We start from the raw sequence: 65,930 nt of genomic DNA, 5'->3' as shown, positions 1-65,930 counted from the left end.
AAAGCTCAACCATGTGGGTTTTGCTTTAATGGTAATCGGATGGACGGTGCCTTCTATTTTTCAAGGCGCGTACATCTGTGGAAAGAGGACCTAGCCAAATGCCTCGTCATCTAATTAGTGACGCGCATGAATGGATTAACGAGATTCCCATTGTCCCTATCTACTATCTAGCGAAACCACAGCCAAGGGAACGGGCTTGGCAGCAACAGCAGGGAAAATAGACCCTTTTGAGCTTGACTCTAGTCTGACTCTGTGAAAAAACATGAGAGGTGTAGAATAAGTGGGAGGAGCAATCCGCTGGTGAAATACCACTACTCTTATGGTTTTTTTACTTATTCGGTGAAGCGGAGCTGGACTTCAACATGCACTTTTTAGCATTAAGATCGCTCTTCTGCCGCTCGATCCGAGCCAAAGACACTGTCAGGTTGGGAGATTGGCTGGGGCGGCACGACTGTCAAATGATAACGCAGGTGTCCTAAGGTGAGCTCAATGAGAACGAAAATCTCATGTAGAGCAAAGGGCAAAAGCTCACTTGATTTTGATTTTCAGTATGAATATAAACTGTGAAAGCATGGCCTATCGATCCCTTAGTTTTTATGAGTTTTAAGCTAGGGGGGTCAGAAAAGTTACCACAGGGATAACTCACCCTTGTTTTAATCATGCAAATGATTTCACACCCAACCCTCCCACCCCGCCTTTTTTCACACAATAATTCAAGTCCAGGCTGAAAAGATAACAATTTTTTTTATTGGACAATTGAAAACAAAATTACAAGTTCCTACCCGAAAAATTTCCAACTCTTCCGTTAGATTTTATCCTAACGTGTTGAGAACAAAACATAAATGTTTCATAGCTCGTCTTGACCACCAGAGCTCTGAGAGGTTAATGGTAAAATGTTGAAACAACTTGTTCAAAAAGCACAAAGTGCACATTCAGATTACATTTAGTAAATATTGCCTTATTTTTTGTTTCTCTTCTTTGACGTTTTCTTTTTACTTCCCGTTCCATCATCAGTTTTATACGAGTCGATGAGATGCTGTAGTGCATCCTCGTTGCTATCTGCCGGAGGGGAGGGTTTCTCCCTCTCAGTTTGCTTTTCTCTCTGCTGCTACTGGAGCTTTTTTTTGAGATTTTTTCTGATTTTCTCTTTCTGCTCTTTGTTATATCTGACGTGACATCGACGTCATCATCGTCGTAAATATCTTCCAGTTGTTGCAGAAGATTTCTCTTTGTTGCCTTTTTTGAGCTTTCTGAGATTTTCTTTTGTCCAACACAAGTTGTGTTGAGGTATTTGATTAGTCCTCGCATTGTTTTGTTTTTCTTAAAAGATGCGGTTGCTTCATCAGCAGCAACACTTGCGTTTGCAAAATCTCGAGGATTCTCAAAGAGGTCTTTTGCTATAAAATAATGTATCGCCATTGTGTACATGGCACCACCGAGCTTGAACAACTCCTCCATCATCTCTGGCAGACCATTGCTGTCATCAAGGAGGCACATCAACATATTTTTTATATCCACTTGACTTGCTGGATCGCCATTTTTCGTATTTAGCTTCTTAATTAGACTCGGTAGCATAAGGGCCATTTTCTCTTGCAGTTTTAGTGCCTTTTTCAATTTTGATGAATGGCCCACTGTCTTGTTCGAGAACCTCCGCATTGTCATGAAGGGTTCCGCAAATTCGCCCATTGCCACTTTCGGTCGCTTGAGCCATTTACACATGCTTGGGAACAGACGCTTCATGATCGTTTCATGATTTGGTTGGGTTGCAGGTTTGCCATATGGTTTCAGGTAATTTGTTGGAAAATGGCGATAGTACAAAACTCCGGTTGGAGGGGTGCTTATCTTTGATGACGTTTTGGCTTTATACATCTAGTAAATAATGAGGCAAGAGTGTCCTATATGTGGCAGGAATTCCTAAAGTTAAAATTGCATATGTCGAGAATATTTGTGAACGTCGTGGATTAGAATGGTTAAAGTGAATGGCTTTTATGCTAGTAGGAGGTATGGATGGAAGAAAGTTCATGTGAAATTAGATGTGACGTAAATTTGTTATTGTCAAAGGCACTGGTGAGTTTCGATGACATCCACAATTCATTGTTGATGATTTACCCAAATGTTTCATTGAAATTCCTCTAGTGTGTTCATTGTGGCACTGGATTGAAAAGAACAGGTGTGAGCGGTTTTAGAAAATACACATGCTCTAGTGATCTAACTCTGGGTAAAGCAACATAACCTGTGCCCGGTGGCACATTGTCAACATCAAACCACAGGAATGCCTTCTCCAACGTTTAGCACTGTGCTTTGCACATAGTATTCGCATAACCAAGTCTGATTGGATAGACTGTGTTTCTATTATCTGAATTATCGCATGTTGTTACTGGATATATAGATACAATTTGGCCAGTTGGAAGCTCAAGAAATATTGTTGTATTTTGTTCGTTTTTAACTCTAGCAATCTGACCATTGACAATATCTCTATTTTGTGTAATAACACAACACGCATGTTCTTGAATATTGGTGTAACTTCTGTCTGACTATCGAACTGAGCATAACCTAGTGGTTCATTTTGAGAGAAAAACGCAGAGACAAGCAATTCATTTAATTGGTTAGTGCCATGGTATAAGTAAGAAATGTTATTTCTGGGTGCTGTAAGAACAGATTAACAATCTTCTTTTTGTCCAATCCTTCTTCTGGGCAAATTACACGTCCGTTTTGTATTTCATTTAGGATTACTTGACTCAGCTTCCAGTGTCGGATATGATTCAGAAATCTCAAGTATCCATTGTTACCAATTCGATGCTGTTGAGAGAGTGGGTAATGGTAGGTAGACACGTTCTAGAGTAAAGTGTGATATTCTGTTTACTTAAAATTGGCTCATTTTCTGTCAAATAAATGAGTATTTCTCAAGAAACGGTTTGCAACAGCATTTAACATGCTAATTAAAAAAGCCATTTTTGCAAAAAATCTGCAAGAAAAGAAAGAGGTTTGGCTGATACCAAGTAAATATTCAAATATTAGCAACAAAAATATTGTTTATTGCTATATTCATCTTTTTTATTAAAATTATTATCTATGTACACAGAAGAAGAATATAAATAGCCAAAAACTGGTCATTTTGCAAAACTCAAGATCTCAAAATCAGGCAAGGTTTCGAGATCTCGAAACCAGGCAAAGGCTTCGAGATCTCGAAACCAGGCAAAGGCTTCGAAATCTCAAAACCAGACAAGGCTTCGAGATCTCGAAACCAGGCAAAGGCTTCAAGATCTCGAAACCAGGCAAAGGCTTCGAGATCTCGAAACCAGACAAGGACTTGAGATATTAAAGCATTGGCTGGTTTCAAGTGCCCTAAGGAATGACTATGGTTACTGGTACAGTTACCAAAATATTGGTATGTTAAGATTAAATTAATTTTGTATATATAAATATTGCAAGCCATTAATTACAGCTTAAAATTTTTAATTAGTTTTGTCTTTGTTGAAAAATTCTCAAATACTTCGCTTAGTATCCTTTTGCAGTTTATCGTTTTCATCAAGTTCAAATGATGCTAAATATATACAGTCCTTTGGCAGTTCATCAATCCAAGACAAATTATTGTACAACCAAGGAGTCCATTTCTTGTTCCAAGAACCTTTCCAGTAGTGCACCTTGACATTATCTTCATCTTTTTCAACAACTTTGCCAATGACGGGTACCTTTTCATAATTTTCAAGGTTTACTGCCACAAATACCCCAACTGTCACAAACTGCCACAGGTCATCAACTTTTGAGACTGTTTTTGGTCTCACATAAGGGCCAGTGTAAACCTTAAAAAGAATTTGAGAAATTAGTAAATATGAGACTTTACAGTACCTAGTTGATCTGCTGTAGTGTATTGGACACTACTCTCCATTGTCATCAACTCTGATTGCATGCACATTGGTCAGCTAACCTCAATGAGGTTGGTGTGTTTTAACTGTACATAGCCTTAATACTATACCTCTGGAATCTCATTAAACTGAGCATTGACAAGCTCAGCTGCCTTTTTTGTGGCATCTGACATGGGTGCTACAAGCACGGTCGAGGATGACAAAGCATGTGGTGTTGCCATTGTGTTTGAAGAACGAGCCTTTAAGATCTTTACTTCGTCTAGCAGCCACAAGGAACGCTTCTCCGGGGAGAGTTGGTATGTTTCCAAAGCATCTGCAAAGAAGGTGTCCCACCACTCCTTTTGTTCAGTAGAAATGACTCTGGAGTTGTTTAGAAATTTCGGGATATCCTTCTTCAATCTGTCTAAGTCCACATTATCTGGTGAAGATGGCACAAGATCAGGGGCACCTTCTGGGATCTCCAAATCCTATAAAATGATATATTTAAAATATTCAATTAGAGTTTGTTTGTTATACACTTGCGTGATGTTGATGTCAAAATAACAATATTTTCACTTGCTTAACCTTATCTGACAAACTATTCACAATTGTTAATACAATAATAAAATAATCCCAAGGGCCAAAAGGCCCAAGATACCCAAATGTGGCCAGAACTTGGGCCGGTTGTATAAAGCTCTTAATCACTTTTTAATCACTTTTTTGTGATTAAAATGTCGTTAACTTTAATCACGTAGTTAGGCCGGTTGTATAAAAACGTGGTTAGCGTTAATCATAGTTAAAACGTAGTTACAGTTAATCATCCTCAGAAGTATCGTTAACTTCTCAAAACGTAATTAAATATTGCCCCATGAACTTTAGGGGAGCAACAAAACATTAAAATCAACACATACCAAGGTTTGCAACCGTTAATATGCTTTTATTTTTGCCATTTGGGCTCCAACAGAATATATTTTTGCTTCAGAAGACATGTCGATGCCGAATTGCGATCCTAGCAAAGACTAGCCATCGCCATTTTCATCTGCAACTTGTAGGTTGATTCAAAGGGACCTTTTTATATCAAGGACACCTTTTCGTTGACTTATTTGGATGTATTTTGAACATTTTCTTTTATTTATTGCGTTTTTATATTCAATATTTCCGATCAAAATATTGTCAACTTTTGTAAATACGAGTCCTCAGTCTTGTTAAAAATCTATAGCAGCGGTCAATATTATACAGATGCTTCATGCTATTTCTCTGTTTAACACCCCCACGCAAGCTCCAGGCGAGTTAACTACGTGATTAGTTAATCATCCGACAAACTACGTTTTGTGCAACGCGTTAAGTCGTGTAGTTAACTAATCATAGTTAAGGATTTAACTACAGTGATTAGCGCTAATCATAGTTAAAGTTAACGACGTTTTTATACAACCGGCCCCTGGTGTATTAACTGTAAACAGTGCTTCCACAACGAAAATCAAAATGTCCTGATTCTCAACTCGGATTTCCTGACATTTCCTTGAGATATTCTGAAATTTTAGAGACGTTCTAATGTCTAAGGAAAAAATTTGAAGGTAAAATAGGTAACAAGTCAACAAAGCAATATAAGGTAGCTTACCTTCCAAATTCCCATAGTTTTTAGGCTCAAAGTTTCAGCATTGCCATTGTTCTCAGATGTAGTTTCAGCCAAAATACAAAAGGCATGTGAACATGAATAAATTATATTTACTGCTTTAACTGTACTCACATGTTTAAGTACAACAAGCTTCTTCCCAGGAGTATTGCCAGATTTCCACTGCTTATCCCTACTCCAATGCTTGTACCGTAATTCTACATATCCGGTCACTGAATTTTTCTCAATGAGGAAAATGTGTGGATTGGAGATGTTGTGCAGTTGTGGATTAATAGGTTGCAACCAAGCCCTAACATCAAACATGGCCTTTAAAAGCACTGGGGTTGGGGATGGAGTATAGGACTCCTTGAAGAGTGACATCATATCTGAAAAGAGCATATAATCTAGGATTAAATTGATTATGTGTTTAGCCTTGAATTTTGAATTGACTGGATAACACAATCCAATGTGCTTCTTCACTGATTTTACTCGGCTGAAAGCAGAGGATAATTTTTTGATTAACATAACTGTAATTTTTGTTTACCTGACATTGTTACCACATCATTCGAGTTAAGTTTTAGTCCAAATCTGCTAAACATTTGATCACAATCTTCATGTGTGTGACCTTTCATCAGAAAATTGACTTTGATCTATGTCACAGAAAATAAAGGCATTCAGTAATCAGGGCTGTAAGAAAATGTCCCAAGATAGTGTATGGGTGCCGAAAAAACAATATTTTTTGTGTTCTTGTTTATCTTGCCATGGAGGAAGGGACAATGGAAGATGTGGTGTATTAGCAAGAGAAAATCATGCTTTTACATCAAATTTTTAGGGTAGCTCAGCCCCTTACCTTTAAGCCCCCTGGTCCTTACAGTCCCTGCCTTTACACTGAGGACATTTACCTTGATACTTATTGTATCCCAATGAGTATCCTGGCCTCAAAAATATTAAATCATATTTTACTTAGTTTATTGTTTAGATGTTACCATCTCACCTTCTTAAATATGCCAATCTTTACCAACACTGCCAGGAAAGTGATGACATACTGGTTCTTGTTCTCCCTCCAGCAGTTGTCCATCTGCAGATATAATTTATCTGGGATTGTGTCCATTCTCAGGATTACATGCAGAATTACGTTAATTGTAAGGTTACTGTCATGTGGCCATTGCATTAAGTCAAAGTACCCAATGGCTTCTCGTCCATGATTGAGCACCCCGGTCATGCAGATGTGTTTTCAACCGCCATGCACTGGAATAGGCCTTCATTTGATGCAGTAATTGGGGTATCATGAGCTTTATTTGATCCACACCATCAATAATAAGACACATGACATTGGTACGCTCTTTTGCTTTCTTACGGTGGCTGTAATACACTTCTCTCTCCTCCCTAAAAATTTACATATATATTTTAAAATTTTTATTATGATAAAAACAAAAAGAAAGTTAGAAAGAATAACCGCATGCAATATAAGAACATCGGCAGATGGCACATTGTGCCTCCTTTACGCTTTAACCTCAAGCAACTTTGAATCATTGGATCATGTAGTCTCCAGACTTCAGTGCACCTATGCCATAGATCAGTTTCTCTTACCAAAAGCCTTGATGTTGAATGGTACTGAACAGCCATTCATTCATGCAAATTGCTTGCATATTGCATGCATAATAATATTACCACATACAGTAGTATAAACACCGGCCATGTCTGAAACACTGGACTGCATGCAATATTTACCTTTGCAATTCATTATGTTCATTATATAACTGGTCGTAATAGCTCCTCGTGATTTTGTCTGTTGTCTTCTGCTTCTCTTCTTTTAATGTGACACAAATATCACATTTCGTCAATTTTGTAACCTGGAAATGTAAAAAGAACTTAAATAAATTGCACCTGTAGGTTGTCATATGAAGAGCATATCGGAACAATATCATAATATTCATCATATTATCTTCACACACTTGTGATATAACAGGGACATTCATGCACAACATAAATTATTTTTCTTTACCTTTGGTATTTTCACATCAGGAAAGTCGGCATTCATCAACTTACAAAAGTGAGAAAATGATATCACGGGGTCACCAACAGCAGTAAGGTCATCATGCATGTATTGAAAAAGGATCTTATTGTCCAAGTAACATGGGAGCTGAATTGTTACACTGTCAGGCATTTTGTCACCCATGCGCTGAAATGCTGAATGCATCCAAGCCTTGGCTATGTATGACTTGGTCTTTCTACTTTTCCTGCATGGTGTCCTGACCATTCTTATGCCATCATTATACATCTTCACAGCTTTAGAAAGGCGACACCAATTTAGGCCATGAATTGCTAACCAGGCCATTCTACAGGTGGTGTCACCGTGCACCAGGAAGAGAATTCTACCATTTCTACAAGAGTGATAAAATAAAAAATATGACTTTTCAGTTTCATTATGTTATATCACACCCTAGTCCTTTTTACACCCTACCACCCTTTAGTTTACTTTTACACATTTAAATTACCTGGGATTTCTGTGATTAAGTAAGTACTCCAATAACCACTGAAGTTGTCCCTTTACTGAAAGCTGCTGGAATGTGTTCCTTGTTATCAGCAACAAGGCAAGATCGATTTTTCTTGTGCAGTTATTCTCACAACAAATAGATGACCGTACTACACAAGAGAAAGATGTTGAAATAAACAAATTGTTTATATGTTTTCTTGATATTCATTTGGTCTCACACCTAGTATAAACTTTCTTATTTAATACTGTTACCTTCACGAATTGTTATTATTCCACCAGTATTGTCTTTTTTGGTCAGAGTGTCTCTCATATCTAAATGTTGTGATTGTTTGTTACAACACCACTCATATAAAGGCATATATAATTTGCCATCTCACATATTTGCCATACTATAGCAAGACACTTTGGCACCGAACTGAACTTACTGAACCAAGTGTTTCATACTTGTTTTTTATTTGGAGAGTACTGTAAGCATAATTTTATCATGGTACTTGGGATATAATGTGTATAGATGTTGCCAAAATCAGTCATGTAGTAATTGCATGTCTCTAATATACAGTAATGCTTCATTCAACTGATACCATGGGTCCATGCCCCACCCCCACCCCTGGGACAAATTGTGGTGATAATATCAGATTTAACAATTAGCAATCAACCAATTTAATTAATAATAAATATTATCAATCCATTGTCCAAGATACAACTTTTTGTTACGTTCCTCATTTTCTCTACTGTTATCGGTTAAGAGCTTTAAGGTAGTTGAACTAAATATGTCGGACAAGTTCATAATTTTAATGCCAAGTTTGGTAGCTGTATTAACGCAGTTCATGGAGTCCGTTATTGGTTGGGCACTAGTGCATGTGTTTAACATATGCATACTCCTAGTATTTTTAGGTAAGTTAAGTGGCTTTAGTCTTTTGCTAGACAATGTTGATTCACAGTTGTCTGTAAGCAAATATGTCACTTTTTTGTTCAGAAATAAACTAATTTGTGCCCCTTGTCTCATGAGTGCCTTTTCAATGCTTTTCACAACCATCGGTGGCCGTTCTGGTAAATTTATGAAGAACCATGTACCTTCCAGTTCAACAACCATTTGCTTATGCTTCTCATTTACAACTTGTTCACTTGATTTTTTACTTTTATGGTGTGCGTCATCTGAAAATGTTGATAAACATTTGTTTTAAACGACAACTTAAGTATTTTTTGCGCGAACTGACTTTCAGCCTCTTGCCCTCGGAAATCAGCGAGGCAGAACCTGGCAAAATCTTTTGAATTTGGGGCAAAGAAAATGTCGCGCGAAAACTCTTTCTATGCGAGTGAAAGCAACCCATAGACGACAAATTATTATGATATTTATGATACACCTACCTTCATCATCATGTTGCAGTTGTTGTTCTCCTAGTCTTTTGCGCCCGACATTATCGCATATAAGTAGACTATCACGCGTACTGTTATTTGCATTGGTACTGTTGCAGGTAGTTTGATCTGTAGGGCGAAAAATCACTGCGTTATTGATGATATATTGACGATACCCGTGTTTGTCAAAATTCACCAGCAACTGGCAACTTGAACTAACCGGTGTCAAGCTACCCAAGCTACACCGGCATCATATATGCCATTACTATAAATATAATACTAGCGCATATAGTATATTATTGCTTACCTTCTTGATCACTTTCGTCGGTTGTGTCGGATATAGGATAACATCCGAAGTCTATAAAGTCATCTGTGTCACTCTCCCAAATGTTGCTACTACTACATGTTCGAGATTCCAATTGGGCCTCATCACATGTATCAATGACAATGTCATCATCATCGCTATCGGCTTTGACTAAGTCACTAGTGGCTACTGACAGCTGAGGACTTGTCCAGGCAGAAGAACTGTCTGGCTCGATCAAATCACTAGTGTTCAACTCCATATTTGCCTATACCATTCTGTTATGCCCTTACACCAAGGCGGTTAATACAGAAACAGAATATGAACGGGGTTATTGTCAATTTGTCATCGATCGCATTTGCATAAACGCGACCAAGTGATATAACATCACTTAAGACACTGTGATTGGTTAAAGATATATTATACTGTTACATGCTGATTGGTCGCTATAACCACTGTAGTATAGAATATCACGATCACCGTGTTCAATATTCATTCACCTAATCACTTCTCTGGTACGGTCGATTAACATTTGCCAACAAGGAACTCAGCCACACAACAAAAAATCAGAATGGTCAACGTTAGAAAAAGTACGCCAAAGCCTATTCGTGCCGTTAGCGGTGATTCCAATGATGCAACAAAGTGGTGGTTTGTTTAGAGAAAGACCAGATATTCGCCCAAAAAAAGAACGGACGTGTGAAAGTTGAAAAGAAAGAACTTGGCGCCGTTGAGTCGATTGCACCGAGTAAAACAAAACCCGACGTCTTAAAGGTACGTGATCATTGTTTCTCATATTGAAACATCTATAGTTTCTACGTTTCCGCCAACTTGTGAAGATCTGCGGGTAACTGTATCCGTGTAAATTTTGTTTTAGCTTTTGTGTTAATGCCATCGTTTTGCTTTTTAGATGTCCTTTAAGGGAACGGAGATGTTGGTACCGTTCACGCTAAGCCAGTTCGATTTCATGGCGAATTCATTTTGTCGTGCTTTTGAATCATTTGTGACGTCGACCGAAGAGTTTGCGAAGTATTTTAATGGTGAAAGGCGAAGAATGGAACCAGATGATAACCCAGATCTGATTCTAATGGACACCCCGTCTACCTCGAGCTCCACCAGTACCCCTGAAACCGCTCCATTCACCAAAGGCAATGTTGACAGTAAATGCAACAGTGCTAAAAAGCGTTCAGCTGCTTTAATCTTGCCAGATGTTGACTCACCACCCGATTTTGTCAAGATGGCCAAGCGTATATGCCCAAGGCAATGACAGACACTGAATTTCAACTGATGGTTGGTGAAAAGTATCTAATTAATGAAGGTATGGGCCATTCAATTATTTGCTTAGACATATTTATCAGTTATTTATATAAACTGACATGTAATAGTCATGTAACACTAATTCAGTCGGTGTGACTAGTTCATTCGTGTGCATGATCAAAACGAGATGGCAAAATGAGTATTTTAACTTCTTTCATCATTCTAAAATATGTTTAAAAGTATCTAGCGCTCCTAATGATCATTTTTGTAACTTCTTGTTTCATTGATTTCCAAACTAGATTTGCTCTGCATGTCACTCCGTCGACACACTAAATTTTATAAGCTCATCAGCCATGAGATATCAGAGGCGCGGGGGGGAAGCGGAAGCCTATTCAGTAAACCGAGGCCAACTCCTTTGAGAATTGAGGAGTTCTGATGATTCTCAACAACGTTAAGTTGTGTTTATGCGATACTTTCTTAAGGCAAGCCAACATGTTGTAACTGAAATCGCGACAACACACGCTACTTTGCATCATGTATGTGATGTGTGTCATGTGTGACTTCTCTTTAGCATCACATTTCTAATTTCCTTAGATTTCAAAACGTTGCGGATACGCGCGTCCACACCTGTCCACACATATCGGGATTTGTTGTGTTTTCAAAAGTTTCTATGCTGTAGACTGATTTCAAATCGTTGTGGTACGCTCCGCACATGTGATACATGTGGAAGCTTAGCGTAAAAAACTAACGCATGTTAATGACAAATGAATCCGGGCACATGTGAATGGACGCGCTGATCTAATAATAGCCTCGATCAACTCTGTAGAGGATACTGTGGGATACGGTGGGAATTGGTAGCCTGCGTGCAATCACGTGCAATGGTGCAATCTCATATATATATGATATATACACCTCTCGAGGTGGCTAGGGACATGTCGGTTGTTTTGAGCGTTTGCATTTGACGAAATTTAACTAAAGGCTATATATACCATAAATATCATGCGCACTGATTTAATAATTTTGATATTTATGATGTCGTTGCAGATCCTTATAAAGTCCTGAGCCGCTGTTTGGTCGAGCCAAGGCAGAAATATCTAGTTCGTCGCATCGACAACGCGTTTGTGGAGTGCCTGAAGAAGGAATTAAGCGAACGACCAAGCACATTCTGTAAGACCAATCAAAGGAGATGACCTATTCACGCAGTCTGCAGATGAGTTCTTCGCAGAAAAAGACACTGGAATCACCCACCAAAGGCAAAAGCCAGTTAAATTGTATGTAACACGTTCTACGATAGGTTGGGATATTCTATTAGCGCCAAATCAAGAGAATATTAACATTTTCGGTTATTTTTTTGCTTAAAATTTCACCATTTTTGTGATGAAATATAAAAAGAAAGGCAATTTTTGCCAGATGAAAAAATATTGTTGAAGAAATGTTATGAGAGATTGCAATTTGTCTCAATAGTTCAAAAACAGAGACTGGCAAAAAAAGAAAAAAATTATGATCGAAAGAGCAGAAAAAAATATCTAACAATATGTAGATAATTTGTAAATATTTGCCACATGTGTGCTGCACGTGAGTTGCAAATTTTATTGGAAAATGCGCCAATCTTCTTTGCGGCAAAAAAAATCATGCAAAAGAAAGCTACAAAGAAATTTTTTTTTTAAATTTTTATTGGAATCCCAATGCATGCAAAATTTATGAATTATGTAAATTTCCATCAATGATTTCCAGGAGGAAATAAAAATGTGGATGAAAATGACTTTAAGATACACATGCAGCATGCATTTTACAGGTGTTGTGGAACCAAGCTAGTGGTCTTCAACATGTCAAGAATCAAGCTAGTGGTCTTCGACATGTCGAGAACCAAGCTAGTGGGCTAGTGGTCTTCGACATGTCGAGAACCAAGCTAGTGGGCTAGTGGTCTTCGACATGTCGAGAACCAAGCTAGTGGTCTTTGACATGTAGAGAACTAATGTTACTGGTCCTTGACATGTCGAGAACCCAGTGGTCTTAACAAAGCTAAACCAAATAACCAAATATATTAACACTTAACTTTATAAATCCCAACTTTATAAATCCCCAATTAATTAACTATTTCTAAATAGACCCCAGTCTTTGTCTAATAAGTCTTAGTTTCAGTGCTGAATTATCTAAGACAATGCACTTCAACCCTAGTTTAGAACAGGCCATGGCACATGAACCTGCACCACTACATGCATCAACAATGTACAATGATTTATCGTGGCAAAAAATCTTGATCAGCTCACAATACAGCTGGATGGGCTTTTGTCTTGTGTATTTTATACCACTATCCACTTCTTTTGCCAAAGGCTCTCCATCAACTCTAAATATATTTGTTGTGGCCTCCACTTCAATTGAACTACTTCCACTTACAATGAATGGGAAGATCACTTTTTTGAGTTTATCCTTCCCTATTATTAAAAAGAAGAAATATTAATGTATTACTAGTTCACAATCAAATTTTCAGCCAAGCAGGGCCTGAAAAAAAAATATATATAGATACCTTTTAAGTTTGGTAAGGAATTTTCAAAGTATGTTATATGCCACTCGAGGTTCATGCTTTTTAGAACAGTAGATGTTGCTTGTATCTGCTGCACCATGAGATCCTCGTTTTGTATAGTTGGAAATAGAATAAATCTGAAGTTGTCAACACCATTTCTTAGATTTACACGAGACGGGTAAAAACTCCAATATTATCAGCAGTCCATTTCTGTAAGTAAAAACAAATCATAAATTACATATATATCCATAGCTTTGTTTAACAGGAGAAATGAATGCAGTTACAGTAGAATCATACAATGATGTGTTGAAAAATTTACTTATAACTCAACCCCCATTACCAGCCAACCTTGCATAGACACAAGCAAAGAATGAGCAACCTACTAACCTTTGGTAAGTCTGTAAACACAAGACTTGCTCCATTAAAGGTTGGAACACTCTCAGCCAATGATGAATGGGTTAACTCAGTGAGGCAATCCATCAGAATAATCTTTATTTTTTCATCTTCACAACCTGGGCTTTGTGCTGACTGTTCTGCCAAAGCTCTTCGAACAAATTGTCGGAAGGTTTCCTGTACACCACGAACAATGCTTCCCCGAAAACCCTGAAGAACCTCTTCAGATGTGTAAGTAGGATATCTATAGAGGAATATAAACATAAAATGTTTTGTTAACTTAAATACAAAAAAATTACCAATCATACCATAATGATTCTAGATTTTAAATTTAATTTTTATAAATCATGGTTAGAATAGGCTTGTATAAGTACCTCCTAAATTTTGCACTCAGAAAAATTTGGTGAGCTAGCAAAATCACCAGAATGACAAGAAATATTTTCAAAGTAATATAATTTAAAATTACCTTTCTTTTGCCTCGGTCCAGGAAATGCAATTTGCTTGCTTTACAAAGTAGTTTTGTAAAGCTCACATTTCTTTCATTCTGGTGATCTCTGACTCCATTTCTGGCAAAGAGAACTCTTTTTCCATAAGTTTTTGGAGCAGGTTAAGAATTTCATCTTGAGTTAGATCACCTTTCAAACATTTTAACTTGATATAAGAAAAATCCAGCTTGCATGAAAATGCAGTGCCTTCTTTCAAAGCTTTTTTTGATGCCCTCTGCCCTTTCAATTCCATTTTCCCATACATCTCCATGATATTCAGCAGAGAATCATAAACAGCATCATTTAAATCACTTGCTGCAAAAAAAAACATTGGAAAGAGCCGTTTCCTAAAAAAAATATAAATCATAATCAGGAAATGTTTATTCTTGTATTGTTCATAAAATTATTTAACTTAAATTTGTGTATTAATATACAACTGTGTTCAGTGAGCTATAGCAGTCAGTCATACATGGAACAAACATATACATGCACCTGTGTAAGAGTACACAACTTTAAAATATACAACAAACCTTCTTCGTTAATTCACCTACTTTTAAGAATTGTTATACTGTAAGATAAATTCAATTGTAACTTACACTTTCACCAATAATGGTTGACATAAGGTTTCTCCAATCTGGACACTTCTTTCCACCAAATTGTTGCAGAAGTAGGTTCTTGCACAATGTGACCTGTTAACATACGTATCCCTTATATCAGTTTCAAATAAATTTTTCACCCATCAATTTGTGCCCCCAAGTTGATGTGGCATGGCTAAAGGTTTAATTCTACCTTTTCGACAAATAACAAATACTGTGTAATTAAACATGGAGGTAGATTTAGACCCCTTTGAATGTGGTTTCTACATTCTTTACAATTACTAAATATTTCAGTTCCTTGCTTATATTTACTCTGCATTGAGTGAGGGCATAGGTACATTTTACTCATACTCACTTTGTCACCTGTTGTGAGTTTATGGTGAACTGAGTCATCAATCTTAAGGCATGTTCGGGTAACATTTCTAAGTATTAAAAAAAAAAATAATTGTCATAAGCGATATGTAATGACGATTGCTTGTGTTTTCAAGGTAGAATTCATAATAATTTTCTAATTAAGTCCATAAACAAATATTACCGACAGAACATCAAAGGTTTTTGACATACCAGTGTAAAGCTGGACCTGCAACAAGAGCGGAGACATTTCTCCCAGTTTTTCCTCTTTCTCTAACTGGGAAAACGCCTCTCTTCTGTGGTTTCCACCAATAACTTCTAAGGTATACCCATCAAGTTTAGACTCGTCAAATTCAGATTTCGATTTTGCATTCTTCACGATCGCAATCATTGGCTTTACAAAATTGGTTGGCCTTTCCAGTATCTCGAACTTCAGTTTGTTCACAAAACTTGGATCCAGTGGTCTCACCAGAAACTCTTTTCTTGGCTGAACAAGCGTATGACTGAGAACTTTGTAGACATCTATCAAAATTGGAGTGTTTATAGTTAATAATATATCCTTGCGCCAGCCTCGTACCCAGGCGCTTTATTGGAAAACGTAAACGCTGCATTCAGCGTAATATAGAGATCTGTGGCTAATATGTGCGAGCGCGCAGGGGTAACGCAGTCTTTACGTTTTCCAATAAAGCGATTGGGTAAAAGGCTGTCCTTGCGCGCTCTTTTCTGGCAAACTATATCAACCGGCGAAACATTTAGATACTTCTTAAGTCGAAAGCGTACTGGTTAAAAAACGACAGAACTGTGTAATACTTACCTTCTTTTATTAAATTTGTTTCCTTTATCTTGCGGAGAAAATCTTTGTCATTCTCGCGTTCACTCTTCTTTGAGGCTTCAGCGGTGTTTTTCTTTTGTATTTTTACTGCCGAAGAAAGGGGATCGACGCTGGGATATTCCTTAGGCGCAGCTCGTTTTGACGCCACAGGCATTGGGGTGGCTAGATGGGGGGGTTAGGTTGATAGTCTCGTTGACATGGATTTGATCATCCTCAGACTCCCAGCCTTCTTCCGGCAAAGGATCACTCTCTTTTCCAGACAGAACTATTTTGAAGCGTTCAGCTCAAGATTTAGTTGACTTTGAAAAGGGTGTGAAGGCTCGTGAAAACTTGTTGCCAGTAAAATCAAATAGCTGCAGGTTGAAGAGCAATGGCTCATCTTTACCATTAAACAAAATCTAAAAAAGTGCGTATTATAGTAAGTGACCAAATGTTGTTTTTATAGGTATCACAATTAATTTTGATTTGGCAGCAAAGTGGTGTCTGATGGCCGCCATATCCGGATTTAACACTTTTTTTCAAAAAGGGCATATGCATAACTTAGTAACATCACAAAGGCAGAAGCTAGGACATAACATGTTGTTGTCAAAGAGTCAAAAGGTTATCCTGTAATGGATGAGATAAATACAAGTGATTTGACAGGAGATGACCTTACACCAACAAGTAGTCCTTGTTTGGCACTGAGTGATCGTTTCGCAATACCATCTAGTGATTTGGAAGAACTTCCGACAGAAACAGATAAATCCGACGCGCTCAGTATAACTAGTACTCCTATTAGTAAGGACACTGAATCTGTAAACAGTTTAATCAATTGGTCTTCAAGTGCGACGACAACGTCGAGATTCTCGTCAGAGCTAGGATTCGACCACGATTCCGACAGCGACTTAGGATGTTTTCCTATATCATATTCAAGCAGCGAGGATGAGAGAGATGGTAAGTGACTTCAAGCACTTTATCAATAATGTAGGATAATTTAAGGAATTTAAACTGTTGAACTGTTTTGCCAAATTCAAAATCCCAATTTTCATATGAAAAGGAAGTACTTGGGCGCACACTGTTTGCAAATTTTTTATTGTGTGCGAAATTATTCAACATGTTGAATATACAGCACTGAAGGCACGCATGCCGAAAATCACAGAACATGACACCGCATACTGAAGGAGACAGCTTACGGCAATAGCCGCGAGTGAAGCTCAACTTGTGTACCCTTGGCTTTCTTTTCTTATTTTTTTTTAACTTCAATCTAAAATGTTCAAATAAATTTAAGTTATGCGATTTTAAAAAATATTTCTTTAAAATGTAAATGTTGTTTGTAGCTAAATAATACTTTTTACCGTAGAATATGATGATAATAACATGGGTCGAGCCACTCTAGCGGATAAGGTAACTGAGCAGCAATCCCTGGAACTCAGAGGTACATTATTCTTTGTGAATTTACCACGACAAAAAGCAAATGTTGTTCAGATTGTCGAAAGAGCACTGTGTGAAGGAGGTGCTACTCTTAGCTACTTTTTAAACAAGAAAGTCACGCACATTGTAACTGACGATCAAATCAACAATAAGAAATTTGAAAAGCTTCAGCTGTTACAGAAGGTTAACCAAAATACACGCTCAATGGTGATGATCCGGAAAAGTCATGAGCAGTTAGACAATATGCCATTAAACACATTATCCGGATTAGAGCAGGCATCACGCTTAGGAATTAAAATTATTTGCTTGTCAGACTTTTTAAAAGATCGCAATGTTATGAACGTTCTAATGAAAGCTAAGGAAAAAAATAGTTATGTTAAAAAACAACGATATGTTAAGAGATGGATAAGGACTGTTATTTATTGAGTACGTATGGTATAAAAAAAATGTTAATAACAAACGTATTTTTCGGAGGTTATTAACTTTGCAATTAAATTTAATCATTAAACCTTGGATGAAGTATATAACTTGAAATTAAAATGAAAGTTACTTTACTTAGCTACCTTATATATAGTTATATAATAAAAAACTTTTATAGCGCGTCTTCTACAGATATCCATAAGCGCATACCATAATGCATGCAAGTACATGCTGTTCAAGTTTTGTATTACTGCGATCTTGTGATTTATTTGTTCATTCTATGGGATCAGTTACGCTTGATTCTCTGTATTTCAAAGCAAGGTGCTTGCGAAAAGTTGATCGCCCAACACTTTGCCCTAAAACGGAATTCGCCTTTACTTTAGCCTTAGCACCGCGACATTGTATATTCGTACAGAGAGGAATACGCATGGCTACTGGCTAGCCTTTTATGCATTCTACACGTTATAACGTAATAACGACAAACTTTGTTTAAACAGACAGACTTAACTGCTTGTATATTGCTAAATTTCTTTACATAATATCCTTCAGTGACACGTAACACAACAGAAGAAGTTAGAAAATCTAAGCAAACGAAGCTTTCCATTGATGAAGGTATGGTAACAGACTAATTTAGAAGTATAATTCTTTTCTGTTTTCCATCCCAGTGTAGAATGCATATGCTACAATGCTACAACGGCGACTAATACTAAACCGTATATTCACCCTTTTTTTAATTTCAGTACGAAAATTTTCTTGTTGTACTGAAAAATGCACTTGGAATGTTGAATATGCCGTCCTAATCTTAGCAAGGTCATCTTTTAATAACCTGTCTAATAAGGGAAAGAACCAGTGGGTTCTGAATTACATAATCCATCATCAGAATAAAAGGTAAACTATACTATTACTAAATATATTTAGTCCAACTAACAACCTAATTTTAACTCAAAATTATGGGCTAGAGGGTTGTTTAAAGGCTATGTGATTTTGGTCGTTCTCGTATATCCCTAAAAATGACAGCAAGAGTGAGCGATCGAGACTTGCACGGACGATTTTCTTGCACGGATAAGAGGATTTGGAAAAATAAAATATGTAAAATATGTAACTTATTTCGACATCACACAACAATAGTGTTTAACAATAAGGAATATATATGACTGATTATAAATGTGGTAATTCCAGCTATATGCCAAATTAAGACCTAAGCAAGAACGAAATTCATAACAAAAGCTAGAAAAAGAGTGCCAAAATTTGTAAAATTCCACTTCTATAAATTAAATTACAGATTAATGTAATCTATTTTAATATATTTAGTCTATTAGGGCGTAACTGCTATTCATTTGGTAGGATTTGTTGTTTATCTATTATGCAAAAAGTACATGCATTCAAATTTATATTTTTTTTCAGTGATAAGAATATACTTTTCATGGTTTATGGAAATGTGGTTTGCAAAAAAGCGTGGTTAGCAATATACTCTATAAGTGAGAAAAAATTCAGCAGATTGGTCCAGCATCATGTTAATGGTAATTTAACAATAGCAAGCCAAGAAAAGAAAAAAAGAAAGACAAAAACTTATATAGCGAAAGCCTGGATGAAAACATCATTTTCCAAGATGGGGGATAAAATGCCTGATAGCATAAGAATCCATTTGCCATGCTACCTCAATTACAGGATACTGTACAATTATATGGTGAAGATCTAAAAGCAATGGGGATGATCCAATTTGTTATTCCCAATTTTGCAAACTGTTGGAGACAGATTTCAAGGAAGTCACTATTCCTAAGGTGAGCTAAAAATTTTCATCTTTTAACTAATTACTTCAATTTATTTTTTTCCAAAGTGATTGATTGTTGTTTTTTGTAGGTTACAAGGCTAACAAAGTGTGACATATGTGTCATTCTAAAAGAGGAGAAGCAAAAGACCTTGGATAAAACAGAGAGAAATTACTATGATGTTCTTTACAACCAACATAATCAGCTTCAAAGGTAATTAAAACAGATTAGAGTGACTAGAACCACTTACTATATAATTTTAAACAAAAATTGATTGATTATTGCAACTGCTGCTAGCTGCCATACCTCTCGACAGTGTGTTAGTACAGTAATTTATGTTTACCTCATATCACCCTTATAGGGAAGAGCGTGAGAAGTATTATAAACACCGTGCCAAAGCTAAATCAGCTCCTAAAAAATATGCATGCATTATAATTGATGGAATGGATCAGATGAAACGAATGATCCTACAACTCCTTCATCAAATGAAAGCATATTCAAGTGCATGGAAGTTGAAAACACATCTTACTGGAGTATTGAATCATGGGCACGAAGCAATTGGTTATTTTGATTTACACCAATGGGCACATGATAGCAACTTAACAATCAATGTTTTGCTACGAGTTCTGCTAAGAATGGATAAAATACCAGACCGGCTTTACCTTCAGATGGATAATTGTTGGCGAGAAAACAAAAATCAGTATTTATAATAACTTGTAGGTACACCACGTAAGTATTAAATACTGCAAAGCTTTCGGTCCGTTAACCCGGACCTTCATCAGTGCAATTACTTGAATACACGTTTGCGCGTCACTTAAATATCATGTTAGTCGTGATTAGTTTGCTCGCGCTATTAATTAAACGGTTTCATTTAATTAAGTTCTATTTAATGCGCGCGCCCTAGACAAGTATTTGACTAAGAGACACCGAAAAGAGCACGCCACGTACTATTAAGTGGCTTTCCCTCTTGGACGATAGTTTGATGTTTATAAATTTCAATAGATTCTCTCATTTTACGAGAGACAGTAAACTTATCGTTTGCTAAAATGGTAGCATCGTTCCATTTAATGCGATGATCATAAGTCCATGCATGGTGAGCTACTGCAGACTTATCCAGTTTACCTTTCTCGCAGTTCGTCTTATGTTCTTTAAGACGTACTGAGAGATTTCTACCGGTCTCTCCTATGTAAACCAAACCACATTCACATGGAATGCGGTACACACCAGGTTTCTGTTGTTCATCGACGCCATCCTTGTGTGTGTAAAGAGCGCGAAACAATTTGTTATTGCTAGAATGGTAAACTTGTATTCCAACTTCTTTTAAAATCCTAACGATTTTATATGAAGCTGGGCCAATATATGGTAAACAAGGATGGCGTCGATGAACAACAGAAACCTGGTGTGTACCGCATTCCATGTGAATGTGGTTTGGTTTACATTGGAGAGACCGGTAGAAATCTCTCAGTACGTCTTAAAGAACATAAGACGAACTGCGAGAAAGGTAAACTGGATAAGTCTGCAGTAGCTCACCATGCATGGACTTATGATCATCGCATTAAATGGAACGATGCTACCATTTTAGCAAACGATAAGTTTACTGTCTCTCGTAAAATGAGAGAATCTATTGAAATTTATAAACATCAAACTATCGTCCAAGAGGGAAAGCCACTTAATAGTACGTGGCGTGCTCTTTTCGGTGTCTCTTAGTCAAATACTTGTCTAGGGCGCGCGCATTAAATAGAACTTAATTAAATGAAACCGTTTAATTAATAGCGCGAGCAAACTAATCACGACTAACATGATATTTAAGTGACGCGCAAACGTGTATTCAAGTAATTGCACTGATGAAGGTCCGGGTTAACGGACCGAAAGCTTTGCAGTATTTAATACTTACGTGGTGTACCTACAAGTTATTATAATTACTAAAGTCGCCATGCAATCATACAAGAAAATTAAAAATCAGTATGTTATAACTTTCCTGGGGGTCTTAGTTAAATTGGAGATATTCAAAAAGGTATTTAAAAATACATATACATGTATATATATCATAGCATTAGAATACTCTGCAGCAATAAACCTTAATATAACTGTGATACATTAATTATTCTTAGGTGAAAGTGAACTTTCTAATGAAAGGACACACCCATGAAGATTGTGATCAGCTGTTCAGCAGATTTGGAGTCAAACTCTCAACCAATGATGTTGTTACAGTTAAAGGTAATAAAGTTAATTTCTTCACAATGGATCTTACTAAGCTTAATAATTTTAAAAAATTATATTTATAGATTTAACACGAATATTTGAGGAGTCATACACACCACACCCAGTTGCTGAACTTTTAGAAACTATGTACAATGTACGAGACTGGCTGGCACCAGTTAATATGTCACTGCACAACATAAGCAACCCACATATATTTGTGATTACAAAGAATGGAACTGGCGATGTCGTTCTCAGATACAAGAATTGGAGTAGGGATACGAACTGGTTACCCAGTGATAATGCTGAAAAAGGGATCACAATTATCAAACATGTAAGAATATCAAAACTTACAGTTCTTTAGTTTCCTTCATCCATGAAATAAATGAGGCAGTAAATATAAATTGTCATTGCTTGACTTCAGTTATCTATTAACGAACTGTGTTTTTATTAGAGGGTAGTTAGAGTGTAGTTAGAAGGTAACCGTGGCCTATATATCCAAATTTCAGCTTTGACTTCACATACATTTGTTATTATAGTGTTCGGAAATTCCAAACGAAGCTCCCGATTTCGCAACGTCCTCCGCGGATAACTTCGATATGGAGCGCTTGCGAAGGGACATTCCCAAATTTCTGGACAATTCTCGTGTGATTAAAGAGGAACACAAAGACTGGTGGGGCAATTTTTTCGAACAAGTTGACGTAGTTTACTGCAACATGGCAAAGGAGAAGCCAGTTACTTGGTTATTGGATGAATTACGGCTGTTGAAATCTGGCCATACTACAGGAACCTCTCGACCGAGAATGAAAAAGAAAGTAGAGATACTCCAGTTGATCCAGTGTCGTTTCGGAAGAGGTGGTAAAGTTGGTTAACGGTCAACTCGAAGATATCCCAGAGGTAAATAACGAAGATCTTTACAGTTGCAGCCTCGCACCTTTTTTGGAAAACATAAATATTGCATTCAGGTGCTATATACAGATCAATAGTAGAAACATCGTTTGCCATTGATCTCTTTATAGAGGCTGAACTACTGAATTCTGATTTGCACAAGTTTGATGTTTTCCAAATAAATATTTTAAAAAGTGTACAATTGTACAAACTACAAACCTCAGCAAGGTTCGAATTCTTTTACTCCATTTTACTCAAAACATTAGCCATCACATAATGATTCAACGAATAATTTTACGCTAGGTTTATACCGGTGCATATCGAAAACCAAGTGGTGCGACAGTGTCGAACATTTGGGACCACATTAAAGTTGAAGATTTTGTTGCTGTGTCCTTGGAAGGATACAACAATGTCCCTGTCATTGGGAAAGTTACGGGTATTAGCGAAATGCACGTTTCCATCCACTACTGGAAAGGCAGCTGGAATAAGAAATGGACTCCTTGGTTAACGAACACAAAGGAGCCTTGGGCAGATGTTCTACCAAAAGATTGTGTATATTTAGGAGCCTTTCATCTTGACGAAGAGTCCAAACTTCAAAGTGCGACAAAACGACAGATGAGGGACTTTTTAAAGAAAGCAAAGTAATGAAACTGACTGAAATATTTATAACTATATTGTAAGTATTAAATATTATTATTTCTTTTATTACTATTAGAATATTTAATACTAAATAATATTATTTAATATTAGATATCAATATTATTTCAACAAATTTATGCTGAAATAATAAAAATATATTGTTGAGGGCATTATTGTAAAAAGATGTGAACATTTGGTAAAGATAATTATTTATGTCCTAATTATAGCTAAAACAAATTAATTTACATTTCAGTACTGCTTGGTTGTCGACATGTCGAAGATCACTAGCTTGGTTCTCGACATGTCGAAGACCACTAGCTTGGTTGTCGACATGTCGAAGATCACTAGCTTAGTTCTCGACATGTCTAAGATCACTAGCTTAGTTCTCGACATGTCGAAGACCACTTGCTTGGTTCTCCACATGTCGAAGATCACTAGCTTGGTTCTCGACATGTCGAAGACCACTTGCTTGGTTCTCAACATGTCAAAGACCACTAACTTGGTTCTCTACATCTCAAAGAAGGATAGCTTGGTTCTCCACATGTCGAGGACCTGTAGCTTGATTTTCAACATGTAGAAGACAACTAGGTTTGTTCTCGACATGTCGAAGACCATTAGATTGGTTCTCGTTTAGCTTAGTACCATACTAATAACTAGATTCAGTAATTAAATAACCATTTATATACATTTTGTATATCAGTTCATAATCCACTGTAGATATTAAAAATTGTGTCTTTTTGAATAAAAAAAATACACCGTAATAGAACTATGGTTTCAATGATGGGGGTCCCATGTTTTGGTAATTTTTGTCAACAACTCAATTTTTCTAAATTAATGGCACAAAATAAGATAGTTTTAGCATGAAAAAACTGCAATTTTTAACTTTCTGGACAAATATGATAAAAATCGTAGGAAAAAGCCCAACTTTTAGCTGAATAGAATATCCCAACCCATCGTAGAACGTGTTATGTAAAATTGCTAAACCTTTTTGTACAGGACAAAACTCTATATGTAGTTGATGCCTGCGGAGGTGCAGGATCATGTGCCTTAGCTTGCCAAGAACTTGGTGTAAAATGCCTAGTTCTTGACAGGTCTGCTATTAAAGTGAGATTAATCCAGCAGAGGGCTAAATAAATCAGGTAAACCCAGCAAATACAGTATGTACCTGACAGTAGTGATCTTAATATGTTGTTTTTATTGAAAGTGTATATGGTAGAGTTGCTGTTCATTGCTGTACCAGCTTCTATGTTAAGCTCAAGAATGTATTTTATTAATGTAATTTATTTAATTAATTAATTATATGATTAATTGAACAATTTCCTAACAGTTAATATTGTATATATTGTAATTATTATATTGTATTATTATATTATATTGTATATTTTCTCTAAATCAGGCAAGGCTTCGAGATCTCGAAACCAGGCAAAGGCTTCGAGATCTCGAAACCAGGCAAAGGCTTCGAGATCTCAAAACCAGACAAGGCTTCGAGATCTCAAAACCAGGCAAAGGCTTCAAGATCTCGAAACCAGGCAAAGGCTTCGAGATCTCGAAACCAGGCAAGGCTTTGCTTTGTGATATTGGACATGCTGTAAATCAATTTTCCATTATAATTGTGGCAAATTTGCCAAATACCACACTGTGCTGAATCATTCTTCATTTTAGTGGCAAAATACCTCAAAATAGCAAGATGATTGATGTATATCTGCCACATATTTAAATAAAATGTGTTTCATTAACTGTTTTTATCATGTATTATTATATGGCCTGCTAAATGATGAGATTTTTTATAATCTATCAATAGACAATTGGTACGGTTTATGCAATTTGGGGTGATTTTACATCATATTGACCACTAACAGCTAGCGTTGTATTTTTTTGTGGAAATTAAAAAAATAGCAAAACCTTCAATATTTAGAACTTGGAGAAAAATTGATAAAATGTCCCAAGTTAGCAATGCAAACATTCTTGTTTTGTAAATTTTACACGTTCTGCCCAAATTCAACAACAATTTTTTTTTTCTTGCTGTATTTGGCTTTTATGTGGCATTTTGTTAAGAAATGCACTAAACAGAATATCACACTTTACTCTGGAACGTGTTGTAGATGATAAGTATTTCTTTTGCGAAAAAGCATTCTCTACCGTCCTGGTAGAATTGCTGACTTTTTCGAATGGTTGTTGTTGGGAATTATCTCCAGATAGAACTAGAACAGGTCTAAATATCAATCTTCGTAGCAGAGACAAAATGTGATGGAAAATATTGGTCGAAATCATCGAAATCTCATCAATGACAACTAAGTCATATTGTGACAATATACGTATCACAATGTCCCTGTGCTTTGAAGAGTTTTTTCAGACTTTGTTCATTGCTCCATAAATCTGAAAAGTGATGTACACCAGCTGCAAACCATCTTAATTGGTCTGGTATAGCCTCAGCGTGAGCTGGCATGAGTTGTTCAAATGTCTGGTGAGGGATGTGCAAAAATATATACTGAAAGAAGTATTCATTATTGAATATGGAGAGAAGTTTAGCACCAAAAAGTGTATGTCAAGATTCGTATTTCTTTGGGGGGTTTGCGCTTGTATCCATTGAACAAAGCAATTGCAGAATAGAGTTGTTATCATATTGTTGTTCTCGTCTCCAGTATTGGTTGGCGAGTTTGTCATCATTTACCGTATTACTAGTGGGAACTGCATAGCGTTTAGTTCTGCTTGATGTCCATGCAACCTTTTTAGAAAAGAGAGTGAACCACATTTCTGGTTCAGCTGGTTCATTTCTCAAAAGATGTATAATTGCTGCAAGTTATCTGCTCTCTGCGAATCATGAGACTTTGTTACATAAGACGAAACATAGTGTAAGAGCATTGCTACGCCGTCCGTTGTTTGGTAATCCATCCTACACTGTAGTGCTGGTAGGATAGTAGCAATGTATGCACGGATTATCAAGGCAAATTCTTGCGCTGGGTGTTTCAAATGATGAATATGTCTGCCATTTTTAACTTCAAAGTATGACTCTGTAGTCTGCAAATTTAGGCATGGTGAACGTTTATCGGATGGCTGCAGTTTATGAACTAGGTATGCAAGGTCTGGATGATTACGGTGGATATCTGCACACATCATATGATGCTGGGTTTTGGTTATGTCTTTTAACCAAACAAGCATATGTAGATGCAGTGTGCCACGTTGTTGAAATTCAAATCGGTAGAAGTATGTTTTTACATTCTTCTCCTTGGCAAGACGATTGTAATTGAAAATGTGGTTTTCCCAACGTGAATCAAAAGAGCCACACAAATAACCTTGAACAAGTTGTTCTAGTACAAGAGCAACATGATATGACTCATAGGCTGCCAATTCAGTTGGCCCTTTTCTGGTAATCCACGTATTTTGCTAATCCACTTTGGAAATGCAAATGTCCACTCAAAGGGACTTATGGTTATGAATACATCTGGGAGACCAAACTGGTCAACGGCATCGACTAAATATCGATGTTGCCATTGCCAGTATGTGGCAGAAAAAAGTTTGGTATCTAATCCACGTGCAGGCGAGCATTTTGATATAATGCAACTTTTTCCTTCAAATTTCCATAATGTATCACAAGAAAAGAGGGTCGCCTTGAGAGATAATAATTTGTTTGTGCATGTGTAACAGTTCTTGCCATTTTAAATCTTTTTTTTTTGGAATATTCTAATTCCACTTCTGAGTACTGAAAATATCCGTTGTTCACTTCGATATAATTGTTATTACACAGTATATATGTATGCAAAGAGTTTGAACAAATAAAGCTATATAGAGTTTTGTCTTTACTATCGATGTTACAACATGTAATTGGTGAGATGACTATTTATATTGAACGCGGTTTCTATACCACCAAACGTCAAAGGTGAAATGATAATATTGACCCACAGTTGAAATAGAGTATTTCAATTAATGGTGCTTTAGTAAAACAGTAGAAATTGCAACTAATTATAAGTAAATGTTGAGATGAAGGAGTTGAATAACTTTGCATGTAAATATTAACCAAAATTATTGTCCACAATTGACGAGTCTGTGATGCCGGTTTTAAACTAAATTGTTACAATGAATACGATGTGACTTTAAAGAAAGCACAAAAGAATATCGTAGATGTAGTTTATTTTATTTCCCACTTACATTTCAAGATGTTTTAAAGTCTTTCTTGCATGGAAAAAGGAGCAGAACAAATAGCCTAGGAACTAAATTATAGCAGAATATTAGGCGGGAAAAAATTATAATATTGGAAAATATACCGAGATATTTTCAAAAAGAATGATACACAAAGTAAGAATAGAACCTTACCTTACTGTGTATTCAAAAAATAAAAGCCGATGTAAAGCGTTTCACTTTATTTTAAAGAAGATTGTCTTAGCAATTTTGAAAGCAATTTTAGTAGCACAAGATGGCTGCCAGTGAAGTTCAGCCTCCCTCAACCAATCAAAACACAAGCTTCACATCAACAAGAGATATGATTGGTTGAAAGTCAAAAAACAAAGAAAAAGGCGAATTTTATAAGTATTTTGAGAATAATTGTCAAAATATCTTACGAAATATGAAAAAATACGGTTTTACATGTGAAATAGCCTATTCTTGAAACCATTAACAAACTTATTTACCCGTTTTACCCAGAGATAATAATTGATCATACATTCTAATAAATCAAAATAAAAACACAACTCTTCCTTCTGTAGGCGTATAAAGCCTTTTTTGATAAGAATATAGCAGAATTGATGCAACATATGGCTTAGAAATTATTTCCACCCTGAGTTTCCTATGAGTAATTGCAAAAATTGGTTGACATATCAAACTTACTTTCATATGTTGATTGCAAAATAGGAAAAATATTTTCTAAGAGGCACAATTAAAGTGCCATTGCTGAGGAAGGATTTAAAGTAGCAATGAAACATGATTTGTGCTTCTTAGGAAATATTTGTCCAATTTTGTAAAGGACATTCCAATGCGAATGACCAATTTGTCCCTGTATTCGTCAGGTCTTTGCCATCAAATTCTGAATTATTATCAACCTGATATTCAAACATGACAAAAATCCTTTCACTAACCTTGAGGAAGGATTTAAAGCAGAAATGGCACATTATTTATGCTTCTTAGAAAATATTAGCCTAATTTTGTAATGGACATTCCAACGCGAATGACCAATTTGCCCCTGTATGCGTCAAAATTTTGCCCTCAAATTCTGAATTCTAATCAACCTGATATTCAATCATGACAAAAATCCTTCCACTTACCTTGAGGAGGATTTAAAGCAGCAATGGTACTTCATTTGCTCTTCTTAGAAAATATTTGTCTAATTTTGTAAAGGAGATTCCAACGGGAATGACGGGTGTGACTAATTAACGGAACTGCAGACAACGGAACTGCGGAACTTGCGGAACATGCGGAACTTAATAATATCACCTTTTTCTTGTCAGTAGACAAACAGTGTAGTGTGTATTTATATAATATGTTTACGTATTGCGCGTCATGCTCTGAGCAAGTCTGAGTTGCCCTTCTGTGTACGTGCCTTTATTCTGTATAACTCGACGCGTGCTATGGCCAACTATGGCAGGTTTTTTGGAGGAGGGATTCAAAAACAAGAGGTAGACTGTTATTTATGTTTTATTCATCATTTTATTCGTTAATTTGCGTATGCACAACAAACCTGAACTTCTTCTCAAAATTTTGTTCAGTGATGCAAGACCTATTGTTGTGGATTTGACTTTAGACAGGTTAGTATTGAACTATCCTACTCCTACTTTTGTGTATATATATAAAGAGAAACATGAAATTACATGCAATCTTATCATAAATTAAAACGTTATTTCACTGTAGCGACGAAGAGATTACAGTTAAGGAAGAGGAACGGAGCAGGTTATGATTTATTAGTTCTACAGATAGTGTACACACAATAATAAAAAATATTAGAACAACATATAATAATATTAGCATTACTTGCAATACATTTTTAGTGATGAATTACCAATCGCTGGCATCTCCAACAATATTTCGAAGGCGCAAAGAAATTTAGGTTGGAAATAGATATTTGTGATAAATGCCATTTGATTTTTGAATACTGTTTTAATATTATAATAATAAATAAGTGCATGGGCACTGTGGCAGACATTAGATTAGGGATTCTGACCAACTGATTACCACCAATAAATTATGAGACATTTACCTTTGAATGCTGAATACAAATAATACATTAGCTATAGACATTAAGGTATAAATTAGGAAATTTAAAGCAAATTTAAGGCAAATAGTAAGATAACTGAAATATCAAGTTACAAAAAGTGACCATATGTTGACAACCTAACTCAACCCACCCAATATTTAAAAATGTGTCTGCCAATAAAATGTACTTTTATTACTTTAGAGGAATCTCCTTCAGAAACGGAGAGTGACATTGATATTATAAGGTATGGTGATGGGCACAATTACAGGACTTAGGAGAGTGACCTATATAAATTAGAATGTTTACATGAAATGTATCACATGCATACAAATTAAATTTAGGTTATACATAATACATTCCACCCTTCATTAGTATTTCAAGTTTGCAAAATGCATTTCATGGACTTTCTCCATCAAAAAAAAGACAGAAGGTCAAAATGTATGTATTAAGAAATATTTTTAATTTTTTTAATTTTTTTACTTAAAGTAGTTGATTCTTAATTAATAGTTGAGAGTGAAGTTGCACATTTTAGACACACACAACTGTACAAAGTTGTTTTATTTCCAATTATTTTATCAAATTTTTAGAAGTAGCAATGTGTCTTTAACCAAGACTTTAAATGACAATGATTCAAGGTAAATATATATGTTATGATAGTTACTTTCAAAAATTCATAATATGTTATTTTAATTAGTGCAAAAGTTGACCAAATATATACCATACAATACAAACTATCTGAAAGTATTTATATTGAGGCTTGTCTTGAATTCCAGCATGTTTCTCCTCCATAGATTAGACTTCGCTAACTGGTTTGAAATAAGTTGTTGTATAATCATTGCTATATATAGGTATTAATTGATAGGTATTAATTAGTTCATGATAATGACAATGGTCTTGATTGTTTTACTTGGACTTTGTGTTGTCTGCATTATTGAGTTCTTTAACTAATGTTTGTTAATTTGTATTTTCAAAATCAAAAGCCACTATTGTTTGATTGAGTATTTAATTGGTCACCCCCAAATTACAACAATAACTATCTAAATTAACACTATGAGCGATATTTTATTACATATTTATAATTTATTAAGTTCAATTTAAAAAATATTAGTTGTTCCACTTAATCTAAGATTAGATAGTACCTCATGCCAGAGCTTTGTTATACAATACTGAAACTTTTTTACCCATTGCACTAGTAGCTAAAAAGAAGAGTTTTTCTTGTATATCAGACAGTCTAGTTGCTCTCCCACCTATTGTTCTTATAAATTGTGAACTCAAATTTTCTGGGCAAACATTCGAATCTCTGCTAGTGACAATTTTTGTCCCGCTAAAGAGGAAAGGAGAGAAATAAAGTCGTTTACCTCAATCATTAGCAGCTTCTCTTCCTTGAAAGAAGAATTCACGCAATAAGACACTAAAATACAAGTGTATTTGTTTGTGCAATTTTATAGTGACTCTGACGATTTGATTGAATCGGCGTCATGGATACCAGATGAGTCACAAAAACCTTTGCTTTATAAAGGTCAACAGGACACGCCTTTCTTTTACCGAGGAAACCACCCAGAGATCTCATTAGATGATATCATGGATATTCTTTTGAAGGAACACTCAGCTTCATACGTGTGCCAAAAGCAACCGATGCATGTCCAACAAAATTCCATTTTTCTAATAAATGTGTCCGCAGTAAGTTTGAAAGACCTTCCTACTGATGACAATGGAACTTATCGTCATTACGGAATGCGCACTTGGGTATTTGAAGTGGAAAGCGATACAGATGGAAAAATCAAAAAGACTTTGATTGCAAAGCGTGCCCTGAGACCTGACGAGTTGAAAACAAGAGGAAATTGTGTAACAATCAAGAGAACATATCGCAGGAACAAATCCCACGAAGATTTTACGCAAGTCATCACATTTGCAGAACAAAACGGCAGTATTGTAATAACTTAGCAATACTGCACTATCAATTCAAAGGTGCAGAGTGTTCATTTCTTGTTACAGCACATGGTAACCAGAAAGACAAGAATGTTCCTTTCCTTCCCGTAAATTCTACTACACGGAAGAAAATAAAAGAAGTGGTCAAACACCAAAAACCAAAGAAAGCTTTGGCGCAGCTTGACCGACAATCAAACATGATGAATGCAACTAGCAGCGCAGCTATTCCTCGTGATGTAAAGCAAATTGCTAACATGCGCAGTTCTGTAAAATCTAAGGAAAGGCAAGATCAAGGAATTCCTGTTCACGAAAGTAGAAGGGATAGGCTGTACAGTGGTTGATCATGGCTGTAGAAGAACAAAGTAACGATGAAGAAAAATATATCCACGGTGTCACAGCATGTCAGAAGCAATGTGTATTGTTGGTTTTCCATATCAATTTCATGATATATCGCGTTTTTGTTCTAATTCTCTCGAATTCTATCCAGTTGGCATTGACACAACTTTCAATCTCGTTGAATTTTATGTGACCCCTACTGCGTACAAGAGTCTTATTCTTCAGAATGCCGATGATACTAAATCCCCAACATTGGTTGGGCCTACACTAATCTACTTGAGCAGAAGCTACAGTGCATTTTGCCACTTAGCTGCAAAGTTAAAGGAGATCGATAACGGAATTTGCGACCTTAAGTGCGTTGTTACCGATGGGGAACCAGGTCTGATTAAAGCATTTCAAGTATTTTATCCTCAAATGCCCCTTTTGCGTTGCTGTCGCCATTTTCGAGAAAACTGTGTGGAGAAACTTAAGTCTCTCGGGATTAAAGGCAATGATCAATGCTACTTCACTCGATGCATTTTTGGATCATCTGTTGAAGAAATCTATCACGAAGGTTTATTAGATGCACCCGACGCTGAAACCTTTTACGCCCTACTTGTGTCTCTTGAAAAGGAGATTAACGAAAGAGAGCAATGTTATGATGAAGAGTTCGCTTACAGAAGAAGCGAGACAAAATGCTGGACTTAAATCTGGTGAAAGAATTACGAGTAATCCCTCCGAGAGTGTAAATCATGTCCTCAAAGAAGCTGCGGAATATGAAGAAATGTCTCTTCCAGACTTTATCGCCCTTTCAAAGGCCGTAGCAGAAAGTCAACGTCAAGAAATAATGAGAGCGGTCATAAGAAAAGGAAAGTATCGATTTAAACAAGAGTATTCCTTTCTCGAAGTACCGGAATTAAAGTGGATGCACGACATGAATCAGGATCAAAAGAAAAGTCATACTTTAAAGGTTATGCGAACTGAACTTGATTCGAAAAATAACTCGCACGTCACAAGTGCCGATCCATCGAATGCCTCCACCCCAATGCTATCCGTGTGTTATTCACAGTCGCAGCTCAGTGTCCCTGGCACTGTTCTTGCGTCGATATGGAACAAGGCTTCTCAATATCTCGCTACTGATAACGCAGTACTCCAAGCGCCTTCTGTAGAAAGCGGAGTTCGAAGGTTCTCAGTTTATAGTCGATCATCAGCCTGCCCTAATTCTGTAACCCTTTTTGATAGTTGAAAGATTACCTGTACCTGTTTGATGTTCAAGTCCCGTCCCAATGTTTGCTCACATACAGTCGCTGCTGCAGGAAAAGCTAATGTGTTATCTACCTATTTGGAATGGTTAAAGCAAGCGAACAAGTCAGTTAGCATGTATGACATTGGCACAGGTAATATAAACACACGGGCTGTGGGACAGAAAGGGGGGAAACCGAGAAGAATAAGAAAGACACCCCAGACAGCTACGTCAACGGTTTCGTCCGGGGAATGGCTATTTGGTATTTCTCCCAATGAGATGGTTCGATTGCACAGCTTGGCTTCAAATTCAGCATCTCCTGTAGGGTTTCACACTCCGGTCGCGAATCCGTGGCATCTTCAGTCTAATTTAACTCAACCGACAACCAGTGCATGTTTGGGGACAACTCAAAATCCACAACCTGTCTTGCACAGTTCTCCAGTGTTCCCAAGCAACGATACTAAACGCAACTATCCTCAACGAAGTCCCTCCCCACAGTGTTGATGCCAAACGTCACCCCACCAAGCAAAGTACCTTGGCAACAACCCCTTTGTCATTGTATCATTAAGCCCTTTCCAGTTTCGGGATCAACTAGGCCCGCCATTTATCGGTCTTGTCATTCAACACAAAGAAAAAGATTTTTATCCCAACAGGTTTGGAAATCGGAAGGTATCAAATGAGACCAATCGTTATTACCATTGTCAAATGCATTGTATCCTTGCACGTTTTTCAATTTTCAAACACAGCACGTTGAAGTTTAACTGTGTGTTTTATTTTTTTTATACAAAATATACAACTTTTAACGGTGGATCTCTTAGCTGGTGCATCGATGAAGAATGCAGCCAGCTGCGATACCTAGTGTGATTTGCAGAATTCAGTGAATCATCGAATCTTTGAACGCAAATGGCGCTCTCCGTTATACCAGGGGCGTGTCTGTCTGAGTGTTGGTAATGAAACGCCGAGTTGGTTTCGACTTGATTGGGACATCGTGCCGCACTGCATGAAAAGCGCCGTATTCCAAGGTATTCACATGTGAATACGGGTGTGAATAAAACACATATTGCAAGCGTATTCCGACATGGAATATTAGTGTGAATACGGCATCGTATTCTTCAGTATTCTAAGTGTGAATACGCCGTGAATATGCCGCGTATTCTGACCAATATTCACACTTGGAATATCTGACTTCTCACTTAATCCGTGTTTCCACAAAATAAATTCATCAGCTGACATTTTTAAACTTTATTTTGAATGCTGAAAAATTGAAGTGGAATTTTATAAATAATTTGGCGCAAAAACCAAAAAGCGCGCTTTCGAGTTTAATAAACATTGAACGAGGAGATCGTGCGTTTGTGGCTGTAAGAAATCTTTTTGGCGCTTATAAATAAGGGAAGAGAGTGAAGGATGCCAAGGGCTTGGTAAAGTCTGGAAACTCTGGTCGCAGTTAAAGAGCATGCCGGCGAGTATTTGTATGCTACGATTCCCACGAAGTCTGATGAAGAAAATGCGCGAAATAGAAATGAGATTGCATGGCGCGATTTCCACAGCACCTTATGTTCGCTAATACGTGTAAAATGATAACGAATATTAACCGTATTTCAAGGATTTTTTATTGTTCAAAACCGAAAACTCATATACTGTTTGTGCGTAAGGCACCTCTTCGGTGAGTCACTAAATATCGTGCAGTTGAATTCAATAGCCGGCCTATAGACTATACCCTATGACCATGTTGGGAGTAATCTCAACATTTTATTAACAAATTACCTGGTGATAAGAGGTTAATGGGTTATGCGTTCGCAGCCTGTGCGAATGTTTAGGCATTTATTGTCCCTCAAGTCTGTCCATTAAGGAAAATATCAATATGAACAAACATGCATAATCTTTAGGTTGCCATGTTAATTTGCATAGCAGTCATACACATTGCAATGGTAGGTTTATCCACAGTTAATGTGTTTTATCAAGGTTGATCAAATGCAATACTAAGATTTCAGTCAATTATTTAAATTTTATACAGTCCTTAACAGATCATGTACATGTGATGGGTTACAACATTTCACATTTTATAAAATATTATTGGAACATCACAAATTGTTCAAAAATATGTAGCAAAAACACAGCCTATCATGAACTTCTACTAAGCTGTTATGATTTTCAATCTTTCATCAGCTGATTGTTAATTTATAAGCAATGTTGTTTTAGTATATATGAAACATTGCTCCTGGAGTATGTCAGAAATTATACTTAATAGTAAATTGTTGAGCAAAGCAAGTGATGTTTTTTCACTTGGTAAGATATTAAAAACTATAGGTGAGCAGATAATGAATCAGGAACTTCTTTCACTGGGTGAAAAATCCTCTTCATCTTTAGCAAAGTTAAGGCCAACTCTTTTGGGAATTTTCTCAATCTTGCAACCCCTGATGGCTAAAAACAATTAAAACCACCTTAAAGCAATTATTGAACAAAATACATAGCAAACTTTCTTAAGCTATAATAGATTATTATCCGAAAGGTTAATGATAATGGTAAAAGCTGATGTTGCATGCATGGCCATTTGTTTTTATTGTTGTGCATAGAATTTATGCAGTGTAATGAAATTATAATATTCCTAGGAGAATGTATATGTACAATGTACAATGTACACACCATTCATATAATTTGGAAGCTAATCAATTAGGGTAAAAATGGAAACAAATTCTTCCATGAACTTAAAGCTGTATATACACATAGCTACTCCTAGTATGCAAACATCGAGAAGCTGTAGTAAACTCATCTACACTTTAATGGTATATTCTTTAAGTATTGTGATTATAATTTATGTACGGAAAAGTAATTGCAAACAAATCAGTAAACAGTCTCAGTTATAAATTATGATGAGGGCAATGTTAAAAGGCTTCGCTTAAAAACACAGTCTAGCATGAACTTCTAAGCTGTTAAGATTTCTGTCTTTGGGCAGCTGGTTGTTAAGATTCCTATCTTTTGGCAACCAGTTCAATAGCTATTCTGTGGTAAATATTAGTGTAAATATAATTCATATATGCTAAAAGGAAAAATATAGGCCATTATTTTGTTAAAAAATATGTATTATATATAACTAAAAAACACAGTCTGGCTTTGATTTCTAAGCTGTTAAGATTTCTGTCTTTGGGCAGCTGATTGTTAAGATTTCAATCTTTTGGCAATCAATCATTAGCTATTCTGTGACAATTATATAACAATATATATCTATAATATATAAATTTTGCCTAAAATATAAAAAACCCTCATGAAATGCACCAATGCACCTGATTTCAATGCATCTTGAAACGTCTATCTAAGGGTTATGTTATGTTAAAGTTATGATTACAGCAGCTTTCTGAATATTTGTGGTAGGTAAGAAAGTAATGTCCCTTTTCAGTATTGGCAAACTTTTAAATTTTGTTTGTATTGAGTATGGCTTTGAAATGGCAAACATTTGTACCTACTATAATTAGTGTGTGATGGAGGTAGGATTGATGAAAACCATCATACAATTTATTTATTTACAAGCAGGTACAGTTAGCTGTGTACAAATTACTTGAAATTAGCTACAATAAACACAATCGTAATCTATTTATATTAATAAAAACAAAAAAAGTGATGAGCCCAGCCGTAAAAGCGTTGGCCTCGCACATGTTGTTGTGTTGTGTGTTTCAGGCAATAGTATGACTAACTCTTGTTATTATTAAATAACTTACCTGATTTTAGCGCCGCCACAAGAATTATTTTGGGGAATCGCGAACATCTTTAACAATTCAAAGTTGAACAGCTTGAACTTCTGTTGAAACCACGCATTTATATATAAGCGCCCTGGTTGAAACCAATTGACATTTGTGCCATGTTATCGTTTTGTAAACAAAGGGAACTGGACAACTTTTGCGAGGAATCATTTAAAGACATTTATTTGTTGTTATACGACCTCCGAATTTCGCCATTTATTCGCAATTTCGCCGCAATTCCTTGGCGCAAAAATTGTCACTAACATGTCGAAGAGGAAATTTCCCAAAGGAAATTTCCTACGATTTCCCAACACTGAACTGTATATATTACGGATGCTTTTGACAATACAGAATCATCAACTTTTACCCATGTGTTTACGTATCCAAGCAAAAATAAAAGTATTTTTTTATATATAACTTCTTTTATACAGGTAATTAAAGAAATTGATGGATATTTCTCTTTTTATACAGCTTTTTTACGACTTACGAGGCTACTCAGCGCTCATCGACTGAGGATACGATACTCGACATCCCTGCGGCAGCAAAAAAATTAATCAAATAAAAATCATCGTGCGTTTGGTAACATTTATTGTCTGTCGCCTAAACAAATCAAGTGCAATTTCAATTTGTGACCGTGATGAGAAGAAATGCTGGATAACAGTTGACACCGGCATTGAACTGAAACAACCTTCGCCTATTCCGTGGTATATAAATGCATTTCCTGCAATATTTACACAATATAACTCGTTGATTATCCCGTATTCATGCGTACAATCACATTTTCTATGCCGAAGTGTGAATACTAGGTCTTGAAAAATATTCACAGAGTATTCGAAGGTATTCTAGGTCAGAATACGCGGTGTGTTTTATTCACAGGTATTCACATCGGAATACCCCCAATATTCCGAGGATATTCACAGTGAATATCTGTGAATACGTGTGAATATGGACCATATTCGAACTCAAATTCGCACGTATTCACCTGTGAATACGCGGTTTTTCATGCAGTGCGCAGCTCGAAGCGGCGCGTCCGTCTAAGTGCAGCACATGTTGCCGTCGCAACGTTACCGACGCGCGAACGAAGCCTAAACTATTGTATAGCAAAGGAGCTCTTCGTTTTGCGCGTGCCGGCCGTTGTAACACACCCACAATATATTCTATTCATTCATTCATTAACCTCAGATCAGGCAAGATTACTCGCTGAATTTAAGCATGTTACTATGCGGAAGAAAAGAAACTAACAAGGACTCCCCGAGTAATGGCGAATGAAGAGGGAACAGCTCAACAAATCTCTGTTGTGTTGCAAAGGCGAATTGTAATTGCCTAAATTGCTTGGAACAGCACGTCACAGAGGGTGACAACCCCGTACGTGGCAATGCTCGAGTGCTCGCGATGTGCTTTCGAAGAGTCCGGTTGTTTTGGAATGCAGCCCAAAACGGGTGGTAAACTCCATCTAAAGCTAAATACAGGCACGAGACCGATAGCGAACAAGCACCGTGAGGGAAACATGAAAAGGACTTTGAAAACAGAGTTAAAGAGTATGTGAAACCGTTGAAAGGGAAGTGAATGGAGTTAGCAATTTGCCCTGCCAGATTCAGTCGCTCGTGCATGGCGATGGTCGTGCTCTTGATCTGCATGGATGAGGCGTGCTCGGACACGGTGGGCGAACACGGCACTTCTGGTGAGTCAGCGTCATTGTCGACCGGCTATAAGGTCGCAAGAAAGGTGGACCGGCCTCGCGGCTGGTTGTTAAGACATGCGCTCGCATAGCTCGTCAGCGACTGTCGTGCTGCGCGGGCTCGGCTGGCGACCTGATCAATCGGTCGAACCTTAACCTATTCTCAAACTTTAAATTGGTAAGAAGTCCGACTTGCTCGATTGTAGCCGGACACTCGAATGTGAGCTCTTACTGGCTATTTTTGGTAAGCAGAACTGGCGATGCATGATGAACAGAACGCAAGTTAAGGTGCCGAAGTCGACGCTCATCAGTTCCCACGAAAGGTGTTAGTTGATATTGACAGCAGGACTGTGCTCATGGAAGTCGGAATCCGCTAAAGAGTGTGTAACAACTCACCTGCTGAATCAACTAGCCCCAAAAAATGGATGGCGCTCAAGCGTCGCACCTATACTCGGCCGTCGGAGCAAGCGTGACGTTCCGACGAGTAGGAGGGCGCGGTGGTCGTGACACAGCCTCTAGCGCGAGCCAGGGTGAAACGGCTGCCGGTGCAGATCTTGGTGGTAGTAGCGAATGTTCAAATGAGAACTTTGAAGATTGAAGTGGAGAAAGGTTCCATGTGAACAGCAGTTGGACATGGGTTAGTCGATCTTAAGAGATAGGGAAATTTCGTTACAAAGCGTCCCATTCGCGGACCGCCTATCGAAAGGGAATCGGGTTAATATTCCTGAACCAGAACAGGTATACTGCCACCTGGTGGCACAAGCGGCAACCCAACTCTCAACGAGTCCCGGGAAGAGTTCTCTTTTCTTTTTAATGGGCAATGTTACCCTGAAATCGGTTTAGCTGGAGATAGGGTTTCATGTCCGGTAAAGCCCCAAACTTCTTTTGGGGTCCGGTGCACTTTCTACGGCCCTTGAAAATCCGAGCGAGTCCTTCATTTTCTTGTCTGCTCGTACTCATAACCGCAGCAGGTCTCCAACGTGAGCAGCCTCTAGTTGATAGAACAATGTAGTAAGGGAAGTTGGCAAAATAGACCCGTAAATTCGGGAAAAGGATTGGCTGTAAGGGTTGGGTCTGACGGGCTGGGACTTGAAGCGCAAGCACTCTGTGTGGGCTGACGGAGATGCGTGGCTTGCTGTGCGTCGCAGTTGGACTGCGAAGGGACTTCGCGTGGGTTGACTCAGCTGCGACCGTCAGGTCGATTCTGCAGGCGATTAACAACAAACTTAGAACTGGAACGGACAAGGGGAATCCGACTGTTTAATTAAAACAAAGCATTGCGATGGCTGGTGACTGGTGTTGACGCAATGTGATTTCTGCCCAGTGCTCTGAATGTCAAAAAGAAGTAATTCATCCAAGCGCGGGTAAACGGTGGGAGTAACTATGACTCTCTTGGGACCCATGCAGACAGACGTTCACGTCGTCGGTCCTGTCAGTGCTAACTATTGCTTGTTGTAAATATAATTAAATTGCGATTTTACTGTTAAAATGTTGCGATTGTACCGATACAAGAGCAATATTTTATAGTTGGCACTGCGAACATATCTGCTAGGATTCGGCCTAGTCGAACCTGTGTGTCGGAAACAGACAGCATGAATAATGGCTAAGGTACTGCCACACCGCTCACTTCAGAGCATTAAAGGTGTTAGGCGAGAATCCAATAAAAAATACCAGAACCTGTGAAGAGAAGTGAAGCATGAAATAAATAATTTTCTCATTCTCGGAGGCCTAGAGGTGGATTATATTGATCCAGGCTGCCCGAACAAAGAGATACACCAGTTTATCAACCGGGATTTTGCTCTCTTCATGGAATCGATGACTACAAGCCAACGAGTAGGAGTCGTTCCACGAAGGAGGAGTCGTTCCACGAAAGAGGTGCAGGCCGAAACCGGGAAGAAGTTTTTGAGAATCGACCGAGCATGCAGGGGCAGGCTTTGTCATACCTGAGAGCTCTGGTAGGAAAGCGAGCGAGAGTCGGAGACCGGCGCAAAATAAGAGAAAGGTGCAAAATAAGAGAAAAATAAAGCCCGTTGTGCGCAGTGTGTGTTAGATGGGATTTGGGATAAACCATCCCAGTGTATGTCACTTGAGGAATTAGAGCATTACTGGAGAGAAATCTTTGAGAAGGAATCGACGGTGGATGATAGGGTGCCTGACCCTATAGGGCCTGTCCTATGGGATCTTATTGATCCAGTCACCCAGATTGAGCTTGATAAGACCATGAAAGCTATGAAGCCAGGTGCACCAGGTCCAGATGGTATGGTCTTAAAACAACTAAAGCAGCTCCCTGTTAACGAGCTGAAAGCACGTCTCAACTTGTGGCTACTGTCTGGGTATTGCCCTTGCATTTGCTGTCTAGGAGAGACTCTATTAATCCCTAAAGATAGGGAAGATATCAGACCACCAAAGCATAGACCAATCACCATGGCAATATTTATAATCAGGCTATTTCACAAGCTCATGGCAAAGCAAATGGGTATCTCCATGCCTTTTTCGGACAGGCAAAAGGCAATTTGTTCTGGCGATGGGTTGGCAGAGAATGTGGTACTTTTGAGGGCTATTATTAAACACCATACCGACAATAACCTGCCATTAAATTTTGTCTTTCTTGATATTGCAAAGTCCTTCGACTCCGTTTCTCACCAAAGTATTTTGATTGCAGCACGAAGAATGGGGATCCCTCCCCCCCTTTCTTACATATTTAAAGGAATTTTACTCGCGGAGCCAAACACTAATTGGGGTGGCGGGACAGAAGAGCGAGCCTATTTATGTAAGACAGGGGGTGAAGCAGTTAGACGGTGGCACCATTTGCGGAAGGCGGCCTTGGGATGGCGGTTTTGAAAAATGCCATACACTTGATGCGAAAAGCTAGGTATGAAAAACTTCTAGGTTGCGTGATCCGGTGGTTGCCGTCGTTGCTCGGTCTTCAATAGTTGTGGACATGCTCATGAAAGATTCCTAGGTACAACTGGTGGGAGATGTCCCTGTCTGTGATAAAGCTGGGTTCAGCCGCGCACTCACAGCAGGGTTACATAAGTCTGTAGACGGAAGGGGACTAAGACGAAGTAAAAGCGTTCCCTACGTGCACAACTGGGTGGGTCTTCCCACTCATCTTATATCGGGTGCCAATTACATCGGTGCCATTATGATAAGAGGCAATTTAATGCCAACTGCTACTAGGATGGCACGTGGCTGCCCGCAGCGTTCAATGTCCTGTGACAGTTGGGCACATCCGGAATCTCTTGGGCACATTCTCCAGGTCTGTCCTAGGACCAGCGGTGCCAGGACAGATCGGCACTATTCCATCTTAGCGCGGACCGTTAAAATTCTGTTAAAAAAACAGTGGTCTGTGCTTGTCGAGCCAGCTATTCCAACACCGGCTGGCATAGGACGTCCTGACATGCTGGTCTGGAATAGCGCTGGCACTTGTTTTGTGGTTGATGTCACTGTGTCAGTGGTTAATGCGGACCTGGGGGATGTGCAATTGAGGAAAGTTAACTACCATAACACTCAGCATGTCCGGAACTGGGTGCAGGGTGTGAGCGAAGCAGCGGAAGTAAACTTCTCTTCGATTAGTTTTAATTGGAGCGGTGCCCTAGCCAAAACGTCTCACAACCTTTTATCCGAAAAGTTAGGGTTTAATAAGTTTGAAATTGAGATACTTAGTGTCATAGTGATGGAAAAAGGCTATAAAATGCACTTATAGATCGAAGGCAACAAATTGAAGGAGAGAATCTATATCATATTGTATGACATTTAACTAACAATGAACCATAAAATATTGTGGTGGATTTCATATGAACAAGTTAACTGCTGTTTTAATGTATTTATCATTTATAACATTTTATCAAATTTGTATTATATTTTAATTGTGAGGGCTGCAATATCATGCCCAAATGTACATTTACGATCATTCAATAAATGTACTTAATAGCCAAATGCCTCGTCATTTAATTAGTGAGGTGCATGAATGGATTAAAGAGATTCCCACTGTCCCTATCTCCTATCTAGCGAAACCACAGCCAATGGATGGGCTTGGCAGCAACAGCAGGGAAAGAAGATCCTGTTGAGCTTGACTCTACTCTGACTCTGTGGAAAAACATGGGAGGTGTAGAATAAGTGGGAGGAGCCATCCGCCGGTGAAATACCACTACTCTTATCGTTTTTTTACTTATTCGGTGAAGCGGAGCTGGACCTCAACGTCCACTTTTTAGCATTAAGATCGCTCTTCCGCCGATCGATCCGAGCCAAAGACACTGTCAGGTTGGGAGTTTGGCTGGGGCGGCACGACTGTCAAATGATAACGCAGGAGTCCTGAGCTGAGCTCAATGAGAACGGAAATCTTGTGTAGAGCAAAAGGGCAAAAGCTCACTTGATTTTGATTTTCAGTATGAATACTAACTGTGAAAGCATGGCCTATCGATCCCTTAGTCTTTACGAGTTAAAAAGAAGCTAGGGATGTCAGAAAAGTTACCACAGGGATCAATAAAGGAGCTCTTATCTTTTACCCCCACCCCCGTCCCTGAATAGTTTGTTTTCTCTAATTCACCTCCTATTCAAGTTGATGAATCTATTCTCTTGGAAAACTAATTTCTTTTTCTGTTAGAGCCTCCCCTTTTTCAACGATTTTTCTTATTTTTACGTCATCCTCCTCGGACATCCTCCCATTTTTTGGTATTTTTACCCCATTTTTTTATAACTATTATCTCGTGTTTAAAATGTTACAAAAAGAATATTAAGTATATATATATATATATATATATATATATATATATATATAATATAATATAATATATTATATATAATATATATATATATATATATATATATATATGTATATATATATATAACGCAGGAGTCCTAAGCTGACCTGTTGATGACCCACCCTGTTTAGCTGGTGTCATTTTCTTATGGATAACAGCTTGATAACCTGTCTCCTCATCTTCGTCGAACAGGTTTGGCAGTGGTTGAGGGGCCTTTCTTTTGGATGCATGGGCTCTTACTGGAACTGGTTCTTTCCCCTTTGATGCACTGGCTTTTTTCTTATTACTACTTACAGATTTTTCACCATCATTGCTTGTGGTAGCCCTTTTTGCCGTAGTTTCGTTATTATCATCACTTGAGGAGGAAGAATCACTTGACGATCCCCCAGAAGATGAGCTCTGAAACAGTTTAGCCAACTCTCTTGGTGGTTTCCGTGAGACCCCAGAGGATGACCCAATGGCGGCTGCAGTGTTGTTGTATGGTTTCAGCAGGAAAGACTTCATGTCTTTTGCCTCCCCAGTCTTGGCAAACTGCAACGCCTCTTTGCTTTGGAGTGATCGATCCAGCAGCTTTGCATATTCCTGGGGATTTCTAAGTATTGTTGTTGATATGACATAGTTGGCTGCGATAGAGAAGATACCATTGGATCCATTAGATCATCTAACTTTGTGTTTCCAACAAGAAAACGGACAAATCTTTTTGCATCTTCCTGGGTTGGAGCAGATGAATCATCTTTGGCATTAAGGGCTTGAAGACTTTGTTCGATTGATGAAAATCCACTCTGTAAATTTTCGAGGACCTTTGGGTCAATTATGCTTTTCCCATTTTCTTGCAGTAAGTCCATGTTGGTGATGATAGACTCACTGAGTTCTGACAGTGCAATCTCTGGTCTGGTTAGCCATTCACAAGAGAACGGCTTTACTCTCGCAAAGACGTGTTGCGGTTTTATCTCTTGGGCTCTGCCATAGGGAGTTAGGAAATTTCGTATACACTGATTGTACCACTTAACGCCATTTGCCTCTTTTCTTGGTGATGGGGTACTTGCTTGTTTGCTCATCTAAATATTTCAGAAGAGTACATGTCAATTTCAGTATTCTTATCACAGATTGGGAAGTATTTAGTGACAGGTAAAGTGTGATTGAGAAGCGAGGGGAAAATGATTATGAATGATCACAGAGTTACTGGTGTGACTTGGGTGGATAAAAGGGGTGTCATAAAGCGGATATTTGTCAATGTTCTGCACCTTGAGAGAGCAACATAAGCTCCACCGGGTGCAACAATTGGGCTATCAAGCCACACAATGGAGTAGTCGAGTGTTTAACCTCGTACTTTTGGAATTGTTAGTGCATACGCAGGCATGAATGGATATGTTGTTTTGATTGTGAAATTCTCTAACTGATTAGAGACTGGGTACACCTGAACTATGTTGTTGTTGTTCAGTTGTAAGATCACAGTTTTCCCTTGCATTTGTATAACCGTTGCAACACGACCATTGACAACTGACTGGTCTTTATTCCTGTTTTGTGTAATCATAACTCTCATTCCTCGATGAATTGAAATTCTACCAAGGCAGCAGTCTGAATCTGCATATCCTAATATGGTTGACCTGTTCATTACCTTATTTAAAACAACCGAGTTTATTCTATTTGCTGCTCTGTGGGAAAGTGTTATTACAGTACTGTTTGGGTATTGAAGCAATATTTCCAGCAATTGCTCGTCTGTTAGCTCTGAAGGGAGAGCACTGCCATTTTGAATCTTATCAAGATATTGAGATTGACGTCAGTATGGTATGTGATTAAAAAAATTTTGATAGTCTGAGTCAACACTTCGGTGTTGTTCAACCAATTGGATTTTTGTTGTAATGTTACGTAATTCTTCAATTGACATAACAGTTTAGGTTGTTTGTATTTTATCATCAACCTTTTCAATTGGTTGAAGTTGTTTGTCATCTCCAGCCAATATTACAATTGGCCTTATAGGTAATTCAGAAATCGTGGCTATTATGTGTTTAAATATTTTAATGGGCAAATTTGATAGTTCGTCAAGAATGACAATGTCATAGTGGCATAAATTCTAAATATAAGATGGCTTTTCATGTTGTGATACAGGATATTGAAATGAAGAGTATTGTATCAGCATCTAAATTATCTGGGAGGGAATCCTTATATTCTGTGGCAAGATAGCCTGTTGTTGTCGCAACAAAAACTCTTAAACCCTTCAGAAGAAAACTGTTCTATTGCCCTCTTACATACGTAAGAGAAGAAGAGATACGTAAGAACATAAGATTTTCCTGTACCAGGCTCGCCAACAATTAATAAAAATTTTTGCCAGTCAACATCTAATGCATTCTGTGGTTGTGTGTGGTTAGTAGTCGGTATGTTTTCATGTTCATTGTCGCCATTGTCACTATTGTCACTATCATTTTCTTCATCAGAAAAACTATTTGCAATTGCCCTGTGTGATACGTCAAGACTAATGCTTCGTTTTTCTAACATTTCTTGTAATAACGTCAATATCAGCCTTTGTTTAGAGTCTAGTGCAATGTCATTTGTGTGTGGCTGAGATAAGGGCTGAAAGACAATAACTTGTTATGCCCAAAAATGATACAGATCCTTCAGAGACTCGTTATGCAAAATTATGTTGGAAATGTGCCAAGATTTATGGCCCTCTAGTTTAAAAAAGCTTTTATTTCCTCTTCATTTTGCCATAACTGACGGTGCAGGTGTAAAGCACAAATAAAATATTTAAAATTATCTGGTAATGTGTCAAAATTTGAGATTTTAAGCTCATTACAACTGCGATTTGCCAGATTCAGTAGCATGTGTTAAAAAAATAAATGTCTTTGAATACAGACACACATTTGGTAGCAACCAAGGTCAAACCCTTGGCATATTGCCAAGATACAAAATGTTTTGTTCTGTGAGGTGTCCATGCAAACTTTTTGGAAGACAAAGAGAGCCACATCTCGGGCTCCAAAGGTGCCATTTCTTTCATGTGACGAAATGCCGCCTGATACGGGGTCGTGTGTGCCGTTTATATAAGCATTCTGACTTAAATGCATCGTGTGATTTGCTTACGTAAGAACTTACATATCTTAGAAGCATGCCATGACCATCAGAAGCCTGCACATCCATTCGACAGTGCAAGGCAGACAGTAAAGGAGCAATATATGCTCTCAAATTGTTTTGGAATGCCTCAACAGGATAGTTAATTTTAATATTTCATGATTATTCTCAGATACAGCATGGGTATTTTCATTATTTATCGGTAGTGATGTTTTGTCTGACTTTTGAAGATTATAAACAAGATAGGCAGAATCTAATCAACCCACGGTATATCTGCTCTGATGTATTTTAAATCAATGTGCTTCATACCCTTGAGCCAGACAAAAAGTCAATATGAACTGTTCCTCTCTTTTGAAACTCAAAACGATAGAAGTAATTAAGCACATTGTTCACTGCAGAATTTCTACGATATGAAAACAAGTGACTCTTCCATCTATTTGAATTACTGCCACAAAGATATCCTCTTACTATTTGCTCTAAGACATGAACAAAATGCATAGTCTCAAATGCAGCAAGCTGTGTTTCAAACAGGCCAGTTGCTTGTTGTAAATTAGAAAACCATAGAGGTAAAGGAAATGTCCACTCACTTGGTGAGATGGTAAACCAAGTTGTTTTACAGCATCTACTAGACAAAGATGTTGCCATTTCCAAAATTGTGCACTAAATGTTTTGGCCTCTAAAGCTCTTGCTAGAGAACATTTTTTTCCTTGCAGTGCTTACAGCACCGGAAACAGTTTTGAAAAGCCATAAATCATAGTGAAAATGCAGCAGTTCGACATTGGTGGCATAGTCTGTAATTCTGCAAAACACTTTTGTCATGTATGCAACTTTTGTACTTGCCCGGTTGTGCTTTCCTGACAAAGCAGTTTCACAAAAGTGAATTGTTGGATACAAGTTTGGCCAGAGTGCACATTCAATGCCTGTGTTTCTGGTAAAGTCATAAACATTGAATTTTCTATTTGTATCTATCTCTTCCTGTCTCATGTCTATGAAATGTTTGTATGCAGAGTGCTCATTCCTTATGAGAAAGCTGTAAGCAGTCATGCATCTAGTTTTGATATCAATTTTTAGAAATGGCATTGAGTTTCTCAAGAACACTTTGTTTTGACCATGTTAACCTAAAAATATTTGTTTTTTGTCTGTAGCTGTTTTGCATTGTAGCATAGTCTCCAAGATGTATTGCGAATGGACGTAATGTTAAAATGTCATGCTTTGTCAAAGCTTTTAAAACATTTGGAATCATATCTATGCTAGGATTCACGTACACTTGCTTAACGCAGGAACATTGTTGTACAAGCCTTAATTTCGGGCGCTTTATGTAATTGGAAGAAACGTTTGCCCTGTTAAGCGGTTGCGTTTTGCACAGTAGGACCAGGACAAATGTGTAATCCAAAATTTTAAATTTTCACACACTGTGGGCCCACCTAAAGGAGCACCTTCTTTTACTGCAAGCTGTTCATGGTAATCACTAGCAAACTTTGCCTTTAGTTCTGCTTGTAACTTGTCTCGTTCCCTCGTATTGACCACATGTTGCTCAATTCTATTTGTTATATCATTGTTTCTCGTAATAGTAGCAAATTGCCTTGCACTCCAGAATCATTGAGACAATTCCTCATTCCACTGAGCCATGAAAACTGAGTTAGCAAGTGTGAATGATAAGGTGAACTGATAGTAGAAACTGATAGTAGAAACTACACTGTATTGAAATATATGGTGGGATCACTATATCGTTGATTAGAATTTGAAAGTTTGCCAAATACGTCGGCAATATAACGACAAAGATGTTTAAGGTAACAATTTACTCACTTTTCGGGGTATTTTAGTCTTTATTTAGGCACCAATGCAACAAAACTGTGAGCCTTTAAAATAAATAAAGACAATATTACCGATTGATTAAAAATACGTAAAAAACCCGTATAATAACTCGTTTTGTTTAAAACTAAAGTGATATAAATGAAGATTGGTACCTTATAAATCTTTTAAATGCAAAATAGCAAAGAGGATGTAAAAAAAAACTTGTATAATTTTGATGGATTGTGAAGACAATCTTGAACGCGAATTTTGTGCAACAAAATGGACGCCAGTAAAGTCCTTAATGACCAACCAATGAAAATACAGCTTTTACGAAAACAACAAATTTCATTGGTTTAAAAAATTCAAGATGGCGGAAATTAAAAAATCTTAAAATTTCTTCATTAAAACTTAAAAATATTAAGCAAAATACTTGAAAACGGACATAATGTGCAATAAATTGTATATCATTAGATTCCTTGCGCTGAGAGGAAGCTTTTGTTATGAATCTCATTGCATTATAATGCTTATTTTGCTGTTTAACACATCAAAACTGATGTGTCTAGGAATGAACCAAAATTCACATATTTTCAATTTAAAATATAGTTTAGTCGTGTGTAAGTGAATGTGAGGCATCTCGTTAGATTCCTTGTAGTAAAAGGAAGGTTTTGATATGCATTTCAAAGCTATACAGTTAATATTTGGCTTTTCCATACTTTAAATCTGATGTATATTGTCCTATATTAAAATATTACACAATGTCCACAGATATTTTTTGTTATATTTCCAGTTCTGTTGAGGCTACATGGATGTAGTGCACTCTCCTCCGCAGAGGCTTTGTATTTTTCGCAGGCTGGTAAGGCCGACCAAAGGAATGGGAGAATGTGGGCGCACGGAAAGTGTTCATCGCGGGCGGTTTTGCTTTTGTTTAGGGGGTTTGTGTTTTTCCCAGGTGGGTTAGTCGCGGGCTAGGCAGGCTAGGGGAATGTGGCGCGCGGGGTGCGACGGGAAGAACGAGGCGAAGCGCGGGGAAAGACGGGAAGAGAAAAAAAGAGAAGAAAGCCTTGTTTCTGATAATAGTAAGTGTACTGTATTAGGACATCTGAAGGAGGTAGGAGGGTTAACTTCAAATTTCCTCCGTGGAGGAGGTGTGGATGTTTTCTGGAATTACCCAATGAAACATGCCACCAAAATTAGGTATGCTAACTTTCCAAAGACGTCCGTATTGACAAAAGATCATGTGCTTGCTTAGGTTCTCTATTGACAAGTGAGATTTCAAAAATAAGATTCAGGTTTTTACAGCAGTTCAACTTAACAGGACAAGTTTTGTTCTATTGTAACGTAGGATGTATAACTAACCTTAGCTTACACATAGATTATGAATATGACAATCCCACAGTCTAATGTACCGTACCTGCTGATATAAGATGGCATGTGGACCATAAAATGCATCTTTGGTATGATGCTGAATTCTGGATAAAGCCTTTTGAATTCATTATGATGGTCACCAATGAGGACCTGCAGATAGGCTATTTGATCATTTGATACTGCAGGGGCAAAACAAAGAGAAGTGATTTCCAATAACTTCAGGAAAAGAATCCACCGGTCATCTTAGAATGGAATCAAATCTCCCATGAGCAAGGGTAGATGTGTTGCCAAGCACCACATCTGTACAGCTGTAGAGTGATAACGATTTCTAATTACATTACTTTAGAGTGTGCGAGAAAAGTTTGTATGTCTCATGATTAAAACTTACCATGTTGTTTCAGGTTGTTGTCATTTGACGATAACTTTTGTTTCGTTATTAGTTATGGCCTATTACTATCATTGTAATATCCAAAGTCGTATTTGGCAATTCGGTCATTCAAGATTTCCAAGGTAAGGTAACGTTCCACTTTAATGTAGTGTTTCAGCATCTCTTTTTTTCATACTGTAGAACCCCTTCTACAATATTATGCATTATGTCTGGTGGCAAACCTCCAATGACATGATAATAGTCACTCTCGTTAAGGATGAATCTTCATTTGAGTCCATATGTTTTGCTAAAGTGCTCGCCATATGTTTCAACTTGGTTAATTTGGTCTTTGTAGTCTCTTCTTTGTTTGGAGAACAAAGTCTTTTTCATGAAACTGAAAATAAATTGTTATTACTATGGATTATACCTTGCTCTACTTGGTTCTTTTTCCAGATTTTTTGACTATTAATATACTGTATTGCATGGAACATGTACAAATCGAGGTCGAAACGTCCAAACAAATGTTTTTTAACAAAGTGATTGAGGGATGAATAATATCAAAAAAATATTTTAATTTTGGAAAGCACAGGCTATAAATTGGCACTTTTTATTCATGGTCTTGCTTTAAAAAGTCTGAGGTTGAGAAATCCATGAAATTTTTAATCTACAGTAAATCTCTAATGAGGTTATGCAGAGTTATATGAGCCATTCATGTACATTAGCTGATCAGGACGAATAACTCGATCTAGAGTACAGTATAATATTTGCACAGATTACAATGTGCATGTTACAGTGTACTTGTTAATAATGTTTTTTATCATATACTGTTAATGTCTGGTTTGAAATCTTTGTTAAAGTACAGTATCGGTATTAGTTGATGATTATTACATGTTATCTACCTTAGATTTCATTTCCTCAGCAGTAGCAAGGCAGTAACGACATGGTCTGTGTGCGCTGCAACTCTCTTTGAATCCTCCCAATTGTTGGGCTCCAAGATTATCAGCCGATGTGTACACTATGGATCCACAGAAGTTCTGTTCTGTTCCCTGGACAGCGACGGGATGACCTGTGTCCTTGAAGGAAGCAAAAGAAAAGTTGTAAACATCACTGTCTACTTCAGAGTTATGGCTGTAATATTTGGGATGATTAGCACAAAAAATGAAAAAATGTACAATATAGTGTTTGCTTATTAGCTAGAATTCAATTTAGTTACATTTTTTACAAACTGCCAGCAGTTTGGTTGGGACTACATATCTAGCCCCATTAACCATCTACAGTACATGTAGCACAACACCTGAACACCACCATTCAACAGTACCTATGTACAATCCTGGGGCTTGTTGTTCGAAAGGTGTTTAGCTTAAACGGTGGATAAGTTTAAAATAGAAAGCAAAATTATCTATTTATTGAACAACTGAGCTGAAATATTTTGATGTAAATAGTTTAATTTTCAATGAAAGTACATATTAAATGCATAAGATGCAAGTTCAGTCATTCACAAGATCTATGAGAGTATTTTTAAACTTTGGCTTATCTACCGTTTAAGCTAAACGCCTTTCGAACAACTGGCCCCTGGACAATAACTTCTGGATGCTGATTATAAATGGCTTATATTTGGCGTACATTAATGGTTTAATGGTGAACTATCCCCCCCCACACACACACACTTGTTACAATGTTGTTAATACAATTGTTACAAAAGTGTGCAATAGCTCAACTACCATCAACATTGTATGAGGAGAAATAAATGTGTTTTCCGAAGGACTGACAAAGGTGCTCTGTGCTCATTTTGTATTGTTAATTGTTCAAGTAAATTTGTCCCAGTTCATAGATCTCATTTGTCAAATAAACATGTAATCAATGATAATCTGTTCTTTTTTGAAATAATGTAATTACCTGTTCTAGCTTCTTCAAATCTGCCATGAATGGCCCAAGGACTGCATCGATACCATACTGTTTGATATTTGATGTTTTACACAAACAGAGAAGCTGAATAGCCTTCATAGATGAACGATTTAAGGGATTGATATTACCCAACGTGTAGCAGAATGCTCCTATAAATCGAAAATATGTTTTAATGAATTAACACTTTGAATTCCTTTGTAGTACACAATAATTATATTAATAATAATTATACTTGCTTGAGACACAGTTGTTGGGGGGGGCAATCGAATTTGTGGGTATTAAAATGGGGGAATGTTAAATATTTAATATCTATGAAATATATTTCTGCTCAAATAGACAATATATTAAAGGTAATCTACAGTCTGATCTGCGCATCGGTTCTGCTCATAACAATGGGAGACTCCTTGATTTAGAAATTGCCCAAATTTCACACAGATTAAGCAAATATAGATTTAGTTTTCCCCTCATAAAAAATAAGGCACTAGGCCTACAACCTGTTACTAGCAAGTTAAATGCATATATTAAATATTTACCAAGTTTATGTATGGTTGCTCTTGATCCAAGTGGATTACATGTTTCCAGATCATCGTAATATAGCATGATCTGTAGAGCTGTGGGATTTACCGAAAAGAGAGGATGCATTTTGAATTGACAGCCATCACAGTAGTCTCTCATGAGCCCATCAATGCTCACATAAGGATTTTTAATCTAAAAATAATTATGAATAAAAAATTATAAAACCTATAGGTTACTTTATGTGTGGCTCTCCTAGATTACTTAGGTCAAGCTTAAGCTTAAGTCACAATGTATAGTTTGATTTCTTTCAATATTAAACTTTGAGTAGGTTTCATGCCAAACATGTGGCACTGTCAAATACTTTTAATTCAGACCATTACCACATGATCAACAGAAAATATTCCAGTTCAGTATTGGTGGAACTACTTTTGTTTCACATAGGTATTTCATAAATGCTAAAACAATTTTTTGAAATTAATAGCACATTGAACATCGATATTCTGTTTATGCAACCTATGTTAGCCCCAGTCAGCACATCCCTGAATTTGCTTTCTCCTATGAAAAGGAGCCTACTCTGTAATTAACTATAAGTAAATTGTTTCTAAATTCTTCAAAGAACTATGCAGCTGCCATATTAAGATATACCCAGTGAGAAAGATGGGCAAATATTTAGCTGACCAGCTTTTTTCAATCACGTTATCAATTTATGTAAAATTGTAATTGTGTTCAATATACCTCTTTAAGAATAAACTCATCATTAAGAAGCTGTTGAAGGCTGTCCAAGAGTGGGATGTAATATGCTTCATCATTGACTTGGGTTTGCTGCATTATACCTTTCCTTCTTTTAAAAACTTCTCTACGCCCAGAACAATTCTTTGTGCTTCCTATCAATAAAATTATAAAACATTAATTAGCTATATACACATTATACAGTAGTTTGGGGGATGTTAAAGTCTTAAAGGTGTGACTGTCACCTCCATACTTTATATAAACAGTCCTAATTTTTGTAATATGATAAGTATGACTATTGGCTTAAGCAATTAAAAAACTAGCTACCTTTAATCCAAAATGAGCTTTGTACAGTGGCGGATCTAGGGGTGTGCAGAATAAATTACTACAGCTTAAAATCGCAATCGCATTGGTAGGTTTTAATGTAAAAATATTCTTTTCAAATCTATAGCCAATAGCGTTATTATTAAGGTGTTTTGAATTTAAAATGAAGCTGTGTAATTTATTCTGCACACCCCTAGATCCGCCACTGGCTTTGTAGTAGGCAAATTGTTGTGCTTCGGTTTCCAAGTTGTGAAATGGGTTTGTTGTTATATTGTCTTTAAAAATCTCTCGCAGGCCGGGCACGTTTTGATCGTCAATGTTTGCATTGCTTAGGCAACCTTGCACTTGCGTTTGGACATGTGCCAATGTTTCTTGTAGAATAGTTTTCGTGTTGGATACAATTCCAGCAACGGTGGACTTGGGTAGAGAGCATTCCTCTTGTAGTTTCAATATGTACAAAGCAGCCGACCTGGTAGGGTCCTCCATATTTTCAATCAATTGCTCCCCATTTTGGTTGATGAAGTTATCATGATCCATATTAACTATTGGACCATCATCTTGTGTTGGTAACTCGGGGTGCTTTTGTTGTAAATGCTTTCTTCATGAATAATATTTTCGGAATGTTCGGGTACAACCATCTACGCCACACAAGCAATGGAAGTTGGGGTCATTCCTGTGGCATCTTCCTATGTGGTTTAATAGTTGATTGCGAGTTTCTGCAGAAAATACTCCACAAATGCTGCATTGCCAAGGCATAATTGGTCCGTTTAAAAGGACGAAAAATCAACCTGGTCAGTGCCGAAATATTATTAAATGTAGGAACTTGGACTTGGGTGCAAGAGGGGAAATTCCCTTTTAAAACAGGGGAAAGTGTGGGATACGTAGGGGCTTTTTAGTGTACGTTTTAATTCTTTCTTGCCAACCAGTCCATGTAAGGTCAGAACCCTTTGTTTGTCCTTCATCGAGGACGCCCCTATCATTGTGCTGTCTTTTTTGCTGGTTTCCCGAGCGAAGTGCTTTGTCAACGATACTCACAACCAAAAAAGAATAATTTTAAAAGGTAAAATACCGTAATATAGGTATATTTTGTGACAAATGTTATATAAACATTTACATAATATATATTTTAGTTTGTTTATTTATGATAAAACATCTAGAATCTTTATTTACGTTTTTTTCAGGTTGTCTGTTTTGTGCTCAGGTCTCGCACTTTTACTTTACTGAAAAAAGAAACTTTTTTGACCTAGCTAATATTCAAACTTCAGGTTTAAAGAGCATTTCACTTTCCTATTTATCTGTGAATTGTATTTGCAACGTAGGATGGAAGAAGAATTGCGAGAAAAGCTTATATTTGGTGGCATCGAAGAAACTACACTCGCCATTTTAGAAAATCACAAGGTAATTGCATCCTTTGCAGGAGAGCCATTTTGTTTCTTTAAACTATAGGCTTTCCTGTCCTGCCTACAAGTACTTTATAAATATCTTAATTTGCGAGTACTATTCAAACTACATTTTACCTATAATACATATTTTGACTTTGCTAATACAAAAAATTGGATCTAGGCCTATATAAAATAAAGTCAGTCTTTTGACTTTCGTTTCCCGCTTCTGTACTCTGGCTAACTGATTGCCATTTCTTGAACGAAGTGGACATCAGTGTACTTTTTTTGTGCGGGGTAAAGGCAGGAGATGCTCTGACAGTTAAAAAGATATGCAAGGTGTACTTATCAACTAAAAACACTGAGACCTGTATGAACTACGGCTAAAAGTGGATGGGTTCAAGCAGAAATGCTGTTGGACATTAGCTGAATTTTAACATGTCCTCCATTTTTGGCGGCGTGGCTTGCTCTGTTGTCCAGAAATTATAACTTCATATTTTGATCCTATTTGAAAATAGCTTTTCATAGTGATTAGTGGGGTGAAATTTATGTTTAAGAATTATGTAATAAAACAATGATTTGTGATCTGAACTCACTATTTAATTTTCAGGTATGCCGGCAAAAACTCCATATCGAACCAAAATTGAATCGATTTTCAGTTTTTTTTCCGACAGGCAATAGGAAGAGAAGCAGAACATCTTTCTTCAACACGTACGTGAAAAAGCTTGAACATGAAAGCAAGGCTCGTGGGTCATGCCTCGTTTTCATGCTAAGCTTATTTTCACGTAGGATATAGCTTTGTTGGTCATAATTAAATTATTTTTTCACGCATATTTTGAAGTAGGACGTTCTGCCTCCCTTCCCATAGCCTGTCAGAAAAAAACCTAGAAATCGATTCAATTTAAGGTGGCTCGAAGTAGTAAACAGTTTTGGGACAGCCACCTTTATGAAAAACATCTATACAAGCATGTGATGTTATAAATACTAATTATCCTTTAATTACCAATATTGACAGGAATGTCTAAGAGAGACCAGAAACGATATCTCAAGTGAAGAGCCAAACCCCATGACAAAAATGAGATTCACTAATAATCCCTGAAATGTTTTGATAGCATCTGGTCTGACTCACCCAATAAAACAGCAATATATACAAATGTCTCAGCCCTTCTTGATATAAGCAGCGGCTGCAAGTCCAGACTTTGGAGTTGGGCAACGTCGCACTCGAGATTTTTTGAAAAACTAGTTTAGCTCCCCTAGGGTTTACTCTTCGGCAATTTTTGCACTGTGATCTGTCCCTAAATTAAATACTTATTGTATCTATAAGCAAATGGTGGAGATATTCATATAGGGTGCAACCTGTGTCGCCGACCAGATGGACAATCGAACACAGACTGGAAAAGAGACACCAGGAGGGGTACGTAATACTTTATAAGAGTTAAAGCGATGTTCATGCATACTTTTACGAGACTTAACACTGGCTCTCACCAGGCTCTCGCCTATAAATGCTTTCTCAGTCAAAGCGAATCAGTAAAGCCCGTTTTCCACTCAAGCATTTCGCCTCCACTGGCGAAAACTTTCGCAAGCGAAAACTGTTATACTTAAGGCGGATTTCCACTTACCCAAAATGCGAAATTTTTCGCGCGAAATTCGATATGGCGCATGCGCAGTTTTTTACCGAGCCTTTTCTTGCGAAAAAAAAATTTTCTTTTCGCTGAAAAATGTAGTTGAGAATGTTTCAACTTTGAAAAGCGAAATTGCGAAAAAGTCAACATATGTTTCATCATGGCGTCGGATGAGGAGCGAGTGGAAGCGGAAAATTTCAGCGAACATGAAAGCATCGATGAAACAAGAGATTTATTGCAGCTTTTAATGGCCGAAGTACAAGTTTATCCAGGCATTTGGAATAAAAAGTCGCCCGCATACAAAGAAGCACAAAAGAAAAAACTGATTTGGGAAAAGATAGCCATGAAGTTGCAGATTGGTGGTACGTCAGTTTTCTTGTATAGTTATTCTTGTATGATCTTTCTTGTACATTGCTGCAGACCAAATGATTGGTTTACAGCACAATTTCTATAAACTAAATTTTAACAATAATGTTGAGGTTCGTGGGTATAAATATATATTATTACTATTATAATAAGGGTAATTTTTGTATTAAAAATATTGTAATAAAATCATTTTAGCGCAAGCTAGTACATGGCAAGGCCCGCTAAAATTAATATAATTGGTGTTAATTTATAAACATTTAAGCTAATCCAAATTCCTATACAAAAATGACCCTTACTTTAGAAACTCATATTTCCAAAATTAATAAATTGAAAAATGTTTATGGAAAAAATGTGCTATTTGTTTGCATATGATAAAAGTTATAATTATGGGACGTTTTAAACCTCCAAAACATATAGGTAAACATCAGTAGCAACTAGCAAGTGTGTTTATTTATATACTAATGTCCACATAATCCATGTATATTTTCCCAAAGAAGATCACATGAAGGTGGTTTGTACTGCTGTCCATGCATGTTTCCATTTGATAATTATCAAAACTTAAACCCTCAGGCAGGTATATAATAGTACGACTTTCATATAATAAATTGTATGGGAATTATATGGCTGATACCTCTACATTTTACAATTATAGTTTTTAGTGTACTACTCCAGTTATAATTCTGTGAGGATTTTGTGGTCTTAAAGACATTTTTGTAATACAAACCCATGGCTGTTAATATTAATTACTGTCTTGAAAATGCACTGTTTTTCCAATTTCCTGGCTTGAGATAGTTGGAGACACAAACTGAGTATGATGCAATAAAATACATTTTTTGCTTCACCTAGTGGCAGTTATAAACATTAAACAGGAGGGATCATAGAGTAATTATGTCTCAGAAAATACAATTTTAAAAATTTTTGTTGCAGTTGAAGAAGCAAAAAAGAAGTGGAAAAACTTGTATGACAGTTATAAAAAATGCAAAGAAAGAGAGCGAGAACAGGAAAAGTCTGGTTCTGGTTATACAAAGAATCCCACTTGTCGGTACTATAATGAGTTGCACTTTTTACAAGATATTGTGTCCACTCGTACCACAACCAGCAATATCGCTGTGGCTCAACAAGATAAAGCATCCGATGTATTGGAAGTGTTACCATCAAGTTCCACCACCAGAGCATCAACTGCAGCTGCTCAAATACCAACCTGTCCTGTTAAGCGTCCAAAGAAAGAAATTGATCCTGTTGACAAACTGTTGATCAATGCTCTTACAAACGAGGATAAAGCATCTAATAAAGGTGATGATGCTGATACTCATTTTTGCCTAAGTTTGGTTGAAGCTATAAAGAGCTTACCACAAAAGAAAAACCTAATGATAAAAAGCAAAATAATGTCACTAGTTTATGAAGCTATGGATGACTAGTGGACAATTGCTAAAACTCATACATTTTTATCAAACAGTTTTTGTTATTGTTCTAATTTACCTACCTTGGGGCTAGGGCTAAATGCCATTGTAACTTGACATTGTGTTGTTTTAAAAAATATACTGTATGCAACAGGTATTGTTATGAAAGGTTTGGTTTACTCTGTGTTCATACAATTTCTTAAAACTCCTTTTGTGTGTGCTTAAACATTCTGGCCAAAGTGATGTTTTTATTTTTTTATCAAAACAATGATAATTTTTAAGTTTTTAAACATCTTAATAATAATTACAGTAATTTCTGGCATTGTTTGAACTCATTTCCTTACACCATTTTAACATGCTACTGAGGGGCAATAAAAATTTTTCTGGTCTTGTTTGAACTCATTTTTTAAAGGTACACCTTCTTTGTAATGTACAAACATTCTGGTCAAAGTGATGTTCATTTTTATTAAAACAATGATGTTTAAGTTTTTAAACAACATTAATAAAAAAATGAATACAGTAGTTTCTGGCCTTGTTTTAACTCCTTGCTCCTGAGAGCCAACTTCATTTGTTCAATAATTTGGCTGTTTATTCTCTGCTACACTGCAGTGCGATCATTTCTCTTTGCCACGGAACTGCTCCATCAGGTGAGACAAAATAATCTCGAAAATTATCTCGCACTAGCTTTGCATTTCCACTATAGTTATTGGATCCCATACGTCCGACAGCTTGAAGCCCTGTATCAGCTTGCACTACTGTTCTCCACAGACCGTCTCTCTGTCTATTGTGAACTTCTTGGTCAATGAATCTGGCAGGGCAGTATCGACTAGCTCCATCACTAAAACGATCTTTTATAAGGTAGTTGTGCATTGCTACACAAGCTTTTGTGATGGATTCTACTGTTGATACTTTTGCAACAATAGGACGACGAAATATACGAAACCTTGCAGCCATAATCCCAAATGTATTTTCAATTGTTCTTCGTGCCCGGCATATTCTGTAATTTGCAACTATTTCATTCAGACTGAGATTATCATGGGAATATGGTTTGATAATGTTAACACGCAAAGGAAATGCATCATCAGCAACAAAAACATACGGGGCTATAAACGTTGATCGGTCTAGTTTACATGGCTCCGGAATGTCACAGGATTCATTGGTGATGACATGCCCAATGTTACTATTAGCAAATGTTCCTCCATCACTTTGTCTCCCTGATTCTCCAATGTCAACCATAATATATTCATAATTACTGTTGCACACAGCCAATAAAACGATGCTAAACGATTTCTTATAATTGAAGAACATTGATCCACTATTTGCCGGAGCCTGTATAACCACATGCTTCCCGTCGATTGCTCCTAAACAATGGGGAAAATTCCACTTTTCTTCAAAACCACGAGCTACTTTTCTCCACTGGTCTTTTCGAGTTGGAGCGGATAAAAAACCTTTCTCCACCAGTGTATCCCAGATAGCATCAGACGTTTCTTTGACAATACGACCGACTGTTGCTTGACTTAACCGATAGCTTCCAGAAATGGTTACTTGCGAATCTCCAGTTACGATATATCTTAAGGTGACACATAGTCTCTCTTCTGGACCGATTGGCTCTCGTTTAACCGCAGACTTTGTTAATTTTGGTGCTATCCATTGTAATAATTCTTCCAGTTTACTGGGCAACATTCGAAAGTGTTTGAAGAATAATTCATGATCAACTAACTTCATTTCTTGCACTAAGCAATGAAATTCTCCTTTAAGTTTCCTTTCTGCAAATATCTTTCGTATCCAGAATCTTTTTCTGTATTTTTTTCGTTTATTTCTCCTACGCAAAAGTAGCAACAGAAGAATCTGTCTCCTGTTTAGAGCGGCCATGTTTTTTAACTGCGCTTTTTTGTCCCTTCATATCCCTCCCAATCCTTTCCTAGCTCAGTGCGAAAAAGCAGACAAGAAAACAAGTGGAAATTCAACAAAGAAAATTATCGCTCGAAATCTTTTTCTCGCGATTTTTTTTCGCTCGAAAATTCCAAGTGGAAATCCGCCTTTAGCTGTTCTTTCGCTGTAGTTAATTGTTCTTTCAACAGAAGTTGAGCATTTTCAACTACTGGGATAGCAAGAATAATTTCTCCAGCGATGAATGAGTAGAAAAATATATTTATTTGTCGACTGCTTTTCGCTAACGGCGGCAAAATGCTTGAGTGGAAAACGGGCTTAATTAAAGATCGCGGATTTGCTATTTGGCTTGTGTGGCCCCACTGCTGGGACAAATTGTATAAGCCCACCTCATGTACTAACACACACTTCATTCCAAATACTGAGTTCCCTAATATGAGCTTAAGTTATAGTAGCCCACTACATTATTGCACTTTAAAGCATTAATGAACAGTAATTTTACAGAACGGAATAGACAACAGACAACACATTGTCTTTTAGTTTTAGTTTTAATATAGCATGAAGCCTGGTTTCCATATGGACGTAAAACGTGTGGGGTAAGCGTGTCGTAACTGTCGTGGAGATAGACTGCAAGCCTATCTCTACGAGGTTACGACACGTTTATGACCATATGGAAACCAGGCTTAAGCGCGTTTTTAATACATGTTCGTTTTTCTCTTTATGACTGGCTTCATGTGGCTTGTTTATTGTACTAACACCAAAGTCGTCCATGTATAAGCTCCCCCGTACATAAGCCCCCCCCCCCTGTATAAACCCATCGGCAAAAATTGATAACGAAAGAATATAAGCTCAGGGCTTATAGTCGGAGGTTTACGGTATATCATAAATATTTAAGTATACATTAAATATCTTTTTAAGGATGGATTAAACAAATTTACTACAAGCATGGAGGTGGATGAAACAAAAACCAGTTCGGATACGCCTGTTACACCTAAAAGCACCTTGCGATCACCTTTCGTATATACAGAAAAAAAGAACAGAATGTTGTTTAAGGACTATAAACTTCTTGATAAGGTGCAGTATAGTCAGTAATTATCCCGTTCATTGCCCCCAATACCACAGTATACAGGCGCTCTTGGGTATAAAAGTTTCAATGTTAATGTGAAAATAGCACTTATTTGCTATTGTACCCATTAAATTTATCTTTTTCGCCAGTTTTCCCCTGCTGTTACGAATGCGTTGGAGCATAACTGCCTGAGTCAAACGCAGAGGAGCGAATTTATAAGAGATCTATGCACGGATATATCTTCAAGTGGTGTATGCTTTTTGAATAAAGCAGAAAGAAATCAAGTAGCATTAGCAATCGTTACAAAATATCCCCATCTTAAAGATTCTATTGGCAGTGGCCTGGTAAGTATACGCCTACAACCACTAGATGAAAGTATGATCACTATTGCTTATTAACAAGTTGTTCGAGTCGTGGATGAATGGCTAAGCCTTGATATAGCTAGCTAGGTTAGTCTTAAAAATACAGTAAGAAGAAAAGCCGAAACAACTGTCGCGCAATGAAGCCAAACAAATACATCTAATTAGACGGTAAAAATATTGCAGATGTTTTATAGTATTAAAGGGCATATGACGCCAAAATTTTTAATGTCGCATTTGCAAGAACTTTTAAAATTGTAACTTAACTTTTTTTTTGTTTCCGTTCTTCGTTTTGGAGATATTTCGTTTTGTTGAATATGCAAAGTACCCACTTTCTACGTCACATATGCATAATTAGTTAAATAAAATGTTGCATGGTTTCAACCTTACAGCAACAGAGATTGTTTTAAAAGAATGATATGCACAAGCTTTGTGTAAACTTCGCATATCCTTCTTTTTCAGTATTGTTGGTTAATAAGAGCGGTGATAATAAACGTTTTTATGCTAACTAATTATGCATAAGTGACGTAGAAAGTGGGTACTTTGCATATTCAACAAAACGAAATATCTCCAAAACGGAAACAAAAATGTGTAAAAGAAGTTAAGTTACAATTTTAAAAGTTCTTGCAAATGCGACAATAAACAATTTAGCGTCATATGCCCTTTAATTTACATTGTAACATTTTTTACAGGGTTCTTGGTCGGAATCAATTAAAAACAGATTTAAGCATGTACGAAAGTACGCAAGCAAAAAAAGAAAGAATTCAGCAATGAATGACGGTGATTCAGAAACACGAGACACTTCGGTACATGCATCCAATCCAAGTAAACCTAGAAAGATGGATTTCTGGAATATTATACCAAATCCTGTTGGCACAGAAAGCATTCAGAACGACCACCTTGCAGAGATGCAGAAGGAATGCCAAAACCACGAATGGCTCAAGATAAGGACAAGATAAAAGAGCTGATGAATGTGACATATGACTTACGAAGGAAGGAAATATTAACGACCACCGTACCAGTTGAAGAAATAATCAAGAAATACCCTCCTCTTGCAAGTGTTAACAGGGTAATGCATATTATGGACCTGTTTTTTTGTAAAGATGTCGGCCAAAAAAGCAGTTTTCTACATAGCACCACCTTAAATTTGAATGGATTTTCAGTTTTTTCTCTTGTGCTGCGTATGGGAAGAGAAGCAGAATATCCTTCTAACACACATGCATGAATTTTTACAAATTAATGTGGAAAACGGCTGTAACGTGGCCAAATGGTCATGACCCACAAGCCTAGTTTTTGTGCTAAGCTACTTTCCATTAGAAGCTGCTCTTATTAGTCAAAATGAAATATTTTTTCACTGGGATGTGTTGAAAAAGGATGTTCTAGTTTTATCTCTCCCTGGATCGTGAAAAAAACCTGCATGGTATTTCGTTAAGTTTCTTTTAAGGTGGACCTAGAAGTCAGCTTTTGGCTCCCATTTACCGATGAAATTATACACTATAGTACATGACATCTATTTGGCTGCCGTTATATTAAACTAGTTGTTACTTACAGTTTATTATTTCAAATCCAGTTTTAGCTACGCCATGAGTTCTGCAGAATAATGGAAGATGACTGTGCCACCAAAGATATTAAAGAGAGATTTTCAAGCTACCGAGGTGCAATCATAAAGTACTGCGAAGGAGTGCAAAAAAAAACTCCGTTCGTGAAAAATACTTTAAGGAGCCTTACAGAAGCCATCTCAGAGGATGCAGACAACATTGAAGGTATTTTAGAGTTAAAAGATCAATGCCTAGTTGCAGTATATTAGCAGTTTCATTGTGTAATATGTTTTGGTAATACACGAGTTAGTGGTAATATATTTCATAGAACCGCACTTAATCTTAGCCTTTCAAATACCTGGGAGCAGGGCCGTAACTAGACGCTTAATTGGGGCGGGGTGGGGGTGCATATTCATATATTCGGTTATGCACGGCGAGTTTCTCTTGTAAGCAATTGACTTGACAAAAGTAATCCGTCAGGCAGAACGGAATATATGAAAATCTACCACCCCACCACCCCCCAGTTAATCATCTAGTTACTGCCATGCATGGGAGATATACATGTACGGACCTTTCAGACTTACCAGCAGATGACACGTTTGAAACGTTTCATGTGTCAGTACAATAATTTTCAAAAAATATACCTCATTTGAGCAAAAGTGCTAGGATTGGAGTTGCACGTGAAACCTCCAGGACATGGCTATAGTTATCGAAATGCCAACTTTTATGTTGTTAAATTTTATAGTCTTGGAGAGTACTTGCGCAGTCATGGTGCTGCCGAAATTGCTTGAGAAGAAACAAGTTCTTATTAACGAATTGATTACGATATTGTGTGTAAGTATACATTCATCTAATAACAGTACACAGGAATATAGGAACCTGGGCGCATATTGGGGGAGGTAGTACCCCCCCCCCCCAATTATCGAGCTGGCTACGCCACTGAGTGTAATTTCATTTCTTCAGGAAGACGACGACTTGCATCAAGAGGTTCGAAACAGCACATTCCCCCGAAGTATAGGTGTTGGGGAAAATATTTTAAAGCTGGATCGTAAGCTTCTGTGCATTGAAGGGGAAGAAATCGCAGATGTCAGTTCTTTCCCCCTGAATACCATATTATTTTCTCTCCATGCGTGTTACTACGCATTTTCCATAGCCTACCCTCAAGATTACAAAGATCTATTCTTTTCATTGATTCGGTTTTTCTTGGCCTGCAGCATACTGCAAGCAACAGAATTTCCTTACAGAAATTCTTGAAGGCATTAAACAGCCTTAAGTAAGCCGCCATGTTAGTATGTACTGCGTATTTTGTTTCGGTTTTTTGGACGATTTTTTAGCTTACTGTTCAAACTTAGTATTGTTTTACCTTAGTAGGCTACTCTTCTAACTTACTATACTCTTTTAACGTTGTACTGTTTTCCATTGTTATATATAAGTAATATTTAATGTTTATTGTTAATATGTATATTACTAAACCATGTAAAAAATTTTTGAATACGAGTTTAGGTATGTATTGGTCGATTGGGGTAATTTAATTTACCCCCTTACCAGGGGAACTATTTTTATCCCCACGACAGGGCCATATTTTAACCCAAACAACTGAGATCTATACCCATAAATTTAGGGTAATTGTTTCAAGGATTCTACTCAAATTTAAGGGGTAATTTCAACATCAAGTTCTACCCTCAAAAATCGGGGCGTTCTGTGAAAAACGATTCACCCTCTATTTTGGGGGTAATTTTTACCCCATAAAATTTATGACAGAAATTCCCGTGTATTTATGTAAATTACAATGAAAACTCTTTAACTTCGGCTCTATAAACAGAGCGATTACAAACCAATATTTAAAGCAATAATTTCTTTCGAATTTTTACTCTTCTTATGCCCAAAAAGATATTAAAGACCAACCTTTTTGCTTAGGAACAATATTCAGCGGATTTAACCTTGTATTCTATAAAATAACTGCAAAATAACACCAATTTTCGTCCACGCACAAGTGATTCCTTCCCGTTTTCTTTGATAAAACAACAACAATGTTTGGATATATATTCATAAAGATATGAATATTCAAACTGGTGGATATTAAAGAAAGCCAAAATTTTCAAAGTTTACGGAGTTATTATTTCTCTATTTTTTAAACCAATTCCAGATGGATATTCAAAAGCAAATAATTTCCGTTTAAAACTACATTTTTTAACCATTAAAATGAGTCACTTATGTATCTGGCTACCAAGAATTAATAACATTGTAACTAATCACATATCATCTTTACATTTATTAAAAATAAGCCATAGTTTCGATCATAAAATGTATAGATGTTGCTTCCAGTAACTCCGTATTGATTTTTACACAAAATGTTGGTCTAGCAAATCAATATTAAAGAATTTAGCTTTTAAAATATGACACATCATATATGGGGGAAATTTGCTATTTTGGACAATGGTTTTCAAATTTTTTGAACTGAATAATGAATTCCTGGTCTGATATTCTGTGGTATCCTTTTTCAATCCCTTCTTAACATTCTTATTGAATTTCAAGTCTAGGACAGGAATATTAAAGAGTTTAGCTTTCAAAATCTGACACCTCATATAAGGAAAAAAGTGCCATTTTGGACAATTGTTTTCAAATTTTTTCAACTGAATGAAATGAATTGCTGGTCTAATATTCTGTTGTATCCTTTGTCAATCCCTTTTGAACATTCTTACTGAATTTAAAGTTCAGCAAATCAATATTAAAAAATTTAGCTTTAAAAGTCTGACACCTCATATAAGGGAAAAGTTGCTATTTTGCACAATAGTTTTCAAATTTTTTGAACTGAATGAAATGAATTACTGGTCTAATATTCGGTTGTATCCTTTGTCAATTCCTTCTGAACAATCATACTGAATTTCAAGTCTAGCAAATCAATATTAAAGAATTTAGTTTTCAGAATCTGACATGTCATATAAGGGAAAAACTGCTATTTTGGACAATTGGTTTCAAATTTTTTGACCTGAATAAAATGAACTGCTGGTCTAATATTCTGTTGTGTGC

At 37.0% G+C, this 65,930-nt stretch overlaps 1 protein-coding gene, 2 long non-coding RNA genes and 1 other non-coding gene across 4 annotated transcripts; 3 read left to right on the top strand and 1 right to left on the bottom strand.

Moving 5' to 3' along the window:
• Window positions 1-14,510: 14,510 nt before the first annotated feature.
• LOC114540156 lies at window positions 14,511-15,286 on the bottom strand. Its single transcript, XR_003689004.1, has 3 exons — window positions 15,219-15,286; window positions 14,864-14,956; window positions 14,511-14,614 (listed from the first exon to the last, which is right to left on the bottom strand). It is a non-coding gene; the product is annotated as an uncharacterized LOC114540156 (long non-coding RNA).
• A 4,298-nt stretch (window positions 15,287-19,584) lies between these two features.
• LOC114540147 lies at window positions 19,585-20,053 on the top strand. Its single transcript, XR_003688999.1, has 3 exons — window positions 19,585-19,657; window positions 19,737-19,858; window positions 20,007-20,053. It is a non-coding gene; the product is annotated as an uncharacterized LOC114540147 (long non-coding RNA).
• A 13,780-nt stretch (window positions 20,054-33,833) lies between these two features.
• On the top strand, window positions 33,834-33,986 carry LOC114540161. The gene has a single exon (XR_003689005.1). It is a non-coding gene; the product is annotated as a 5.8S ribosomal RNA (ribosomal RNA).
• Window positions 33,987-56,441: 22,455 nt separating this feature from the next.
• Window positions 56,442-58,065, top strand: LOC114540160. The gene is made up of 2 exons (XM_028560436.1): window positions 56,442-56,643; window positions 57,575-58,065. The coding sequence occupies exons 1-2, from the start codon at window positions 56,442-56,444 to the stop codon at window positions 58,063-58,065; spliced, it is 693 nt and encodes a 230-aa protein (XP_028416237.1).
• The last annotated feature ends 7,865 nt before the right edge of the window (window positions 58,066-65,930 follow it).

This window comes from Dendronephthya gigantea, unplaced genomic scaffold (genome assembly GCF_004324835.1).
Source record: "Dendronephthya gigantea isolate DGI-Jeju-01 unplaced genomic scaffold, DenGig_1.0 000221F, whole genome shotgun sequence".
NCBI classification, from domain to species: Eukaryota; Metazoa; Cnidaria; class Anthozoa; order Malacalcyonacea; family Nephtheidae; genus Dendronephthya; species Dendronephthya gigantea.
This window is presented reverse-complemented; position numbering and strand designations above follow the sequence as displayed.

Excerpts from the sequence above, each read along its gene's own strand:
- LOC114540160 (XM_028560436.1), top strand. The coding sequence starts at position 56,442 with ATGGCGTCGGATGAGGAGCGAGTGGAAGCGGAAAATTTCAGCGAACAT. Across the intron at positions 56,644-57,574 it reads CATGAAGTTGCAGATTGGTG|TTGAAGAAGCAAAAAAGAAG; the intron begins GTACGTCAGTTT and ends TTTTTGTTGCAG.